The sequence below is a fragment of the Hylobates moloch genome, unplaced genomic scaffold (genome assembly GCF_009828535.3).
Source record: "Hylobates moloch isolate HMO894 unplaced genomic scaffold, HMol_V3 SCAFFOLD_2, whole genome shotgun sequence".
Taxonomy (NCBI): domain Eukaryota; kingdom Metazoa; phylum Chordata; class Mammalia; order Primates; family Hylobatidae; genus Hylobates; species Hylobates moloch.
In genome coordinates this window covers 44,773,802-44,845,890 of record NW_026652277.1, presented here as the reverse complement: position 1 = coordinate 44,845,890, position 72,089 = coordinate 44,773,802, and the positions used below count along the sequence as shown (strand labels likewise).

The following is a 72,089-nucleotide window of genomic DNA, read 5'->3' as shown; positions in this document are numbered from 1 at the left end:
GACTTTTGAGTCTCAGTCTCTACCTCTTTCGTTATATCATGTTACTATAAAAAAAGCTTGCTAAGTGACTAGAACATAGCAGGTGGTCTATTCAGCATTGCATAAGACATGGTTGCACCACTCACAAAATTATCCAAGCCAGAAATCCAGAAGTCATCCTAGGCTTCTCCACCTCTCTTACTTCTACTAAGTCCTACTGACTGTATCTATTTAACATCGCTCTCATTTGTTCCCTCCTCACCACTCTGACTGTCACTGCATTATTTCAGACTTTATTGTTGATTTTTTGAACCACTATGATTAGCCTTTGTAAGCTGCCCTTCTCCATAACAATCTTGCCTTCTTCAGTCACTGCTGCCTTGTTAACAAAAGATTTTTCCAACTGAAAATCTGAATATGTTATTTTTCTCAGTTTTCATGGTGGAGTTCATACTCCTTAGTGTGACAGACAGGTCCCTCCATCATCTGGCTTTGCCCATCTGACCAACCTCATGTGTCACTACTTTCACTCACAATATTCCAGTCTATTGAATTATTGAAGTTTTCTGGGTCTGCCAGCAAGAATATTTAGTGATTAAAGGTGTGGGCTCTAAAATTAGACGTACTTGACTTTGATCCTTGAATTTCCCCATTTACTAGTTGTGCAATACAAGGCATACTTACCAGCACTGTGTCTCATATACCTCACCTCTGTAATGGGAATAATCTCAAAGAATTGTTTTCTATGTGTATGAAGAATGAGTGAAATAGTGCAGGTGAAGACTTTGCATGTGAGCCCTTGCTCAGTAAATACAGGATGGTGTTGTTATGTGGTTTCATGTGTCTTTATAACCTTTGAACACATTCCTAATAATGTTTCTCTCCTCCTTCTTGACAACCACTCCTTCTTGACAAGCTAGCAAATTCCTACTCTTGTGTAAGGGCCCAGCTCCACTGCTCTTTTGCCAATTAGTAGTAAACCTCTCTCATTCCATAGCGCCTCGGAACCTTGTAGATATTTAAGTTACTGTATCCCATGGCTATATGTCTATCTGCCTTGCACAACTGTTACATTTTTAGATAGAACATATTTTTTTGTTTTTCTTCTCATTTTCTATATCATGGTATGGCTCAGTGAAAAGCTCTATAATTTAAGGTTACTATATCCCATGGCTATATGTCTATCTGCCTTGCACAACTGTTAAATTTTTAGATAGAAATCATATTTTTTGTTTTTCTTCTCATATCCTATATCATAGTATGGCTCAGTGAAAAGCTCTATAATTCAAGGTTTGGTAAATTAAACTAAATTGATGGGGTTGAATTAAATTGAAAGAATGTATCCAACTTCTCTTTTTATGAGTCTGTATTTTCCAAGTAACTTTTATGAAAGAAAAGATGACTTATCCAAAGAATCTAATTGGGTGATTGGCACATAACTTAAAAATAATATTCATTAATTTTTGATTTCTCAAGCAGACATTGCAACTGGAGGAATAATAAAATGACTGGACTAGGAGAATATGCAAACTATTAAGCTATATTTCCCTTTGTAAATTAAAAAATTGGTACTTTAGTTTATCAATCCATTCCTTGTGGGGTTGGTTTCATGAATCATGAATGGATCACTCCTGCCAGCTCTAGTCATTTTGTTATACTCATAGGAAAAAAATTAAATATGAAAATGCATATAAAAGAGGTATATAGAAGCCCAAGAAAAAAAATGAGCTGACCTCACATGCACGACAGGAAGGGCCACATAAATGGATAATATACAGAGGTTTAATTTACAAAACAAAATATAAAATCTGCCTCTCAGTGGTATGATTTTCAAAAGTTCTAACTTTTATACTCAGCATCATGTTTTAGCAACTATATCTTACAAAGTCTGACTGACTTAATCATATCAACTTCAATTTATGAGTCACTGAAGTATATTTCAGAAGGAAACATAAAATAATTGATATTAAAATATTGATTGTTCATCTGCTCCTTTCCCTTATTGTTTAGTTTTTCTTTCTTTTTTTAGCTAAACTAATGTAAAATTATATCTAATGACAGCAAGCTTTCCTTTCTTTCGACATAGTGAAAACTTGTATAATTATGAAAATTTTAAAAGGTTAAATCCTTTGCTATTTATTTTAATTCAAATCCAGTATATTATTATACATATTCGGAACCCAAACTATTCATCTTCATCTAAACCTTCAATTAAATTCCACAATGCAAACCTCTTGGCTCTAGAATCACGTTTCTTGTTTATTCAACTGAGCCTGTGTCTTGAAAAAGTGTTGAAGTTTGGGGGTTTTCTGGTGAGAATCCACGTTCTGACATCACCTTGGTCATGACAGTGATTGGCTGTTGGAAGGCAAAGAAGAGTTTATAGCGAGCAAAAGCAAGTGAATGAGTGAGTGAGAGGGCAGAGGAAATAATCTGTGCCACTCACTGCCTTGAGCCTGCTTCCTCACTCCAGGACTGCCAGAGGGTAAGATTTAATAGAACAACTTCATTATCATAAAATTAGACACTCCATAGTTTACATCTCTGAACTTGGATTTGAATTTTTTATTTAAATGATGTTATTGCATTGTGCATGGTTTAATAATTATTTATCATTAAACTGGCACTTCAGATTTTAAATTCTTTCCAAAAGGCTAAACTTGTTAACCTAAACACGTAAATAAGTTCTTAATATTATGCACAAAAATTAGATTATGCTTCTTACTTTCATTCTCTGCACATCACAGCTTAACTGTTTGTTTTCTCATTCTGATGCATTCAAGATAACCTGATTGAAATACTATTTTGCATTTGCAAATCTGCCTAGATAGATGCATATTTCTCTACAAATTATACCTAGTCTGTACTTCAAGTATATATGTTATCTTTCCAACATATTAAACATTAGGTTTTGATGTTTCCTATAGCTCTAAAGTCAGAACAGAAAATACATTGTACTAACTAGAGAAATAAATACTGTTGGTAGTTTATCATACCCTTCCCAATAAAACTTGAAATTAAATCCTCAAAACTCTCCTTTAAGAATGTTTGAATTGTTGTCTGGGTTAGTAGTGGTCACTATAGAGGTCTTTGCTTTTTGGTGACTCACAAAGTAAATAAAAGTAGATTTATATAGGCAGTCAATTCTGCCTACATGAACTACTTGGTTCTTTGTATTGTTATTATTATTATTTATGCCATCTTTTCATCTGGTTATTTTTATAGTTATGAGAAATTTATGTAATCAAAATTATTTCTATAATTCTATGTATTTAAGTTTTTAGCTCTTTAAAATATTATAAATATTCCGACCCTTTTCATAAAGTGGCGAAGCAATAATCTTTCTGTTTTGCTGATGGGCTTGGTCATGGCTGGCAAAGTTCAAAGCATTATTTAGACCACCCCAATAGCAATCAGTGCTGCCTAAAAAGATGGGCTCCTTCAGGAGCAAAGCCTGTTTATTCCCAAGTGACCATCAAGAACTTTTACTAAGATAGGACCGTGAGAAACTGTCTGGGCACCAAAACCCAAAGACTCACTCTGCCACACAAAAAGAGTGTGACTTAGGACCCAAGACAGTATCTCCAGGACTTAGTGTCAGATACTCAATAAGGATGCAATAAATCTTGGCTGATGATGACACAATACAAAATTTACCAGCAGGTTTCGATATATGACATTGGTTTGCACAATTTAAATATTACTTTTCAAAATGTATTCATGGGAAATTGCCATCACCACGACCTTTTGCTTCCAAAATATTGCCAAAGATGTGACTGTGTATGAGAAGATGCTAACAGTTAAATGTGTATGTAAATGTAAATGGCTGAGTGTTAGTAGGCTTTCAGCTAGGCGTGCCCAACCTCTATTATGATATAATTTTAAATACAATTTTATTAATTAGAATAAAATTAAGATAGGATAGCATTTCACGATCTCCTTTTACTCATGAGGAATTTATGTGGAACTGAGGCTCTTTGCATGGCTGCAAGCCCCAAGATTATTCAGGCCCTATTCCCACTTTGAGAGCTGCATCTTCAATTGTTCCATATAATTGAAATTTTCATCCATGTCTGTCATCCTAACCCTGGAGAGCCCCTAATCCATCCCAGTACAGTCTCACACACTAGCAGATGGAAAGCTTAAATGGAGCTGGAGAGCAAATTAATTTGAGGAAATCTGCCCCCGATATCCCAAGGCGAAACTCTGAAGAACTCTTCTCATGGAAGCATCCTTAGCAGAGTTGCTGGTGGGTGCTACATGCTATCAGTGTGGTATTTCACATATTATGGATCTTCTCTGTCTCTCTCTCTCTCTGTCTTTCATCCACCCACCCATACACACACACACACACAGACACGCACACACACACATACACACAACCACCAATTATTCCAAGGTATTCAGAGGAAAATTGCTCCTACTTTCCATTTTACAAATAAATTTTTAGCCCAAAACCTATACAGACGCTGGAAACCGCCTATAGGGTATTGGTGATTTTTGCTTTTTTGTTTTATTTTTGAGACAGGATCTCACTCTGTTGCCCAGGGTGGAGTACAGTGGTATGAACACGGCTCACTGCAACCTTGGCCTCCCAGGCTCAGCCTCTCGAGTAGCTAGGCCTACTGGTGTGCACCACCATGCCAAGATAATTTCTGCACTTTTTGTAGAGAACAAGTTTCACCATGTTGCCTAGGCTCGTCTCAAACTCTTGGACTTAAGCGATCTGCCCACCTTGGCCTCCCAAAGTACTGGTTTTAGAGGCATGAGCCACCACACCTGGTTGAGTTTTTAACTGTAAACAAACAAACAGGGCACACAACTACACTAACAATTCAATTCACTTAGCTGACACTCCCATGTCAATATTAAGAGGGCCGTTACACCATTGTGAAGTACCCTAAGTATTCAAAATCTCTTGCAGTAATGAAAAAGTCTTCAATTGACAAATCACAGAAAATAGGTTAAAACCAAGTATGGAACTCAAGATTATTTAAATGGATGGATTAAGTCAGTCTTATATTACTTAAATAGAAGGAATAATTTGAAAATAAAAGGAATAATTTAGTTTTAATTAGTCAGTGATAATTACACAGAAATGAAAACAAATTAAATACTTCATCTTTGAATATGAGTAAAAAAGTTATGCTCTTAGTTTTAATATTTTATTAACCTTACCACTTCATTAATTCCAGAAGCAATCACCAAAATGAAGACTGCTTTAATTTTGCTCAGCATTTTGGGAATGGCCTGTGCTTTCTCAGTAAGTTCTTTATCAAAACCCACAGTTATTTTCAGTTTTGTCTTTTTATGTAAAAGAAAAATTATGTAATAATTAAATGTTCTTTAAAACAGATGAAAAATTTGCATCGAAGAGTCAAAATAGAGGATTCTGAAGAAAATGGGGTAATTAATTTTAGCATACTTCCTTGGCCTGATTATACTTGCTGTATATTTATTGCATATTAAACATGAATATATCATTTATTTTGTTTTTGCAGGTCTTTAAGTACAGGCCACGATATTATCTTTACAAGCATGCCTACTTTTATCCTCATTTAAAACAATTTGCAGTTCAGGTAAATATAGAAATTCATTTTTCTTCAGTTTAATTTCTATTATAATTTAAAGGAGATCAAATTTTAACTATAAAACACCTAAATTCAACTCTCACCGAAATTCAGTCAAAAAGCCTGCTTACTATAAGAAGTTTGTTTTTAGGGAAATAAGGTTTATTTCTAAGTTCTCTTTTAAAGCAGACATATACACAGAGTAAAATCATTTGGATCATTTGGGTACAGTCTAGAATGATATAATAAAAACAAACACTGTAGCACATTGAGCTCTGGTGTTTTTGCTAACTCACAGACGAAAGTGGACAGTTTTATCAGTTGTTGACCAATTCCATCAGTGATAAGGTCACTGGCTGTCCTATTACAGCTGATTCAATACTGTCGATAGCTGTTTACATGTGGCACTGTAGAGTCCTTTAATTGGTAGGAGAAAATTGGACTTCATAAACATCAGAGGTCATTGTTTTTAAAAAAAACCTGGATAATCAATGGTAATTTCTGAAGATTTTCTGCACCTTAACCTGTATGGGTCACTAGAGCAATATGTCATACACTGGAGCATAATTATAATGGTAAAAATGCAGAGGAAAAAGAAATTCATGACGTGCACCAAAAAAGCTTGTGAGAAAAACAAACCATCCCTTAAATTTGTAAACAAAAAGGAAAATAACTAAAACTAAGAGTTTCCAATTTTGCTGGGTTACCTGTGAAGAGTTCCTTTGAAAACCAGAGGGTGTGGTGTTGATTTTAAATATACAACAAACCAGGATTGCACTATTTTTAGTACTATACAGTTTGGGTTCAGGACACCAATTATGCACCACTTGACCCAGGACTCTTGAGACACTAAAAGCAGTCAGGATGCTGAAAACGATGCCTCAGCACAGTGGCTTGGCATTGCATCTTACCATATGTTGGGCTAATCCGTCTCTAACCCCTACAATGATAGGAAATGATCATTTTAAAGTATTTCTAGCACCAGCATAATTATGGGGAATTTGTGTGGCCACAAAAATATAAGCATGAATGAAACAAGAGTTGTGGGTTTTCAGAATTGTATTCCCTTCTTTGGTTCACCTCAGACCCATAAATAAACAGTACTCGTTTGAAAGTTTGCTTTGTTCTCTTTTTTAAACTAAATGGAAATGATAATAAATTCAAGTCTCTGACTAGCTTCTAAACTTTTCTGAAATATTAGGTACATAGAGATATTCATTCCCATCTGGATATTTTTACAGATATGTATGTATGGGCCCATTAAAATGTCCATAGTGAAGCAATATTAGGAGACATTACATTTCTCAATATTGATAGACCTGAGTTTTGTAGATCAAGGAGATCTTTAATACACAAATTTTTTCACAAATTATATGCAGATAAGCCCATCTCAACTAATGTAGAATTTGTAATATAGTTGTTTTTAAATAAAATTATATACAATCTATCTCCCAATCCAACTGTCTTAGTATTCATGACCCATTCTTCTACTTTATAAAATTTGATTTTCTTTAAGTGTATTGTTAGGTATTTAGTACCCAAGTTGTCACCCCAAAATACATTAAGCTGTATTGGCTTTGAAATTCATGTTTTCATCAAACAAATCTGCATTTATATACAATCATTTCTAAATTACCAAGTTACAATGACATATGTTATTTGGATTGCAAAGTGATCAGCAAGCTATCTATTATGGCTTATATATCTGCTAGACTATAGAAATGAAAGTTTAAGTAAACTTAACATCCTAAGCTTCTTAATTGAGAAAATTGTCTTTTTGTGATTCAAATGATATTTTATTAGTGTGTGAATTCATAGAAGGTAAGAATTTAATCTTATATTTCTTTTATCGGACTCATCTCAGCTATGATACAAGAGTCGTGGGTTTTCAGAATTGTCTTCAATTTCAGAACTCTTTCATCTATCTGTGTAGACAAATGAAAGACTTCTTGGAGAATCAATTGGACTTAGTAACAAATTGGTAATAATGCATAAATGAAAGATAGGAAAATGCCAAAGCTTCAAGGCATTTCATACAGCTTGTAAAGTGTTCTCATTGCAGACACTAATCGAAGAGTGATGTGGTTGAGTTAGAGAGAAAGCCAGAGGTGAAGGAGCATGTAAAGTGATTGAAATATCCCCACTGAGAGAAACAATTCTGATGGCATAAATATACTGTCCTCTATAATTAAGTTAACTAACAAATATAAATCATTCAAATGTAATACTCTATTCACCCTCTGGGCTAGGGAAGGCACAACCGTTAAGGTCATGGCAGTGGAAGAATAGGTTTAATTATTTTCTTTTCCACCTGAGGTTATTCCTGGCTCGAGGTGACAAGCATTCCTTTTCCTCGGGTGGATGATGTGGCCATCTGAAGAATGAGCCAGCAGGGACAACCCCACAGGAGCTGGAAAATGAATGTTGTCTAACATCTGATTTCTAACCCAGAAGTTAGAGATCCTTCTGCAGCTGTATTTTCTAAATGCAAGACACTTAACTGGGTCATCAGAATCAAAGCTAAATATTGCTGGGAAGGAAATGACAGAATCTTAGGTTGGAATTTACATTTCCTTTCAAAAAGTAGCAAAACTCTTTAGCTTATTTTTTATATACAAAATCTTAATTTATTCTCATTCAACACTGAACTTGTTAGAGGGATATTACTCTACATAACCTCCCAAATAATTAAATGAATAAATTTTTCTGTCATAAGACTTTTACTTCACATGTATAAATTAACCTCACTTTAGGAACTGGCTTTAATTAAATTTAAAGATACTAAAAGTTATATGCAAATTAAATGCCATTAAATTAAGTGCTAATTTAAATTCAACAGGAGAGCTCACTATGTAAGAGAATCATCTATAACAACTTTTATAGTAAGCTGAATGATTTCTTTTATGTTTTCTAAATAAAATTTTAAAATGTGAACTATATCTTAGCCCAAGGTCTGCCCTGAACCTGCTGGAGAAGTCACAACTTTTTTAGGCTGCTGATTCATTCTCCATAAAATTTAAAAATTGGACCAGAGAATTCATTTGTTCTCTCAAAGTTAAACAATTCTGTGATTCACTGCCCTAGTTTTTACATACAAAATGTTTCAATATATTGTCAATGCTTTGGAAGTTGACAAATGGGACATCCAATTCATATCTTGATCATAGTAAAATGCCTATTTTTCTCTAACTTCGTTTTGCATGTCTAATCTCCTGTCTTTCTCACATCAGTATGCAATCTGTTCTTAGTAAACAAGTCAGTCAAGATGGTAATACTAATTAGATTGAGTAAATATTTGTGTGTATTTTATTGTGATTCAATTAGCAGGAAATTTAAATTGCTGTTGAATATATTTGTACACAGGTAAGAGTATACATACATGTATATATATTTTTAGGGCAGTAGTGACTCATCCGAAGAAAATGGAGATGATAGTTCAGAAGAGGAGGAGGAAGAAGAGGTAAGGAATTTTGCCATCTTTTCATAATAAAGCAGACAGCACAAAAAACAAATAGGAAACTAGTCTATTGCAGTCTGGACTCAGAAAATAGCCATTGTCACTTTACTAACTGCCCATAATATCCTATTTTGGATAAGTAGAATTTTATTTAAATTAGGATCCACTAACATGACCTGTTTAAAACCCTATTGCAGTTTGGGGTTGAAGATACTTACAAATGGTGCTCAAAACCAAAAATGTCTCCCTTTTAAGTAGAAGGAGTATAAAATCTGATAAAAAGCAACAGATAGCATTACTTCTATTTAGGTGGATAGAATATGATGTTAGGAGACAAGTGAATAATAATCCTAAACTCAGTGCAAGACTTGTTTTAAGGACTGAACTTTAAAATTTAATTTACCAAGAGGGTAATATGTAAAAACCAGTGTATCTCCTCTACAATATTATTGTGATTCATCAGCCTTTCATAACCCACAAAGTAGGGTTATTCTTTTTAAAAAAATTTCAGGCTTGGTGTGGTGGCTCATGCCTGTAATCCCAACACTCTGAGAGGCCAAGGCAGGCAGATCACTTGAGGTCAGGAGTTTGAGACCAGCCTGGCCAACATGGTGAAACCCTGTCTCTACTAAACATACAAAAATTAGCCAGGTGTGGTGGCATGCACCTGTAATTCCTGTCACTCGAGAAGCTGAGACATGAGAATCACTTGAACCCGGAGGTGGAGGTTGCAGTGAGCCAAGATCCTGTCACTGCACTCCAGTCTGCACAACAGAGCAAGACTCTGTCACAGAAAAAAAAAAACAAAAACAACAACAAAAAAACATACGTCTTTTTGGGTAGTAATAAAATTCATAGGTATATAAATATCTTCCCATACAGTTTTACAGATTAGTGTAGTCCGGGGCTAAGAATCATCTACATGTCTTGGAAATTGTGCTACCATGTTTATAACTGACACTCTTGCCTAAGGAAACATACCAATTAGGATGCATCTTTCCCGCATAGTCAATTATAGCCACGACTGGTTTAGGAACCTTTTAAATTCGGGTTTTCTCAGGTGCTATTTATGAATGGAAAATGATAATCAAAAATGGATCATGTATTAACAGCTATCTTGAAAACAAAATGGTGTGGGAACTTGAAAGGTGACGAATCATTAGTTTGGTATATTTTTAACTATAAAAGTAACATTTCCCGTATCATAGTTTATACTAACATCTTGAAGGAAGGCCTTACAAGAATGTTAAGCCAGTACCAGGAAAAATGCCACCCACTAAATCCCACAACATTTCTGCTGGAGTTCCACATAGCAATCTTACATAAGAACTAGGCTAGGGTTATCCATTTAGTTACAGCTATTGCCTTGTCAACTACATTTCCCAACTAGATTGCATATCTTTTGGGAGTGGCTCTTCATTTGTTGTGGTGGTGGTTGAGGACTGAGGAAGACTAGGACTTCTTTGGGGACTCTGATGAAATCAAGTACACACAAAATTTTGCCAAGGATCTGTGAACATTTAAGGTCTTCCCAGAATGTATCTGCAGACACCTCATGACCATAGGTTAAAATCCCTGCTTTGGGGAAGAGCCATGCTACTCAGTTTTATATCTCTTCATGCTGCCTAGCATGATTTCTTATACATATGTGGTGCCCAGTAAATATCTGGTGGTTTGGTTTTGAAACTTCAGAGGAATAAATGCAACAAACTTCATTCATTAAAAGTAGTAATGGAAAAGCGGATAAATAAAACCAGAAGTCTTTCATCCTGAAGAGATTCTGAAACATCTTTTTTCCTCATTCTCTAAAATGTTATTAGCAATTTAGGTTAAATATAGAGTCCCCAGGGATTGTATTTGTATGAGGAGAATATTTAGGCATATTTTCTATTTGGTGATCACACATTTCCTTTTTCCACTCCTAAACTATTTAGTCTCATAAAAGAAACTTTTTTTTTTTTTTTTGAGACAGAGTCTTGCTCTGTTGCCCAGGCTGGAGTTCAGTGGCTTGATCTCGGCTCACTGCAAGCTGCACCTCCCAGGTTCACGCCATTCTCCTGCCTCAGCCTCCCGAGTAGCTGGGACTACAGGCACCCACCACCACACCTGGCTAATTTTTTATATTTTTAGTAGAGATGGGGTTTCACCATGTTAGCCAGGATGGTCTCAATCTCCTGACCTTGTGATCCGCCCGCCTCAGCCTCCCAAAGTGCTGGGATTACAGGTGTGAGCCACCGCACTCAGCCATAAAAGAAACTTTTATTGAAATATACATAATAAAATTATCCTAATTATACATCTCATTGAAATTTCAGAAATTGAACACATAAGTGAAACTAGCACTCATATCAAAAAGCAGTGCGTGCCTTGTGTTCCATTCCACTCATTAACAAACCCCTACCAAAGGCAAGCACTATTTTGACTCTTAATAGATTGACTTTGGCCTGTTTTTGTATATTATAAATGTAGGATCATACATCATTTACTCTTTGTGTGTCACTTCTTCGCTCTCAGATTTAGAGATTCATCCATTGTTGTTCTGTAGTTGTAGATCAATTATTCTCATTGTCAGTATTTCATTATGTGAATATACCAAAATGTGTTATTCTTCTGTTGATGGGCACTTAAGTAATTTCCAAGTTTGGGTGATTACAAAGTGCTGCTATGAACTTTTTAGAACTTATTCTGGTGAACATATACATATTCATTTCTCGATGCCATTTCACCTAAAAGTGAAATTTCAGAGTCAAAATCTACTGAGGCATATATTCAACATTAGCAGATGGCAACCAGCTTTCCAAAACAGACATACTCAGGTAAACTCTCACCATCAGTGTATGAGGGTTCTGGTTGCTCCACATTCTCACCAATACTTGCTTCTTTCAGTCTTGTTAGCCAATCTAGCCAGTTGAAAATATCTTTGTAAGAACAAATTAGTGCTATTTTTCTATCCAATAAAATTTGTGAAGCCTCATACCCATCAACAGTGACCTATTTTCCTATTTAACTCATGTGCAGCAGAACATCCTTAAATAAAGTATCTGGGAAAAGAAAAGGTGTTGTAAGAGAAAATATAAAAGTTGGGATATTAGGTCTTTAGTTGTGGCCCTACCACCAATAAACTGCTATCTGTTTGACCTCATGTGAGTCATACAACCCAATCAGATTTTTCAACTGCAAATAGTATATTCTTCTACTCTGGGGAGCTTTCTAAGGATGCTAGCATATATTTCTCCTTCTACCTCTGAAACATCTGTTGGAATAAAGCATAAACATAAAACAATAAACAAACAGTATGGTGTTTTGGGGATATTTGACACAATTAGCTTGGAGACTGTTTGGGGTATACTCTGGTAGTACTGCAACCCTTCACTGAAATAGTGAAATTTACAAATTTGATGAGACAAACTTGGTGCTTTAGTCACTTTGTTTTAATAATAGGCTAAATATTTGTTTGTTTGTTTTAAACTTTAAAGTTATCACAATCTCTTAAAATGCATTGAAATGAATTCAATTTTCCAGTATTTGTTTAAAGTAAATAAATCGTATATATAGGAAATCTTGACTTTTAATATTAGCTACAAATTACACTGAGATCAACTAAATTAAAAAACAATTGCCTCACAACATGATATAAAGGCAAAAGATGAAACATTAAAGATTTTAATAGACATTCATTTGAAGAGTATTAATTTTTTAAAACACCTTCATGCAGACTGGGCTCAGTGGCTCAAGCCTGTAATCCCAGCACTTTGGGAGGTCGAGGGGGGCAGATCACGAGGTCAAGAGATCGAGATCATCCTGGCCAACACGGTGAAACCCCGTTTCTACTAAAAATACAAAAATTAGCTGGGTGTGGTGGCATGTGCCTGTAGTCTCAGCTGCTGGGGAGGCTGAGACAGGAGAATCGCTTGAACCCAGGAGGCAGAGGTTGCAGTGAGCCAAGATCGCACCACTGCACTCCAGCCTAGCAACAGAGCACAACTCTGTGTAAAAACAAAACAAAACAAACAAACAAAAAACCTTCATGCAATAATATGTCACTAAGAATTTCTTAGAGTGTTTAGTTTCCTCTTTGTACAGAAAAAAAATGATGTGTCAAATGCCTGAAACACAAGTATTTTTTAATTGATAAAATACAAAGCAGAAATATCTAAAACATATAGTGTGGAGTAAGGAGGATTAAATAACTTGGAGTTGAGCTCTTAGAAGTGAGAAATGCAAATGGCATAAGGGAAGGCAGGCTTTGAGTGATCAGCCAGCTGAGAGATGCTAAGTTTTTCCAAATAATAAACCTTAAACAAATGATTCACAGCTCCAGTAAATCTTGAACTATCTTCCAGGTAAAATAATTTTTCTTACTATGAATATTTTTAAAAGGAGACCTCAAATGAAGGAGAAAACAATGAAGAATCGAATGAAGATGAAGACTCTGAGGCTGAGAATACCACACTTTCTGCTACAACACTGGGCTATGGAGAGGACGCCACGCCTGGCACAGGGTATACAGGGTTGGCTGCAATCCAGCTTCCCAAGAAGGTAACAATGGAATTATTCCTCCAAAATGAAATTATTACCATTAGTAATAATGGTAATGTTCAATCTTTTTAAAACTTTTTTACAGGAGTCTAAGGGTATCCTAACACTACACACAGTATTTTATACTATCTTCATTAACTCGTTGAAAAAGTGAGAGCAGATACAATTTTCCTATTTACAAATAAGAAAATATCTTCTCCCAGGCAAGTTCTCCTACCATGTTATTATACTGACTTTTACATTATAACGGAAGACTAAGAACACACATCTAGGCATGGATAAAAGGTCCTGAGAGATACCATGACATTCCACGGAAGAGAATTCCAAGACAGAGAAAGTGAGCAGCAAAAAGATAGGAAGACTATCCCCCAGGAAAGGCATTATCTTTAAATAATGGCACGCTTCCCCATCAAAACCCATGACAAAGGGGTTTATCCTGAAGTTTTAAAGCCCCCAATCATTTTGTAAATTAAATTGGTCTTAATTCAAATAAGACGCCTAGAATAAGGCTGTCAGTATTGTGTTGCATGATGTGATGGCCTTAAATTTTACATTTTTCACAGCTAGATTTGGGTTCTTTCAAACGTTTCCTTACAGGCCGGTGATATAACAAACAAAGCCACAAAAGAGAAGGAAAGTGATGAAGAAGAAGAGGAGGAAGAGGAAGAAAATGAAAACGAAGAAAGCGAAGCAGAAGTGGATGAAAACGAACAAGGCATAAACGGCACCAGTACCAACAGCACAGAGGCAGAAAACGGCAACGGCAGCAGCGGAGGAGACAATGGAGAAGAAGGGGAAGAAGAAAGTGTCACTGGAGCCAATGCAGAAGGCACCACAGCGACCGGAGGGCAGGGCAAGGGCAGCTCTAAGACAACAACCTCTCCAAATGGTGGGTTTGAACCTACAACCCCACCACAAGTCTATAGAACCATTTCCCCACCTTTTGGGAAAACCACCACCGTTCAATATGAGGGGGAGTACGAATACACGGGCGCCAATGAATACGACAATGGATATGAAATCTATGAAAGTGAGAACGGGGAACCTCGCGGGGACAATTACCGAGCCTACGAGGATGAGTACAGCTACTTTAAAGGACAAGGCTATGACGGCTATGATGGTCAGAATTACTACCACCACCAGTGACGCCCCAGCCTGGGATGAATTCATCCATTCTGGCTTTGCATCCGGCTACCATTTTCGAAGCTAAACTCAGGAAGGTGCAATATAACAAATGTGCATATTATAATGAGGAATGGTACTACCGTTCCAAATTTTCTGTAATTGCTTCTGCAAAGTAATAGGCTTCTTGTCCCTTTTTTTTCTGGCATGTTATGGAACGATCATTGTGAATCAGGGCCATTTATCAAGCAGTACACCAACTCATAAGATCAAATTTCATTGAATGGTTTGAGATTGTAGCTCTATAAACAGTAGTTTTTAACATGCCTGTACTATTGCTAACTGCGAAAACATACTCTTTGTACAAGAAGTGCTTCTAAGAATTTCATTGACATTAATGACACTGTATACAATAAATGTGTAGTTTCTTAATCGCACTACCTATGCAACACTGTATATTAGGTTTATCATCCTCATGTATTTTTATGTGACCTGTATGTATATTCTAATCTATGAGTTTTATCACAAATAAAAATGCAATCCTTCAAATGTGTTATAATTAGGAAGAGAAGTGAGAGATTGCTAATGGAAAAAGGTGAAACAAATGGAAGACAATTTCACTAAAGGAGAAAAGCTTATTTCCACTATGGTTTAAAACTAAGAGGCACTGTAAACATTTTCTTTTGGCTAAATCAACATAACTAAGACTTTGCCATGCTTGTGGGCAGGGTTAGCCATACACATCAGGGGAATGAATGGCTCTTATTAGAGTTGCCAGATATGACAAATATATATGATGCCTATTAAATTTGAATTTCAGATAAACAATGAATAATTTTTAGTATAAGTATACCCCATGCAATATTTGGCCTTTGTGAAATATTTTGGACATACTTATACTAAATAAATGATTCACTACCTATCTAATACTCAACTTTATTATATATTTATTTTTTGAGACAGAGTCTCACTCTATCACCCAGGCTGGAGTGCAGTGGTGCCATCTCGGCTCACTACAACCTCTGCCTCCTGGGTTCAAGCCATTCTCCTACCTAAGCCTCCTGAGTACCTAGGATTACAGGCACACACCACCACACCTGGCTAAATTTTTGTATTTCGAGTAGAGACAGAGTTTCACCATGTTCGCCAGGCAGCTGGTCTTGAACTCCTGACCTCAAGTGATCCATCCACCTTGGCCTCCCAAAGTGCTGGGATTACAGGTGTGAGCCACCACGGCCAGCCCTGATACTCAACTTTAACTGAGTGCTTTGTTTATCTGGCAATCCTACTTCTACTTGGCTTAATTTTAGCTGGACAAGAGGTGGAATGAGGTAGAAAAAAACTCTTACACAACACATACACACAAAGGAGGGCTGATATACAAAGACTTAACAGCAAGTCACACCTTGATATAAACCTGAGAGCAATTTAAAATGGGAATAAAGAAGGAAAGTAGGTAGAAAGAGCAAAAACAACAAAAATGCATTCATCTTTTAATTTATTAATTGATAAGATGTACTGAACATCTACAGAGCCAGACAATGTTCACACATTGAGCATATGAAAATGAAGAATATTGTCTTTGGGGTAATTTTAGTCTGTTAGCTACCAGTTATGAGACTTTCCGTGCATCATAACATTCATTTTTTCTAACTTTTTTTCTTATTATATCTTTATTCCAAAATTTGTTTCTCAAATATTCAAACCACAAATTTAAAAAATTTGGTTTTAAATATATATTTTTTTCCCATAAGTTATTAGGGTACAGGTGGTATTCGGTTACATGAGTAAGTTCTTTAGTGGTGATTTGTGAGATTTTGGTGTACCCATCACCCGAGCAGTATACACTGCACCATGTTTGTAGTCTTTCCCTTGCCCCTTCTCACTCTTTCTCCCAAGTCCCCAAAGTCCATTGTATCATTCTTATGACTTTGCATCCTCATAGCTTAGCTTCCACATATCAGTGAGAACATACGATATTTGGTTTTCCAATCCTAAGATATTCCACTTAGAATAATAGTCTCCAATCTCATCCAGGTCACTGCGAATGCTGTTAATTCATTCCTTTTTATGGCTGTGTAGTATTCCATCACATATATGTATACCACAGTTTCTTTATCCACTCATCGATTGATGGACATTTGGGTTGGTTTCACGATTTTGCAGTTGTGAGTTGTGCTACTATAAATGTGTCAAATGTGTTCAAATATGCAATATATATACGTGTGTTCAAATAATGACTTCTTCTCCTCTGGGTAGATATCCAGGGGTGGGATTGCTGGATCAAATGGTAGCTCTATTTTTAGTTCTTCAAGGAATCTCTACGCTGTTTTCCATAGTGGCTGTAGTAGTTTACATTCCCACCAGCAGTGTAGAAGCATTCCATGTTCACCACATACATGCCAACATCTACTGTTTTTTTGATTTTTTGATTTGGGCATTCTTGCAGGAGTAAGGTAGTATGGCATTGTGGTTTTGATTTGCATTTCCCTGATCATTAATGATGCTAAGCATTTTTTCGTGTTTTTTAGACATTCGTACATCTTCTTTTGAGAATTATCTATTCATATCCTTAGCTCACTTTTTGATGGGATTGTTTTTTTCTTACTGATTTGTTTGAATTCATTGTAAATTCTGGATATTAGTCTCTTGTCAGATGTATAGATTGTGAAGATTTTCTCCCACTTCATGGCTTATCTGTTTACTCTGCTGACTGTTCTTTCTGTTGTGCAAAAGCTCTTTAGTTTAATTAGGTCCCAGCTATTTATCTTTGTTTTTATTGCATTTGCTTTTGGGTTCTTGATCATGAAATCCTTGCCTAAGCCAATGTCTAAAAGAGTTTTTCCAATGTTATCTTCTAGAATTTTTACAGTTTCAGGTCTTAGGTTTAAGCCCTTTATCCATCTTGAGTTGATTTTTGTATAAGGTGAGAGATGAGGATCTAGTGTCATTCTCCTACATGTGGCTTGCCAATTATCCCAGGACCATTTGTTGAAAAGGGTGTCCTTTTCCCACTTTATGTTTTTGTTTGCTTTGTCAAAGATCAATTGGCTGTAAGTATTTGGGTTATTTCTGGGTTCTCTATTCTGTTCGATTGGTCTATGTGCCTATTTTTATACGAGTACCATGCTGTTTTGGTGATTATGGCCTTATAGCATAGTTTGAAATCAGGTAGTGTGATGCTTCCACATTTGATCTTTTTGCTTAGTCTTGCTTTGGCTATGTGAGCTCTTTTTTGGTTCCATATGAATATTATAATTGTTTTTTCTAATTCTGTGAAGAATGATGGTGGTTTTTTTTATGGGGATTGCATTGAATTTGTAGATTGCTTTTGGCAATATGGCCATTTTCACAATATTGATTCTACCCATCCATGAGCATGGGATGTGTCCCATTTATTTGTGTCATCTATGATTTCTTTCAGCAGAGTTCTGTAGTTTTCCCTATAGAGGTCTTTCCACTCCTTTGTTAGGTATATTCCTAAGGTTTTTGTTTGTTTGTTTTTTGTTTGTTTGTTTTTTTTAGCTATTGGGAAAGGGGTTGAGTTCTTGATTTGCTTCTCTGCTTGATCACTGTTGGTATACAGAAGAGCTACTGATTTGTGTACATTAATCTTGTATGCAGAAACTTTGCTGAATTCTTTTATGAGTTCTAGGAGCTTTCTGGAGGGATCCTTAGGGTTTTCAGAGTAAACAAGCATACCTCAGCAAACAGTGACAGTTTGACTTTCGCTTTACCAATTTGGATGCCCTTTATTTCTTTCTCCTAGCTCTGGCTAGGACTTCCAGTACTATGTTGAAGGGGAGTGGTGAGAGAGCTCATCCTTGTCTGGTTCCAGTTCTCAGAGGGAATGCTTTCAACTTTTCCCCATTTAGTACTATGTTGGCTGTGGGTTTGCTGTAGATGGCTTTTATTACATTAAGGTATGTCCCTTGTATGCCAGTTTTGCTGAGAGTCTTAATCATAAAGGGATGCTGGATTTTGTTGAATGTTTTTTCTGCATCTATTGAAATAATCATGTGATTTTTGTGTTTAATTCTGTTTATGTGGTGTATCACATTTATTGACTTGTGTATGTTAAACCACCCCTGCATCCCTGGTATAAAACCCACTTGATCATGGTAGATTATCTTTTGGATATGTTGTTGGATTCAGTTAGCTAGTATTTTGTTAAGGATTTTAGCATCTATGTTCATTAAGGATATTAGTCTGTAGTTTTCTTTTTTGGTTGTGTCCTTTCCTGGTTTTGGTATTAGGGTGGTGCTGGCTTCATAGAATAAATTAAGAAGGGCTCCTTTTTCCTCTATCTTGTGGAATAGTGTCAAAAGATTGGTACCAATTCTTTGAATGTCTGGTAGAATTCTGGTGTGAATCCGTCTGGTCCTGGACTTTTTTTTTGTTGGTAATTTCTTAATTACAATGTCAATCTCGCTGCTTGTTATTGGTTTGTTCAGGGTATCTAATTCTTCCTGATTTAAGCTAGGAGGGTTGTATTTTTCCAAGAATTTATCCGTCTCTTCTAGGTTTTCTAGTTTATGTGTGTAAAGGTATTAATAGTAGTCGTGAATGATCTTTTGTATTTCAGTGGTGTCAGTTGTAATTTCTGTTTTGTTTCTTGGTGAGGTTATTTGGATTTTCTCTCTTCTTTTCTTGGTTAATCTTACTAATGGTCTATCAATTTTATTTATCTTTTCAAAGAACCAGCTTTTTGTTCCATTTATCTTTTGTATTTTTTGTTTGTTTCTTTCAGTTTCACTTAGTTCTGCTCTGATCTTGGTTATTTCCTTTCTTCTGCTGGGCTTGAGTTTGGTTTGTTCTTGTTTCTCTATTTCCTTGAGGTGTGACCTTGGATTGTCTGTTTGTGCTCTTTCAGACTTTTTGATGTAGACATATAGGGCTATGAACTTTCCTCTTAGCACTGCCTTTGCTGTGTCCCAAAGGTTTTGATAGGTTGTGTCATTATTGTCCTGTTGATAGGTTGTGTCATCCTTGTCTTGTTCCAGTTCTCAGAGGGAATGCTTTCAAGTATTTTTTTAATTTCCATCTTGATTTCATTTTTGACCCAATGCTCATTCAGGATCAAGTTATTTAATTTCCATGTATTTGCATGGTTTTGAAGGTTCCTTTTGGAGTTGCTTTCCAGTTTTATTCCACTGTGGTCTGAGAGAGTGCTTGACGTAATTTCAATTTTCTTAAATTTACTGAAGCTCATTTTATGGCCTATCATATGGTCTATCTTGGAGAAATTTCCATGCACTGTTGAATAGAATGTGTATTCTGTGGTTGTTGGATGAAATATTCTGTATGTATCTGTTAAGTCCATTTGTTCCACGGTATAGTTTAAATCCATTGTTTCTTTGTTGACTTTCTGTCTTCATGACCTGTCTAGTGCTGTCAGTGGAGTATTCAAGTCCCCCACTATTACTGTGTTGCTGTCTATCTCATTTCTTAGGTCTATTAGTAATTGTTTTATAAATTTGGGAACTCCAGTGTTAGGTGCATATATGTTTAGGATTGTGATATTTTTCTGTTAGATAAAGCCTTTTACCATTATATAATGTCCCTCTTTGTCTCTTTTAACCACTGTTACCTTAAAGTTTGTTTTGTCTAATATAAGAATAGCTACCCCTGCTCACTTTTGGTGTCCATTTGCATGAAATGTCTTTTTCCACCCCTTTAGTTTAAGTTTATGTGAGTCCTTATGTGTTAGGTGAGTCTCCTGAAGGTAGCAGATAGTTTGTTGGTGAGTTCTTATCCATTCTGCAGTTCTGCGTCTTTTAAGTGGAGCATTAGGCCATTTACATTCAACGTTAATATGGAAATGTGAGGTACCATTGCATTCATCATGCTCTTTGTTGCCTGTGTACTTTCGTTTTTGCTTTGTTTTGCTTTTTGCATTTGCTTTGTAACTTGTATTTTTGTTTTATAGATTCTGTGTGATTTATGCTTTAAAGAGGTTCTGTTTTGATGTGTTTCCAGGATTTGTTTCAAGATTTAGAGCTCCTTTTAGCAGTTCTTGTAGTGGTGGCTTGGTAATGGTGAATTCTCCCAGTATTTGTTTGTCTGAAAACAACTGTATCTTTCCTTCATATATGATGCTTAGTTTTGTTGTATACAAAATTCTTGGCTCATAATTGTTTTGTTTGATGAGGCTGAAGATAGGGCTCCAATCCCTTCTAGCTTGTAGGGTTTCTGCTGATCATTCTGCCGTTAATCTGATAGCTTTTCCTTTATAGTTTACCTGGTGCTTCTGACTCACAGCTCTTAACATTCTTTCCTTCATCTTAACTTTGGATAACCTGATGACAATGTGCTTAGGTGAAGATCTTTTTGCAATGAATTTGCCAGGTGTTCTTTGCGCATCTTGTATTTTCAGCCGAGATATCTAGCAAGAGTAGGGAAGTTTTCCTAGATTATTCTCCCAGTTATGTCTTCCAAGCTTTTAGAATTCTCCTCTTCCTCAGGAACACCGGTTATTCTTAGGTTTGGTCGTTTACATAAGCCCAGACTTCTTGGAGTCTTTTTTTATATTTTCTTATTCTTTTTTCTTTGTCTTTGTTGGATTGGGTTAATTCGAAGACCTTGTCTTTGAGCTCTGAATTTCTTTCTTCTATTTGTTCAATAATTCTATTGCTGAGACTTTCCAGTGCATTTCACATTTCTAAAAGTGTGTCCAAAGTTTCCTGAATTTTTTTATTGTTTTTTTCTTTAAACTATGTATTTCCTTAAATATTTCTCCCTTCACTTCTTGTATCATTTTTTGGATTTCCTTGCATTGGGCTTCACCATTCTCTGGTCCTCCCCTCCCCTCCAGCCCCGCCCCCCCCAACACACACACACACACACACACACAATTAGCTTAACTAACCTACTGAATTCGTTTTCAGGTAAATCAGGTATTTTTTCTTGGTTTGCATCCATTGCTGGTGAACTAGTATGATTTTTGGGGGGTTGTTGAAGAGCTTTGTTTTGTCATATTACCAGGGTTGGTTTTCTGGTTCCTTCTCATTTGGGTAGCCTCTGTCAGTGGGAAAGTCTAGGGCTGAAGACTGTTGTTCATATTCTTTTGTCTCATAAAGTTTTCCCTCTATGTAGTACTCTCTCCCTTTTCCTATGGATGTGGCTTCCTGTGAGCCGAACTGCAGTGATTGTTGTCTCTCTTCTGGGTCTAGCTGTCTACCCAGCTCCAAGCTGGTACTGTGGGGTGTCTGCACTGAGTCCTGTGATGTGAACCATCTATGGGTCTCTCAGCCATAGATACCAGTGCCTGTTCCAGTGGAGGTGGCAAAGAGTGCAATGGACTCTGTGGGGGTCCTTAGCTTTGGTGGTTTAATGCTCTATTTTTGTGCTGGTTGGCCTCTGGCCAGGAGGTGGAACTTTCCAGAAAGCGTCAACTGTAGTAGTGTGGAGAGGGACTGATGGTGGGCAGGGCCCTAGAACTCCCAAGATTATATGCCCTTTGTCTTCCACTACCAGGGTGGATAGGGAAGGACTATCAGGTGGGGGTGGGGCTAGGCATGTCTGAGCTCAGATTCTCCTTGAGCTAGTCATGCTGCGGCTGTTGTGGGGGATGGTGGATTATGGCTGCCTCTGCTGAGTCATGCAGGTTGCCAGGGAAGTGGGAGAAGGCTGGCAGTCACAGGCCTCACCCAGCTCCCATGCAAACCGAAGGGCCAGCCTCACTCCCACCGTGTCCCCACCAACATCTCCAAGTCTGTTTCCGGGCAGAGAGTTAGATGGGCTTGAAAACCTGCCCAAGGCTATCCGACTCCCAGATGTGAAAGAAAAGGGCTTTAGTTCTTCCCCAGCCTCTGAAGTTTGCACTCCAGATTCATGCCCTCCCCGGAGTTCTGGCCAGGAGGCTTCCTGCTCCATTCAAATTGTTATGAAGTTCAGCTAGAGAATTCCTTCTCCTTGTGGAGTTTTACCCCCTGCTCCTCTGGCCACTCTTCTGATGGATCTCTGTGGTGCCAGGCAACAATGGGCTGCTTGGGGCCTCAGTGAGCTCCTAGGGCCTTTTTGCTGCTTCCTCTACCCCTGTATTTCACTGGCTCTCTAACTTGACTCAGCTCCTGGTAAAGTTGGAAACCTCTCCCACAAACAGAACTTCAGCTTCTCCCGTGGAGGTGTGTTTTCAGGAGAGGAGGGTTTCCCTTTTCCACTTCCACATTTGGGGCATTCACAGTATTTGAGGTGTCTCCCAGGTCCTGCAGGAGCAGTCCACATCATTCAGAGGGTCTGTGGCTCCTGTTGGGATTGTTGGTTTGTTCGTGCAGTCAATCTAGAGCTAAAATTCACAATGCAAGCCTCCACATGCTTCTCTGTCCAGAGCTGCAATCTAGTCCTTCCTCCCAACCCATCCACCATGATCCTCTGTTTTTGTTTTGTTTTGTTTTCTTTTGAGATGGAGTCTCGCTCTGTCACCTAGGCTGGAGTGCAGTGGTGCAATCTTGGCTCACTGCAACCACCACCTCCCGGGTTCAGGCAATTCTCCTGCCTCGGCCTCCTGAGTAGCTGGAATTATAGGTGCCTACCACTACGCCTGATTAATTTTTGTATTTTTAGTAGAGACAAGTTTTGCCATGTTGGCCAGGCTGGTCTCAAACTCCTGACTTCAGGTGATCCACCAGCCTCAGCCTCCCAAAGTGCTAGGATTACAGGCATGAGCTACCATGCCTGGCCCAATTTTTCTTAACTTTTTATTTTGAAAAATGTCAGGCCTTCAGAAAGGTAAGACTAGAGCACCCTATTAGACCTTTCACCTAGATTCACTCGTTGTTAATATTTTGCCATATTTATGTTTTTTGGGGGTTTTTTTGAGATGGAATCTCACTCTGTTGCCCAGGCTGGAGTGCAGTGGTGCAGTCTTGGCTCACTGCAAGCTCTGCCTCCTGGGTTCAAGCAATTCTCCTGCCTCAGCCTCCCAAGTAGCTAGGATTACAGGCACGTGCCACCATGCCCGGCTAATTTTTGTATTTTTAGTCGAGATGGGGTTTCACCATGTTGGTCAGGCTGGTTTTGAACTCCTGACCTCGTGATCTGTCTGCCTCAGCCTCACAAAGTGCTGGGATTACAGGCATGAGCCACTGTGCCCAGTGCCATATTTATGTTCTTATTTCTGTGTGCCTCTTTATATATATACATATCTATTAGACTGAGCCCCCGTTGCCCACATGGCCATCTGCTCATTGTTAGCTTTCCTCCTCTCCTGCCTTCCTGCCCCACTCTCTAGCACAGGCTTGCTGAGGTCATTTACCAAGTTAACCAGAGGCACCCAGACCCATGTCTCAGTGTCTGCTTTTGAGAAAGCCTAACCTTAAGTGCTATTTCATAACTATCCAGTTTTAAAGCTGAAATCCAAGAATTTTTCCTTTTTTTTTTCCCCAAGAGAAGATGCCATTTTCATCACAACATGTTTACATACTCAAGGTAGGAACTTCAACACTTTGCTCCTTCTGACCATACTTACCCATTTGCACAAACATATGCAGTGCTCCCCTGGCCCGCCGGCAGCTCTCCACACCAGAAAGAGGAAAAGGTAGGCTGGTAAGACTCAGGCTTTCAAGTTATTTCAAAACCAATAGCAAAGTAAGACCTGAGGTGCATATGGTTTGAATTTATGTCTTTTGAATGCCTTTTAAGAGAGTTTTGAAATCAGATTAAGACATACAGGTGGACAAAACATTTATGTGTGCTGTTTTTGGTCATTGTTGCTGCTTTGTGGAAATGAAATGAAAATCCTGAATGATACTTGTTATTCATCCTAATGTGGCCACCCAGCCTCGTGATGACAGTACCATTGGCTCCTAGTGAAAGGGACCCGGAGGCCCCGTAAGCCTGCAAGGGTGCTCCATACAAATAGAAGCGGGGGCAACCAGATTTCATAGTCCTGTAAGGATGGCCCAAGAAGAGAAGTAAAAGACCCCTGGGCACCATAAAGCTGCAGGGGAGCCCTCATTCACACAGACAGCATAATCCTAGCGTGCACACCTCATATATGCAGCACAAGACCACTTATGAAAGCAACCACAAATGGCCAACACAGCCCTTACCCGAGGCCTAACCAACTAGCCCACACAGTGCCTGCCAAACCAACACCCAGCACTGTCTTTCTCCAATGTGGGACAAATACCGTGAGTCTTGGCTTTAAAAAAAAATGTCTCACCCGACTTTCCTGCCAAGTCTTACCTCCCGAAGTCTATCCTCTCTCGGTTGAAATGGATTTCCTTCTTGGCAGTAGAACTTCCACTCATCACTCAGTGCTTTGTCTCAGAGTCTTTTGGTTGGCGTATTATTTCACATTTTTAAGCTAGTGGGAAGCCCAATCACCTGACTCATCATGCTTTCCAGGATAACCCATCTAGTTTTGAGCAACTTGGATAATTGGGGTGGGTTTCGTAATCTCCACTTCCACCCAAGTGCAGACTCCCAGGACTTTCCCACTCACAACCTGTCAAGCAATTAAGTGGTCCCTGGGCAGCAGTGTGGTTGGTAACGGGGCTACGAAGCTCCTGAATGCAGCTGCTAGGTTCACACACCACACTTCCATAGATTCAGCCAGTAGGGGGACCATGAAGTCAAATACAGTTAGACATTTTATTATGTACGCAAAAATCATAAGCACCACCTGTATGGTGTCAGCTCCCTGCATCCCTAATTCCATAGAATGACAATTAACAGAGAGGCCAGATGACAGACGGCACAGGTGGTAGGTCGTTCTGCTACTGAGGAGTCAGCTCTAACCCTTAGCCAAATAGGTATACTCACAAAGAAGTCTGCGGTTGAACCCTAAGGGAGCAAGGTCAAAAGTCCTGTGCTCAACTGAAACTAAAGAGACGAATGAGAAATGGCCTTGTGGTCATCTTCCACAAGATAGGGAGGTGGGTGGGAACTGCCTATGGCATCTCTTCACCAGCTTGCTTATCCTTTCCTGCTCCAGGAGGAATTGCAGGGTACTTTGCCAAGACTCAGGTTGTACTGCAGTCAATTCTGGTCCCACATGTAATCCATAAAGACATTGTCGGTATGGAGTTGTGCAAGGTTGTCAAGAAGCTGCAGCAGAGCAGCTCCCCTGAATACCTCTTCCAGATATCAAAGTTTGGGAAGCATTGAGTGTCCTGGACGGTTCAGAAGGAGGCTGGCCACATAGGAGTGTGGACTGTCTAAAAAAGCTTTTAACGCATCAAAGAGGGTGGCTCTTACAAGATAATTCATGGTAGACATGCAGGCATTCGCCAGGCAATGGTGTGCTCAATGGCTGCTCACCCACTGTGTGGGTGGATGGTCTGTAGGTATCAGTGTGGCCACAGTGTAACTGCTTCTCAAAGATGACTCTGCCCTTTTCCCAGGATCACCCTATAGCTTATCCTCTCATTTCAAGTCCTTCTTACCTCCTTCAACACGATGACTCAATCGATATCCTCTGCAGCTGGTAGCAGACAGGATAGCAGAGGGGACCCATCTTTAATCTGTGAGGCTCACTAAATATCCCTCTCCTTTTCAGTTTATTATTGTGACATAAATTCTATGCCCTGCATCCTTCATAGTTGGCCAAGTTGATTTTCTACCACGCTTTCTTTAACCAAAAAGGTAAGACAAACAATACTTTTGCAAAACTAAAGCTTTAGCTTTCAAAATGATTGTTTCTGATGTGGGCTTCAAGAGTCTATTTCAGCAGTAAGAAAACAAATGTTGACTTTCTCGTCATTTGGATCCTTTCTGTCAAAAACTCCAATCCTTCTCCAGGCAAAGTGAATCTCTTTGAATAATGAGGAGAACAAACAGTGGAAGTGTGAGAAAGGCAGAAAAGCATACACACTTTTTTCCTTTTCTTTTGAAAAGGAAAATCTAAAGTAAAGAAACATGAGTCTCGGGTTAAAAAAAAGAATCAACATCAATCGAAAGTAAACCATGAAGCAATGATTTGGACATTTTTTTTATCCACATACAGTGTAGCAAATATTTTCTGCCCTAGCTCTTTAAAATACTTAGTGGGTTAGAAACTCATTAATTTGATTTGTTGGTTGAAGAATAAACGTTCCCATGCAAATTACATTCTGTTATATCCTGTTCTTTCTCAGGAGGCTTCTCCCTTGTATTTCATGGCTCCCAGGGTCCAGAAAGATAAGACCACCATTAATATGTACAGAATTCATCTTATCTCTTTTTAAAATACAAATTCCGCCCTCAATATTTTAGTAAGGGGTCAGCAAACTTTCACTAAAAAGCAAAAGTCAGCAAACTTCTTTTTTAAAAGACCAGATAGAAAGTATTCTTGGCTTTGCAGGCTATATGGTTTTTGTCACAATTACTCAACTCTGACACTGTAGTGAAAGCAGCCATAGACAATTCATAAACAAATGAACATGATTGTGTTCCAATAAAACTTTATCTGCCAAAACAGGTGATGAGTCAGATTTGGCCCACAGGCCATAGTTCACTGATCCCCTTTTAGATGATTGTATAAACTATGATCATTTTTAAAATGTTGTTGTCATTAATCACTTAAGAGATAAACTATATCTTTTTCTCTTTGTGAGGTTTTTTTTTTTTTTTTTTTTTTTTTCCAATTCGAAGCTTTGTCCTTTGCTTCAAACTCTGTTTAAAAACTCAGGAACCTTTCTGATGTTTGATAGAGCAACCTGTGGATTTTCTCCTTTCTGCAGCTACATATTTATGTATTATTTTTGTTTTTTGAGACAGGGTCTTGCTCTGTCACCCAGCCTGGAGTGCAGTGATGCAATCACAGCTCACTGCAGGTTTGACCTCCCAGGCTCAGGTGATCCTCCTGAGCGGCCCCAAGAGCTGGAACTACAGGTGTGCGCCACTACACCAGGGTAATTTTTGTATTTTTTAGTAGACGAGGTTTTGCTATGCTGCTGAGGCTAGTTTCCATCTCTGGCTCAAGCAATCCACCCTCTGCAGCTTTTTGATAAGATGTTTCTGAGAGTTCCAGGACCTAGGCACAGCAAGAAGTATTATCTTTGATAAATAATATTTAAAGGTAACTTTTTCACTATACTGTCTTTCAAAATTCTGTAACAAGAATGATCAGGTACGTCTCACCACTTAGCTGAGGGGAAACTTAATCTTGGTTCTAGCTGTAGGTTAGTTCTGTAAAATTGACGGCACAACCATTACTCCTGCTACATAAAATGGGCTGTGATCAAATCCAGTACACCAAACATTCTGAGAATAACTGTCAGTGAATGCCCAATACCTCAATTGCACCCAGGGCATGTCTTAGGCACACTGTATTCTCCAAAAATGACTGAAACATTATCTCCCATTCCTCAAGCTATTCTGCAATGTGAGGCTGCCACTTCTCCATCAAGGTATGAGGCCTATTTCTGCACCCTCTTCACTCTGACAGCTTTGACTAACAAGTGGAGAGTAACTGTGCAACAGTCCCAGGCTTAGCCCACAAAACTAGCCTGTCAATCTCTTCTTTCAATTTGCATGGAAACTTTTATTCTGAGACCAACAAATCCAGTTAATTAATTTTTAACCGACTATTTTTTTCTTCTTCAACTTTTAAGGTATGTATATGTGCAGGATGTGCGGGTTTGTTAACGTAGATAAATATATGTCATGGTGGTTTACTGCACAGATCATCCCATTGCCTAGGTATCAAGCCCAGCATGCATCAGCTGTTATTTCTGATACTCTCCCTCCCCCAGCCCCCACCTCCAACAGGCCCCAGTGTCTGTTTTTCCCCTCCCTGTGTCCATGTGTTCTCATTATTCAACTCCCACTTATAAGTGAGAACGTGCAGTATTTGGTTTTCTGTTCCTGCATTGGTTTACTGGGGATAATGGCTTCCTGCTCCATCCATGTCCCTGCGAAGGACATGATCTCATTCTTTTTTATGGCTGCATAGTATTCCACGGTGTATATGTACCACATTTTCTTTATCCAGTATATCATTGATGGGCATTTATATCATTTTCTTTATCCAGTATATCATTGATGGGCATTCATTTCATGTCTTTGCTGTTATGAATAGTGCTGCAATAAACATACATGTGCATGTTTCTTTATAATAGAATGCTTTATATTCTTTATATTCTTTTTTTTTTTTTTTTTTGAGACAGAGTCTTTCTCTGTCGTCAGGCTGGGGTGCAGTGCCACAATCTCCACTCACTACAACCTCCGCCTCCTGGGTTCAAGTGATTCTCCTGCCTCAGCCTCCCGAGTAGCTAGGACTACAGGTGTGCACCACCACACCCAGCTATTGTACTTATTTATTTATTTATTTATTTATTTATTTATTGCCAGAGACGGGGTTTCAACATGTTGGCCAGGATGGTCTCGATCTCTTGACCTCGTGATCTGCTATATTCCTTTGGGTATATACCCAGTAATGGGATTGCAGGGTCAAGTGGTATTTCTGCCTCTAGGTCTTTGAGGAATTGCCACACTGTGTTCCACAATGGTTAAACTAATTTATACTCCCACCAACACTGTAAAAGCATTCCTTTTTATCTGCAGCCTTGCCAACATCTGTTGTTTTTTGACTTTTTAATAATAGTCATTGTGACATGTGAGATGGTATCTCATTGTGGTTTTGATTTGCATTTCTGTAATGATCAGTGGAGGTGTTGAGCTTTTTTTCATATATTTGCTGGCCACATGTATGTCTTCTTTTCTGAAGTGTCTAATCATGTTCTTTCCTCACTTTTTAACGGGGCTGTTTGTTTTTGTTTTTTTCTTGTAAATATGTTTAAGTTTCTTGTAGACTCTGGATATTAGACCTTTGTCAGATGGATAGATTGCAAAAATTTTTTCCCATTCTGTGGGTCGTCTATTCACTCGGATGATAGATTCTTTTGCTGTGCAGAAGCTCTTTAGTTTAATTAGATCCCATTTCTGACTGAGTATTTTAAATTCTGAGCTACCATATAGAAAGTCCAGCCTATTCTGCAGGAGAGAGTGATCATGTGGAGAAGCACTGTGGCATATCGGATGTGCAGCTCAGTCAAGTTTTGGGATGACTCTTGAACCCCATCTCTGACTGTGCCATTTGAGAAATCCCAAGTGGGAATCATGCAGCTGAGCCAAGTCAACACACAGAACCTTGAGAGAAAACAGTGAATTTGTATTTCAAACTACTAAAAGTTTTAAGGTGGTATGTTTATAGCAACAGGTAACTGGAGCACAAACTGACAAGCATAGAGAAAATCTGGGTTGGTGAGAATTAAGGAATTCATGAAAAAAGAGATAAAATAAAATGATAACACAATGCAGATAAACATGAAGTTAAAAATAAGCTGAGAGGAAAATATACACCCTAATTTGGTAAGAAAATATTAATATATGTTCAATACAATGAATAGCTAGCTGGTAAAAGTCCTCATGTTCTGTATCCTGAGAAGAAGATTCTTGGTCTTGAAAAACAAAACAGCAACCTCTGAAAAAGACTATTACGAGGGTAAGAGATATTTTCCTCTTGAGGTCACACAACAAAGTTTTGCAGCCACTTCCAGCAATGTCACCATGTCCTGAAGGAAAGGGCTAGCATCATTATAATTATATTTTAACTACATCCTCTGAGTTACATTTTAAGGTGGAATAAGACATCTTTCTAATATAAAAATAAAAGCAAATTATATTGACATGTCTTCTCTTTGCTTGTAATAGAGGAATGGGTAAACAAAAAGCCTAGAGGAATGAACACAGCTAGCTCCATGCTCTGCTGTGACCCTCCATGATTCTGCATCTGGCTGAAATTTTTATGGCTTCTGTTGAAATTCCCAAATGCTGACAGAAAAAATAATAACTAAAAATAAAATTAATTTGAGGGTAAAGGAGAAAGTTAGTTGTAAGTGATGCTTTAGAAAAGGTGACCTTTTTGAGCTTAGGATGATTATTGATACTCATGAATGAACATGTTTAAAATGAAAACATTCCTTCTGCTAAAAACAGGGCAAGACTCCCAGCACACTCATTCTGGACTCTATTTTGGAGATCAGTGGGAAGTAAATACTTCTATGAAATGCCTAAAGCCTTGACCAATCTAAGCATCTGTATGGTAAAGAAGAGATTACTCAACATGGACCCCTCTGTTCTATTCACAACACTTCAAAGACTTCCCCACTGATCCAGGAGGGGAAATACTGTTTACTTGTAATGTATATAAATTAGAAGATAGACAGTTATTTTGGCAAGTTAGAACATATGGAAAAGTATATCGTATATATAAAACAGACTTATTTTAGTTAGAACATATGGAGAAGTATATTGTATAAGTCTGTCTGAAATGATGACAGAGAAATGTGTTACCTTAATAGAGTCAAGAATAAATTGGGGACCATGATAGCAGGGGAAAAAGGACTTCCTAGAATACTAAGTTTAAAAAAAATGTGTATCAAAGCAATTAATCCCAGAGCACAAGTACAGAGAAGATGGGTCCTAGAAATAGATGAGAAAATAAAACAAACGAAAAAGCCTTATTCCCGGGTGAGAGTCTAATAGGTGGAACTGATAGTATAGGTTCCTAGTTAGCTAACATTTTGTATGATTGTTCACACTCAAGTGATCGATAAGAAATGAAAAACCCACGACAGGATGAAGCATGTTCCATAGAATGCTTGCATCCAAATTCTCTTTGAGGTGCAACTCTGTGTGTCAGTCTGACCCAGCAAAGTCAGGCTAGGTGCATCATTGGTGGAGGTGTCCATTTTTGAACCAGGAACCAGGAATCAGAAAAAAGTTCAAGTGTCCATTTCTTTCCCTTCTCAGTTGTTTCCCATTTTTTTTTTGTTTGTTTTCCAGTTAAATAGAGATGGTGTGAAGATACTTTTTTTTTTTTTTACAGACTCCTGGTTTTAACTTTAGTTATTGGTTCCTTAGAAACGCCATGGCAAAACTCTTTATTACACAATAAACTTTAGGAAACTTATATTGAGTTTTCGAAGTTCAATTTCAACACAGAGGGCAAGTTTTAAGAGGGTAGAAGTAAAAATCTCTACTGCACAGAACTTAGGCAAAGGATCATTCTCCTAATCTTTTTTCCCCAGAATTTCTTCTCTGCAAACTTCTAGCCAGAATAGGCTCTCATTTTTTTTTTTTTTTGCTTTTGTCAATTGTAGGTTCTAAATTTAAAACTCAAGTTGAATTTTTTTATTTAGCTTTGAATTCATTTTAGCTTTGAGAGCAGTATATTTAGCTACTGCCAGTTCACCCCTTGGTAGGACTAGTAGCTAAGCCAGCTTTTTTCTCTTAAAACTCTATAAATTTTCTTATCCTAGAACACAGGTTTTTCTAGATCATAATTAATTTTCCATCACTCAAATGAAAGGGAAATCTTTTTCATGCACACTGAAATTCATTTGAAACTAAGAAAAACACATTTGAGGAATATCTGAAATTATTTATAAAATTATAGCAATAAAAAAATGAATATTTCCTAAGGCACATATCAAGTGCTTGCTCTTTAACTGGACCATTCAAAATACAAAGTTAATGTTATGAAACAGTGTAACAGCTTAAAACACTGCATTATATACACACTGTTATAGAAATTCCTGAATTATTTATTGCTTCAGTAGCATATCCAAAGTTGAAAATGAGCATTTTTGTGGATTTCACTTGTCTTCCATTTAGAAAGCTCTATATTTCCATTCAGTCTCATAGTTGGCTGAACACTCTTTGTTGCCTTTTTCCTTGACCTCCATTTCCTTGTTAGCTCCTTTCTTTATCACCCAAGTCCTTTTTTTTTTTTTTTTTTTTTTTTTTTTGGACTTTGCTGAAATTCTGGTCGTGGATACTGTGCTCCTTATTTTCAGTTGGAGAAACTGCGGCACAGAAAATTTCAAATTAGTTGTTTAATCAGCTTGCCACAGTAAACAGGCGGTAGAGTCAGGATTTGAACTCAAGTCTGTTTGCCTCCAAAGCTACTAGAGTTCTAGAGTTCAATATTTCCACTGTCAATGACAATATTCAAATATTCTAAAATCTATGCTTGAATGGTTGTAAGTCAACAGTGGCCCCACCCAATAGCTCAAAACTAGTCCTGGAAAATGTTCTTAAAAGCAGTTCTGTAAAAGTAGAACTACCGTTTGATCCAGTAATCCCATTACTGGGTATACACCCAGAGGAATATAACACATTCTACCATAAAGACACATGCATATGGATGTTCATTGCAGCACTGTTCACAATGGGAAAGACATGGAATCAACTTAAATGCCTATCAGTGACAGACTGGATAAAGAAAATGTGGTACATATACACCGTGGAATATTATGCAGCCATAAAAATGAAAGAGATCATGTCCTTTGTGGGAACATGGCTGGAGCTGGAGGCCATTATCTTCAGCAAACTAACACAGGAACAGAAAACCGAATACCACAAGTTCTCACTTGTAAGTGGGAGCTAAATGATAAGAACTTACGAACACAAAGAAGGAAACAACAGACACTGGGGTCTACTTGAGGGTGGAGGGTGGGAAGAAGGAGAGGAGCAGAAAAGATAACTATTGGGTACTGAGCTTAATGCCTGGGTGATGTAGTAGTATGTACAACAAACCCCAGTGACATGTGTTTATCTGTGTAACAAACCTTCACGTGTACCTCCAAACCTAAATAAAAATTTTTTAAAAAAGAAGACATGAGGTGAGGGAGAGGAGGAAAAGCAGTTCTGGACACTCAAAAGAGGAACTGCAGAATTTAGATATGATAAAAATGAGAGTTAGCCTGACCTAGAAAAGGCACCATTTTCTCAGGTAGAACTGATGAAAGACCGTTTTGTTTGTGTTTTATGTTTTGGTTTTTGTCTATTTGGAGGGTTGAGAGAAATTGACAGTTTACACTTAAATCTTATTATATATCATTTGTATATATAATATACACTGTTAAAAGTGTGTTTCACTGTAGGTAGTTCTTATCACAAAGTATAGGTTAAGTAACGGTTACATAATTTCTCATTGATGCTTTAATATATAGTTGTAATGTCAATGACCTTTACAGGTATTATAATATTTTTAGATTAAGTGGAACCTCTCAAACTATTATTTTGGTAACCAGTTTCGGCAAAACAAGAGAGCAGGCAATCACACTGGAAAGGCTTATTCTAATATAGGTGTATTACTTGTTTCATTAAGAAATTGAGTGTCCTAAATTGTCCATCTTACAAAATTCATGTCTAAATCCAAACTCACAATATTTTCCTCGAAATCAATTTCTTCTGCATTTTTTCCAATATCAAGAAAAAATCAACTTTACTCTTGCAGTTGCTCAGGTCAAAACCTTGGTGTCATCCTGATTCTTGATTGTTTTCTCACAGGCCACATCTGGTACCTCAGCAAATCCTATTGCCTTTTTCCCCAAACTTCTTCAGAATATGACCACGTCTCATCAGCCCTTCTGCCGCACTCAGGTTCAAGCCTCCATCTTCTCTGGCTGGGATTATTGCAGGAGCTTCCTAGCCATTCTCTCTGCCTTTTTCCCACTTCAGTCACTCCTCAATCATGCCTGTGCTTAAAACCTCCAAGGACTTTTCTTCTCACTCATAGCAATGTCAAAAGCATTGCAGTGACCTACAGGTCCTATACCATCTGCCATCTAATATCCTTCTGACCTCATTTGTTGCTATTCCCCTTGTTCAGTCCCTCTAACCAAAGTGGCCTCTTCTCTGTTCCTGGAACAAGCCACAAGGCTTTTATTTCTGGGGCACTATTTTTCTTATTTCTTCTTCCTGGAACGGTCTTCCCATAGACAGTCACATGGCTGCAGGTTTTTCTGAGTCTGTTCATGCTGCCACTAGAGAATACCACAGACTGGGTAATTTATAAAAAACAGAAATTTATTTCACACAGTTCTGGAGGCTGGGAATTCCACAATCAAGAGGCCAGCATGTTCATCGCCTGGCGAGGGCTGTCTGTCTCTTCTTCCAAGATGGCACCTTGCTACTGCATCTCCAGAGGGGACAAATGCTGTGTCTTCACATTGCAGACAAGCAGAAGGGCAAAAAGAGACTAGCTAGTTTTTTCTTCTTGCCCTTTTATAAGGTCACTAATCCCATTCATACCGGGGTCTGCCCTCATGACTTAATCACCTTCTAAAGAGCCCATCTCTCAATACCATCACCTTAGGGTTTAAGTTCTAACATAGAAATTTTGGAGGGACACGTACATTGAAACCATAACAAGGTCTTTACTCAAAAGTTGCCTTCTTATTGAGGCCTTCCCAGGACTTCCTATCTAAAATTTCAAGCCAGTGTCCCCATCCCCAATGCTTGTTACTCCCCCCACAATACTTTTTCTCCTTAGACTTAGTCTACGTCACCATCTAATCTATTTAACTCATTTGTCTTGTTTATTATCTGTCTCCCTTATTGGATTCTAAGCTCCAGGAAGACAGGGATTTTTTTCTGTCTTGTTTCGTTCACTGCAGTTTCGCCAATGCCTGTCACACAGTAGGCACCTAAAACATTTTTGTTAAATGTTGCTGAATTTCATTTAGATAAAATTGACATCATAAACTTTCTGCATAAAAGGATAGCAAAAATGTTTTCCATTTCTAAACTTGTTAGGTATTCAGTCAGTCCTAATTAGCAGTTCTGAAATCAATTTTGATTATCTGACAACATGATGTCCAAACTGAGGTATTTATATTTTCTGTTTATCCTACTTTCTGGAACATTTGATAGTAGCTTTCTACCACAAACACATTTTTAGATTAAAATTACTTCACCCCCTATGGTTATCTGTGGGCACTTGTAACAAATTGTTTGCTAGTGCTGAGTGAGCCAGTGCTGATTGGCCATTGGGAACTCTAACAAACTTTAAATTTCAGCAAAATGCCCAGAGACTGCTAATCCTGCAACAAGAAGCCAGGTATTCTGAAGGTGAAAGATACCAGGTAATTTGGCTTTCATGTTCTTGATAGCAAATGGCTTTATATCAGAGTTGTTTACGTTTTTAAGATGTTTGCCACACAAGTATGGTTTTATTACTTTTGAAAATCTTCTCTACTGAGCAAAACTGTGTAATACTTGGTGCTTTGTTTTACAAAATAGGAAATGTGTTACCATGCTCTAGAAATCATCAACTAAAATTGATGATTTGATAGCAACTTTCTCTTTTTTTTGTTATTAGCATCATCAAGATCCACAGTAACTCAGACTTTAATTTTCCTCTATCCCTTCACTTAACAAATTACAATCAGGAAAATCTGATCTTATTCATACTTTGAAACCTCATCTGCATTGATATTTCTACTGATGAGCATTAAATAATTTCATAAATTACTTACGTTGTCCTGATCTATAAAATGCTTGGAAGGGTAAACTATAGTTAGAATTTAGATCCTTCTAATTGCATTAATTTAGAAAAACATAGCCTAGGATTTTAGAATATATTTAATAGTTATATTTATTTCTTCAAATACCAGCTTTTCCTTGAGGTGTTTAAAGATTGCAAGAATATTTAGATTATTTTTTCCCACAAAAACATGTTTTCTTCATGAAATCTCAGAGTGGTATAAATTTATTGTTTTCATAATATAATAATAAGATCAATAGTCCAAAGACATGTTGGCTTTTTTCCAATCTAATGGCTACTTAAGTGAGCTCACTAGTTCCTGTTGGTATATTTGCCAGAATATAAACAAATACCTTTATTTGTAACTAAATGTTAGTATTTTGAACATCATTTTGTTGACCCCAATATAAAATATGATTTGCCTTTAAGTCAACTGCACATGGATTTTTCTGTAATAAGATAAAAGAATAGAAAGTTATTTAAGGTGGCAGAGAGTCTTGATTAAGAAAACTGGGTCTAGAGCCACATTGCCTGGATACTAATCCCAGTTCTGCCCCTTAATATTTGTGAATTCTAAGGCAAGTTATTTGACCTTTTCGTGTCTATTTCCTAATCTATACAACAGGCATAGTAACGCCACCTAACTTGTAGGGTTGTTGTGAGGCTCAAATAATTGAATGCATGCAAAATTCTTAGACCCAGTGCTTGGCCCATTTTAATATTCAATAAACGTTAGCTATTAATGTCAGCGTTGCAAAAATTAGTTCACTCTCCAGCCCACGGATGGCCACTAATCCAGACACATTGCTAATGAGCATGAGACATAGATTAGGGCACCAGCCCAGAAGCAGATAAGCTTTCCCCACAGTGCAATCTGCTACCTGACAGACTTAGAGTGTGTTATGAACTGCTACATCAACTTAATGTCATTTTGAATTACACAAATAATTAAACAATCTCTTTCTAAAGACAAGAGGAAGAAGAGCTGATGATAGAGCAAATAAATCTGTCTATAAAATATATTTCTATCAACTGACTTTACTGTTTTAATGATATTGAATAATTTTCATTTTCACATTGGAATAACTAGACATATGAAAGCTCTTAGATTAAAATGTCCACACTCGGGTATAAGTAAATTATACATAGTCTACACACATACATACACAAAAGGATATGAACTGCCCAGGGGAAGGGTGTTTATATATTCCTATGTGTTTTATCTCTTCTTATGGCTGCAGTTTATAACTGGCAATGCTTTGCGGTAAGATATTGTTGTCTTGTCACAGAGATTCTCAAAGATGCGAGTTTTCTGTGTGGGACTACTCCTTTTCAGTGTGACCTGGGCGGCACCAGTAAGTATTTACAAATTCAACTATATTTCAGATAATCTCTTGCTCTCTTCATTTGTTTTTCTTTCAAGCAACGTCTATTTAAATTAGTAGCATCTACCTAATTCAGTTATTTTAAAAAGAACCAAGCAAACAGAAAGCATCCAGTACTTAACACTTAACACTCTTAACCAAGGAAGTTCTCAATAAACATGTGCTGAATTATGAGATCTCACAACGCTGCCTTTTAAGGAACACCAAAAACAGATTTTTCGAGAAAACCAAGAGGCAGCCACAGCATTTCAAATCAGCTGATACTAATGAGTGATACTCAAAGACTCAAATTATAACATGGCAAAATAATCTTTTACTATTTTCCTGAAAACTTAAAGAATTTGACATGGATGTTTTAAAGCTAACCAGCTAGATTTAGTAAATAGATAAAAATGCAAAGAGACAAGAACTCTTCTGTATTTCTTGCAACACCCCAACACTGTGGGATCCTACTTGTGATTTTCTCTTCATCAGCGAGGCTAGAGGTGGGACGTAGTACCCCCAAGCTTAACCCAAATCAAGCTCCTACTTCCTTGTGTGTCTTTTCTTCCCTCTGACTCACCCAGTTGAATATTCAGGATGTGACCAAATTATCTTGTGAAAATGCTGAGTGTTAGTTATTTTCTGCAATGCAGACACAGTGCTAATTAGATAACGTCTGAGCAGCATCCTAACTTATCAGAATAACCTTTTTGGTTGGAGAACCATGGAAACAAATAGTCATCCCATTGCCAATCATACTTATATATAGGTCCTGAGTGAGTGGGTGACTGGTAGGGTAACCAGGCTGACGAGGATGACTAGGGAAGCAGAGGGCCTCATGGAGGGCAGTGGAAGTTGGGGAAATGTGTTCCCTTCTCCGCACACACTCTGTGCAACAAGGGTGTGCAGTACAGTCCTGTGGGGGCTGTACTGCTCACAACACACATTTGCAAGACCCCATGCACAGACCTCACTCAATCAAGGCCTAGAGGCTCAGGTGCCTCTCCCACCTCTCATGGTGGAAGAATGAGTCTTGCTGACCCAGCTCAAGTCAGCCAGCTGAAGATTTTATTTTGAGCAACATATTCCAAGAAACAGCTGGAGTGGGGCTTTCTCATCATTTTCCAGTAAATGTGCTATGTCAACATCGATTCAGTGACCACCGATCAAAAGAGGATGCCAGCTTTCCTCCCCAGAGGCAGACAATGCCATCTCCATTACAGGGCCACAGTCAAGCCTAAGACATCTGCCTGGGGGTTTAGGGGGGAGAAGGGAGGGATGCATATTTCAAATGAAAGCAGCTCAGCAAGGATGCAGAGGCAACATTTGTAACTGAATCATTAAATATGATGTTTTCTTCCAGGTATATAGATGCCATTTTAGTAATTACCTAAATTTTTAAATGATAGATTGGTGGCTTAAGAAATTAGTATATACTCAGCCACTTGCATACATCTTATAATTATAAGCCAAATTCTAAATGATTTTCAAAAGGGAGAAAATGAATGTTTATTAGGCTATGCAATTCAGTGAATATTCATCAAGATGCAGTTAGACTAGAAAGACTTTGTTATAAGTCACAATAAATCAAAACTGTACCGAGGTACTCTATATTGTCAAGTATGTTTCTAATCCATATGTGTGTGTGTGTTCTGTAAGAAGATCCCTGACACCCCATACTATCATTTCTTTCTTTTGCTTAATATCTGCCCATCTCATTTTTATGCTTTCTTCTTCCTATTGTCCAATTTCCAGAACTGTTTGCCCTGTTTTTATATTTTTGAAGAGTGATATAATGGTCCAAATTTATATTCACACGATCATATAAGAATCAACATAAGAAATGCAATAAAGGATAAAACTATAAAATATGCCTTGAAGATAATTAATATAAAGTTTAGGAACACTTCCTCTTATTACTAAATGCTTTTTCATATTTAATCATTTAAAAATTTATTATTTTAACACTGGGACTTTGAGGCAGAAGATTTAAATTAAAATACCTTCTCTACTTCTACTGCAACTACCAACTATGAGCGTAGGCACTTCTGTTTCTTCTACTGCTCGTCTTATAAGGGTTACTTTGGGACTCATATGAGATTATAAGTACAAAAGCAGTTTACAAACTATAAAGTGTCCTATAAATAGAAAGTGTTATTGATAAACTATTGTTATTTTCTAGAATGGAATGGAATATTAGGCAGCTATGCCTTGGGGTCCAGCCATGGAAGTGTTTTCTAAACTTCTGAGTTTTGTATTTTGAAGATGATTTTGTCTGCCAGAGTCCAGTCCAGAAAACAAAATCCAAAACAGGGAGCTCAGTAGAGGGACTTTCTAAGGGAAACTAGCTATAAAGTATAAGGAAGAACAGAAAAGCCAACGAGGGGTGGTGAGACCACCCAAGGATCGAAGCTACTACCACCCTTAGGGCTGGAAGGAAAAAAAAAAAGGTGCTGCTCCTAGGCCCCTGGGTGGGGGAAGTAGGACCACAAAGGAGAGGTACCCAACTCTAGAGATGCAGCCCCAAACAGAGAGAGCAGAGAAGGACATACCCTGGCTTCTCTCTCTTTCCACCCTCCAGTGTCATGCCAGGCCTCCTTCACCCACACCCAGTCTGAACACAGAGGGCAAATGAGCTTGGGCAATGAAGGAATCAGTTCAGATTGAGCTGGAGATAAAAAGGAGCTGAGAGCAAGCAGGGACATTCCCAATATCTTAGTGCAAGCAACAACCTGTCTGTATTAAACAAAATATAGAAGCTTAAGGCTTCTTCAGGGAGAACACTTTCCAGGTAAATAGGACAGCTGGCCTAGGTGGCCCTCTTTCTGTTTATCTCTTTATTCAATCTTTCCCTTAAGGGGTTCTCTCTTTTATATGATTGATCCACCATGATGCCTGCTTCCACTGTAGCACACCCATTCAAACACGGCCCAGTCCGCCCATTGGTTCCCAGTGCCACATCTGAGATAGGCTAGGAGTTTCTGAAAGAAAGAGGTAAATGAAAAATACTGAGAATTAAAGAACTGTTACATCTACTCCTTTCATTAAAAAGTTGCTCTCAGATTTTAGGGTCCCTGTTCTGCATGCTTTCCTGAAGTTTGCAAACTTCAGCCCAAAGGCCTGGGACAAACTGCCGGGGTCTGTTCTTTCTTCATTTCTGCCCTTTCTGCGCCTCAATAGCTACCCCTCACCCTACGCTACCCTCAAGAAATTTTGACACTTTATGTCAAACCAAGAAAAAGAATTTATCCTAATCTGCTGGCCACCTCCATTTTTCCTTCTCAGAATGTAACACCTGGCAGCAATAAGGTTTTATCTTTAATTGTGATCCTACCATTCACATGAACGGCTATGGTTTGACTCTCCCTGGGCCATCAGCAGCGCCATATCTTAATTCAATATTACAATTACTTGACTTATATAATTAATGCACATATCATTTAAATCGTCAAACTCTGATTTTAGTTCACCTATGTTTAACAACTCCCAGTTTGCCAGTGAAAACTTCTTTTTCAGTGGATTCTGGTGGCAGCCAAGCTCCTTCATCTGGGGTGCCATCGCTCCCTACTCCGCCACCACACCCACTTAGCGGTTGTCTGAGCTTGAACCCAGTTTTGTAGTGGAAACGGCACTGTCTCCCTCTGGGGGCAGAAAGCTGGCACTGTCTTTCATAATACTGAAACAAATATTAACGCGATGAGTGTGTCAATCTTCTTTTGGTTAGAATGATTTTCCACATTGAATAATACAACCCACTGAGAGAAAAATAAATGAAACGTTTGTTTGAAGAAGTTAATGAAATAGAATGTTCTAGTGGGTGAAGTTTTGTTTCTTGTTTCCTTTCAGACATTTCAACCACAGACTGAGAAAACTAAGCAAAGCTGTGTGGAAGAGCAGAGGGTAAACAGAATTCGTCTTTTCAAATAACTCTATTTCAGCTCTGTAAAGAAAAAGTCAGTAAGAGAAAAGTGTAACTGTCAAAATAGTCTTGGGCACTTTGAATGGAAGTGAAAAATTATACAACATAACGCTGGCACTTTCTAGTCAGTCAGGTATTGTAACTCACACACCATGTGTGACAGAAAAGAGCAAAACATTGTGAATCGAGATTTATTTCTCTCCAATGTGATTTGTTCCTTCACATGAAACAATGCTTTGCCAGGCAACCTTCATGGGGCTAAGTGAGTAAGAATTTGGGAACATTGCGACTAGCAAACAATATTTTCCCACACAGGTACCTGACAAACACTTTGCTCTCAGAATGATAAATAAGGGAGTAAAGGGGAAGGTGGCTGTCAGATCTGAATGGGGAATTCTATGTCCATGGAGTCAGCTTTCCATATGCATCCAGTTAAATGAATCCTCCCCGCTTTGCATGCCACCAAATTGCAGCTTGCTTCTGCCTATCACAGAAAATTATGTTCTAAGAACTAACAATCTTCTGTACTTCATCTCAGCTGAAAATTACAAAGGCCAACACTGCCAGCTTAACAGCCTGAATGTTCATGCTGTGAGTTTTGCCAATTAGACATCAGACATGAATATTGTAAATCCTGCCTTTCTCCTGGTCCTCTCACCCCCTCCCACCTGGAAATATTTCCACATGCTCCATTTCCATAGACATTTGGTAATAAAATGGATCCACCCTAGGACAGAAAGCAGTTGACAGGCCCTTAGGGAAAACAGATTTAGAGTTATGTAGAAAAGAGGGAAGAACAAGTTGCTGTCTTTGGGAGCTGGCTGACACACACCCTCCTGTGGTTATAAGAAGTACTACCATTTGTCAGAGGTAGAATTCAACTTCACCTAAGTTTTAAAGTTTCTGGTATGATTACAAAGAGCCCGAAAACGTCTTTGTAAGAGATAAAACGTGCCTCAATATAATGTTGTGTTTTTGTAGATAACATACAAGGGTCACCATGAGAAACATGGGCATTACGTTTTTAAGTGTGTTTACATGTCACCTGGGAAGAAAAATCAAACTGATGTAAAGGTAAGCTGAATCTCTGAATGACCATTCTTAGCATGACTAAACTCTGGACTAGCCCTAGAGGAAAATGTAGGGGAGGCGAAGTTTACTTTTGCTTGCTCTGGGGTTTCTGTCTTATGGCTGGCACTTTTGTCCCTTCCCTCACTCCCCAGGCTCCTCAAGCCTCTCTACTACAAAACTCTGGGTCCCAGAATCTTCCTGATCCCCATCCCATGCCTCGGCCCACATCTCGCTCTGCTTCAGGACTTGTGGCTGCAGGTGTGATACTCATGGACCCCAGGTGCCCATGGACTGCTGTGTTACTGCTTCTGAGTAACATTCGGTGTTTTATAAGGAGGTTTTCTTGACATATTCTACCATATGCTCTGATGGTGGGGATCTCAGCAGGGGATGGCTAAGAGGAGAAACCATTTTGGCCTAATGAGTGACACATTTTACTGTCTCTTAAATTCATTCCATGGATAACTCCATCTGTGCTGGGTTGCTCAGAAGTAAAAGAATGAGGCCCTTGTCACTACAATGACAATAATCCTTTTCACTCAGTCCCTTCTTGTAGATTCATCGGCCAAAGGGCTGGAAATAGCTTGAAATGCCATCAACAAAAGGGCTATTTACTTTTTCCAAATCTGGTTTTATTTCCCACGGAAGTAATAGTTTCCCTTCAGAATGTTATTTTCTTCTGCCATCGATATCCTTTAGATGACATCTCTAAGACTACATCTAACTGTAAATAAGTTAAAACATATCCATTTGACAAATATATGTGGAGTCCTTAACTGGTGTGTAAGATACTATGTGAGATAAAATGATGGAGAAAACAAATTCTTCCTCTCCAGGATCTTAGAGTTAGAAAAGAAACAAAAGGCACTTACAAAAATTATTGTAAAACAAGACAGAATGTGGGAGGTGCTATGTGAGTAGTACCCAGAAGAAAAAAAAGATCATACTTTAAGGGCTTGGAGTAGAAAGAAATTAGTTCCTGGCCTCTGGTGTTCATAATGGAAATAATTGTGCTGGGCCATGGAGGATGAGTAGGATTTGAGCAAACAGAAGTGAGTGGGTGAGGCTGTTCTCCATGAAAAAACTCATAGGAACCAAAGCATGGAGACAGAAAAGCAGAGCATAGAAAAACAGCCAGCCAACTGGTACACAGACCATCGAACAGTCAGAAACCATTTAACACAAGCAAATGTAAGAAAAGTTTTTTTCTATTTTTTGATATTTTCTTCAATGCAAAAATAGCCATCATAAACCACAGGTTAAAAGTTGTTTCATGTTTTCATTTATAAAATTATTCTACTCAGTCTTCTGATAAAATGCACACAATTCATTAGTGTACATGTTACTTTTTTAAAAGCAGAGAAGCACTAAAAATAAAACATAACTTCCCACTTCAGACAAGGGAGAGAAAAAATTAGGAAGAGATTATAATAATCTACTGAGTTTAGATTTAGTGTTTAACTCAAAAGATTATCTTAGTAATGAGTAAACAAACAACAATGAACTTGATTGCAAAGGAAAACATAAATGTCCAAGTAAAACTTTCCAAGACTCAATTACTCAAGTCAAATATTTAAAATACTTTTTATTTAGTGATATACTACAAAGTTTATTTCTATTTTTTTCTTACGGCAAAATCTTATTTCAGAATATACCCACCAATATTAAAAAATTAATGAACAACAATGCCATAACTTTTACAAGTAAGTAATTTCAAATTATATCTTACCAATATTACACATTAGCACTTTTGCAGACCATATATTAGCCAGCTTCTTAAAAGTAGAGGGCACTTCTAAAAGCCATTTTTATTTTGAGATTCAAATGTGAGCTGATTCAACAATTTCCCCACTACTTCCAACAGTTAATAAGATACATGTATAAAAGCAGACAGTCCTCCAAGCAGAACAGTACTTCTGTTTGGGAGTGAAAAAAGAGAGAGAATCCAATCAAAATCTATTTCAGATAACATCCCATCGACGGCTACAAGCTTACAGAACACACAGCCCGAGGGTGACACTTGGGCAATACAAGAGCAGGGGGTTCCAGAGTTTGTCCATCTTCATCTGCCTCTACAACCAATATTAGAGAAGTCCAGAGACTGGGAAAACAGTTGTGCATCCAGTAATTACATGACTATCATTAATATTATCTAGGAAAGAAACTACCATTCATTAAAGGGCTATGCCCAGTTCTGTATGCTTTACATGCATTATTTAATAAAAATCATTTAATTCTCCCCAAAATACTGAAAGGTAGATATCATTTTTATTTTACAGCTAAAAAAGCTAAGGCTCAGAGAAGTAAAATAATGCTCCCAAGATCACACAGCCCATAAATGGCAGTGAGGCAACTGATTCTAATGCATGTGCTCTTTCTATAGCACAGCTACTCTCATGAGCACTGGACTGAGGGATTAAGAAAGACTATTTGGCAATTCCTGCCTACTGTTTCACTCGACATATTCCCTATGATCCTGGCTTCCCTGCGTTTGGTTTTTCTATTTTCTTTGCTACCTTCCCTACACACTTGACCAAATACTATGAGCTTCTGGCTGCGTGCTCTTTTTCTCTCCATCAGGGCGCTCTCATGTATTCTGACCTCTTTAATGAACACATCTAAGATGTCCACATGCTTGACAAGAGCCGACAAATTGAAGTGGTGGTCAAAAAGCACAAAATTAAGCTGTATTAGTAAAAATAGGGCTATGGTCAAGGCAAGGAAGTGGATGGATGCCCCGTGCTTGGGGCTGATCAGGCAACATCAGAGTCAAGGTCTGATTTGGGACCCCACAAACAAAAGGGAATTCATAATCGGGTGATGGGTCTGAACGTAGTCACCTAACACAAGAGAACTGTAGTGTCAACCTGGAGAAGAGAAAGCAGCCAGCGAGTTTGAAGGAAAACTAAACTTTTTCAAATGTTGGGAGGGTTTCATAAGAAAGAGGAAATAACCTTATTAGGTGTTGCATCAGGAAAAATGGATACTAGTTTCAGGTTAAAAATTATTGAAAAAATTACAACTATGTATAAGTGAAACAATAGGATCTGAAAAGTAATAAACAACTAGCACGTAAGATGTTCAAGGAAAGAAGAGTTGACCATGGGCTATGAAAACTGGGAAGGACTTGTACTAGGACACACCAAGAGCCTGTGGTACCCAATTCTCTATCTCTAACTGTATATGGCTTTTTGAGCTCAGGTTCTATATTCCCTTAACATCAGTACATCTAACATTAAAATCCTTGTCTTTTTCACCCTGTCTTCATTTTTACGTGTTAACATTCCAGTCCATTTTAGTTATTAAGGCTTTTTCTGCTTGGGCACCAGAAGAAGGGGTTTTTTTCTTTGTAATGTTTTTCTTTGGCGTAATCCTAATCCAAGTGACTACATCTCATTACTGGATACCGCAAAAGCCTCCTACATGTTCTTTCTTACCACTGTTCCTCCTAAATCCTTAATTTTTATTTTCTTAATCTCCTGTGAACTTTCACTAGTTCTTCACACTCTACAAAATAAAACCAAATTCTTCACCCCGGCATTCCATCTTCTACAAGTCGCCGGCACTCTGTTTGTCTGTGCAGACCTAATTGGACATGATGTCTCTGCCTCACAGACCTATCCCCACCCTCCATACCCCTCAGGATCACTGCCTTTGCCAATAAATATCACCAGATATTGCTTAGAACATGTAGCACCCACCCTAATTTCTTCCATGTTCCAATCTCTCAATAAATATCTCTGATGTTGCTGATTTCATATTACTCATCAATTCAAAGGCCTATGTAGGGATGTTGTGTATTCCAGCTCATCCTACAATTTGGGGGTGAAAAGAAAAAATGACATTTAGTCTGTCTATAATTGTTCTGTTGCTCAAGAGCTCCTCATGGAGGGTCAAGGGAATGTGCAGAAATTAAATTCAATCTGTTTAAACTTAAGGTTATCTAATAGTTAAAACAGTTATTTAAATAAATCAGTCTCTTTTAGTTAAAAGTGCTCAGATCCTCACTCCTCCTCCTTCTCCCTCTAAGATGGCATCCAGGTGTGGCTTACACCATCCACTACATACCATGCACCAAATGGACAAACATGGCTTACACCATAGTAAAGAGGAAGACCTGGAATCTTCAGACATGCATGAGATAATGTTGCCTAACCACTTGAATGCTTCTTGCCCTGCTTCATTCTAAAATGAAGTTGTTGGCTACCATAGCTTAGGATTCAATTAGTACAGTCTTGACTGGGGCCCAGTGGTGACTCAGCCTCTCTTAGCTCCCATGAGCAATTTAGACTTCTCTCTGTTTGAGTATGACTCACATTTGTCCCTAGTATGTACTCCATCTACACTGCTCCTTTTAGAGCCACTTCACTTCCTCTATGGCAACACTCTCTGGAAACCTCCAGACCAGATGCTCAGACACTTCTATATTTAGCCTATGCTACAGAGAAATAGCGAGTGGCATAGGGTATAGTCAATCTCAGCTCTTTCTTCCTGACCACATTGTTCTGCCAAGCTTATTGAAAGTTGGCTGCACCCAAGAGTGAGAAAACCCAGGATATGAAGCAGCATCTTTACAGATCCTGCCCCTTCCCCACCAAAAAAAAAAGAATGAATTGAAATATAGATACAAATACTTTACTCTCCTCCTCTGCTTTCTCTTTTTCATCCCATTATTCTCCCAGGGACTTTTCTTTTAAATGTTAGAAGATTTTTCTATTTGCAGATTTTCTGTTTAAAAAGAAGCAAGAAAGAAAGGAAAGAAAAAGAAAATACTCCTTTAGGCAGATGAATACCTCTGATGATCAGAATGAAGGAGAGAAAAGGGAAAGAGAGAGAGAGAGAGAGAGAGAGAGAGAACTAATTGTAATATATGAAATCCATTTTACTTGCAATGACTCACTATTCCCACTATGTAGGTTTATTCATATTATGTCTCAATTGTGTCCTGTTTCCAAACAATTGAATATGCCGCTTATTCTTAAAATATTCTCACAATTTCCCTTCTGCATATTTGAATATTACCCATTTTTCAAGCCTAGTTCATTCGTCTTTCTCCATGAAACCTGATTTGACCATTCTAGAATGACCTCTACCAGTAAACCTCTATTGAGTTAATAGATTTTTTTTATTAAATATCTGGTGGGTGGTTTTTATATTGCCTAAGAATTATTATATTTTAAAAATTATACATAAAATAATCATTTCATATTGAAAATTGTATTTTAGCAGGAAGAAAAAAACAAAGACAATATTGGTTTTCACCATTTGGGCAAGAGAATAAATCAAGAGCTATCATCTAAAGAAAATATTGTCCAGGAAAGAAAGAAAGATTTGTCCCTTTCTGAAGCCAGTGAGAATAAGGGAAGTAGTAAATCTCAAAATTATTTCACAGATAGACAGAGACTGAATGAAGAATATAGTATCAGTAACAAAGAGAATACTCACAATGGCCTGCGGATGTCAATTTATCCTAAGTCAACTGGGAATAAAGGGTTTGAGGATGGAGATGATGCTATCAGCAAACTACATGACCAAGAAGAATATGGTGCAGCTCTCATCAGAAATAACATGCAACATATAATGGGGCCAGTGACTGCGATTAAACTCCTGGGGGAAGAAAACAAAGAGAACACACCTAGGAATGTTCTAAACAAAATTCCAGCAAGTATGAGTTATGCTAAAGCACACTCGAAGGATAAAAAGAAGCCTCAAAGAGATTCCCAAGCCCAGAAAAGTCCAGTAAAAAGCGAAAGCACCCATCGTATTCAACACAACATTGACTACCTAAAACATCTCTCAAAAGTCAAAAAAATCCCCAGTGATTTTGAAGGCAGCGGTTATACAGATCTTCAAGAGAGAGGGGACAATGATATGTCTCCTTTCAGTGGGGACGGCCAACCTTTTAAGGACATTCCTGGTAAAGGAGAAGCTACTGGTCCTGACCTAGAAGGCAAAGATATTCAAACAGGGTTTGCAGGCCCAAGTGAAGCTGAGAGTACTCATCTGGACACAAAAAAGCCAGGTTATAATGAGATCCCAGAGAGAGAAGAAAATGGTGGAAATACCATTGGAACTAGGGATGAAACTGCGAAAGAGGCAGATGCTGTTGATGTCAGCCTTGTAGAGGGCAGCAACGATATCGTGGGTAGTACCAATTTTAAGGAGCTCCCTGGAAGAGAAGGAAACAGAGTGGATGCTGGCAGCCAAAATGCTCACCAAGGGAAGGTTGAGTTTCATTACCCTCCTGCACCCTCAAAAGAGAAAAGAAAAGAAGGCAGTAGTGATGCAACTGAAAGTACCAACTATAATGAAATTCCTAGAAATGGCAAAGGCAGTACCAGAAAGGTTGTAGATCATTCTAATAGGAACCAAGCAACCTTAAATGAAAAACAAAGGTTTCCTAGTAAGGGCAAAAGTCAGGGCCTGCCCATTCCTTCTCGTGGTCTTGATAATGAAATCAAAACCGAAATGGATTCCTTTAATGGCCCCAGTCATGAGAATATAATAACACACAGCAGAAAATATCATTATGTACCCCATAGACAAAATGATTCTACACGGAATAAGAGTATGCCACATGGGAAAGGCTCCTGGGGTAGACAACCCCATTCCAACAGGAGGTTTAGTTCCCGTAGAAGGGACGACAGTAGTGAGTCATCTGACAGTGGCAGTTCAAGTGAGAGCGATGGTGACTAGTCTGCCAGGAGTTCGCAGCGGGGTGACGGTCTGAAGACCTCGTCACCTGTGAGTTGATGTAGAGGAGAGCCACCTGACAGCTGACCAGGTGAAGAGAGGATAGAGTGAAGAACTGAGTGAGCCAAGAACCCTGGTCTCCTTGGGGGGAATTTTTGCTATCTTAATAGTCACAGTATAAAATTCTATTAAAGCTATAATGTTTTTAAGCAAAAAAAAAATCATTACAGATTTATGAAATAGGTAACATTTGAGTAGGTGTCATTTAAAAATAGTTGGTGAATGTCACAAATGCCTTCTATGTTGTTTGCTCTGTAGACATGAAAATAAACAATATCTCTTGATGATAATTTGTATTAAGTAATCTATAAGAAACTCTGTTGTCTGTGGTGCTTCATTTCAGAGGCAACAAGCTTAGTTCTGCCTCCAGCACAGGGAGTGCCTATGAAATTAATCCACTGGGGAAATCTCAGGTGTGCTCCTCCACCCTCTCTGCTTGAGCCAGCCTTTCCTTTTCCCTCTGACCTCCCTCTGTGCTGATAGAGATCCTACTTCCTACCTTCTTCCACTCTTTCCTCTGTTGCACATGTTGCACACATTCTATGGCAAATATTAGCTCCTGAAACAAATCTCCATGTTACCATTTTTCTTGGTTCTACCTCCTTCCAGACAAAGAAGACTGTAGGGTAGAGGGAGGGCAAGAGGGAGAATTTGAGGAGAAACATAAATGCAAAGCCAAGACAAAAACTTAGTTTGAGAAATATCGTTCACTGGCTGATCCCAAATCATTTCCAGACTATTTCTCTCTCTTGTCTTTCAGTGTAGAGGTTTTTCCAGCTAATAACAGCTTTATGACACTGTTCTGGAAACTAGCCCTAAGTCTCGGTTAGGGAAGGGGGAAGAGCTCTGGAAAGCTTTTGCCCCTCCTGATGAGAAGAATTTACATAGCTGGTATACCACCCTTTCTCCTTTCTTGCCCTTTTCTTGGCTTGACATGGACCTGATGCCTGGAGGAGCAGTCATGTTGTGGCCGTGAAGGAAAGGACAAAATAATCCTAGAGGAGCTACTGAACCAGCTCCATCATCAGCTTCCTGCCTCCAAAATCTTTGTCCTGTGAGAAAAAGAATGCTCTTTTTAAGCCACTGTTTGGAATTTTTGTTGCTGCTGTTATTGGTAGCTGAATTGAATTTGTAATTGATATACCTCTCCATTCTTGACATTCCTTCAAATGAGGAAGGTCAAGAGAAGAAAAGAAAGACGTAGAGAATAGAGAAAGAAAAGTACACACATTTTCTCTTTAACATGTAAGTTACCAAATAACAGAAATCATGACTGAGACATTCTGTACAGCACCTAGATTATTAAGTTGAATAATGTATGTAGGAAAAGTCAAGTCAATGTCAATATATTATGGCACCTTCAAAAAATCTAAACTCCCACATTGGGTAGATAGAGGGTGCTTCATTTACTAAATGAAAGTGGCAATATAAGGTATTGAATAAATCAGACTCTCAACATACACAAATAGTAATGGCTAACACGATTTGCATAGTTACCATGAGCCATGCTCTGTGAAGTCCTTTTATCTATACAGCTACTCTATAATATGGGTACCATTATTACCCCCATTTTACAGATGAAGGAACAGACACAGATCTGTAAGTATTTACTAGTTAGCTAAGATTTATACCCAAGGAGTCTGGTTCCAAAGTCTTTACTCTTAAACAATCACTAAACTGCCATATATTGCAAAGACAAATGTACATAATATACACATACATACATGACTGTGTGTATATATAGACATATATGTATACACACGTACATAGAGTGTGTGTATATTCATCCACGTAATATGAATATGTGTGAGTATAAGTGTGTTCATGAGTGCACACACACACACAGAGATAGAGAAACTTGAAAGAATGCAAAGTAGAATCTAAAACCAAGGAATCTTTTTTTCCCTCATTTGTTCCCTATCTTCTGGAAATAACAGATCAGAATCAAGGGAAAGACTTAACATATCACCCAATGTTACCATCAGAATTCCGGAATAAACTATTCCTAGTAATTTGCTTTTTAAAAAAATAAAAGACAATTTGGGGGAAAAAAAGCTGGATGCAATTAATGAAGTAAAAAAAACTTTAAATTGCAGATTAATAAATTGAAATCAAACTGCTACTTATATTTCCAGGTTTATATCAGAGTTTTACATGCGAATGGTCTGATCACATAAAAACACTTGGCGTGGTAAAAGAAAAATATGAACTGATGGAGAAAAACGGATGCTTTCTTTGGGTAAATACAGATGGACCCTTCCAAAAGTCACCTGTCATAGTCTGCTATCTAGTGGAGAAACTGCATATTTCAATTCTCTGGTCCAATTTTGTTTCCTCTCTCCGAGCTTCAGTGTTCATGGATATTTCTTCAAAACACTGGCAATGTTCATATTTTTTTATCCAGCTAACAGAAACTAGAAGTGTGTCGGCATCCACAGTGCATTGCTATTTGATGCAGACATGGAGGAATTAGTCCAAACACAGAGGACCAGAGATCCACAAGGACGGTCAGTAGTGAGGAGTGAGGCCCATGCCTTATCCAAAGCCATGTTTTAGCCATCAAGCTGCAGTAACCTCAGTTAAAAAAAAAACAGATGTCTGTTTCTGAAATTGGGCAAAAAATTTCAGCCCTACGTAGCTGCCTTACAAGGGACGATGGAAATTGATCTAGCCTGCCACCTTGTGCTCAAAAAGAAAAGATCGCTGTACCAGTCCTGCGAGCAGGCTCCAGTTCCGTCATTTACATGTGGCCCTGGTACTCCCTCCAACCTCACCTTCCTGGACTTCCCTGCTTGTAAATATTTACCTCGATTTAACAATACGAATTAATCTGTTTTTGGCAAGTCTACCAGTCAGGGCAACATATCTGACCTTGTCTGAAATAACATTTAGCTCAGTTGAAAAATATTTATTGAACGATCATCTTTTACAAAATTCTTTGGAGATCAAAAGAAGAGATGCTCTTGGTCTTTATCAAAACTATAAGTAAGTAGGGAGAAAGTCATACGAAAGATACAAGGCAGAATGTGTTAAATAATAGACATATAAGTAAAGTGAGACAGGAGTTCTGAGAAGAAGACGAACTCTAGCTGAAGGGAAGAGCCAGGAGATAGTAAAATCTATTTTACTTAACGTATTACACATGCAGAGAGGCTGCAGACAATAAGCCTCACTGGTACATAAGAGCTTCACAGTGGCGACCTTAAGTGATCCCATGCGTAATTTAGAGCTTAAGATAGCTCTCCCCAACCAGTGGATGGGGAAGGAGTGGTGAGCAAGGTAGGGTTCAGGGGAGTTGGAAGGAAGAAGACCAGCCAGGAGGAAGTTGCTCAACAGGCTTTCTCTGTGGTCTAGAATAAACATCGTGTTATCTCCTCACTCTGTCTTTAGGGCCTGACTTTAACTAAGTAGGCGCTCAAGAGAGCGCAAGTTTCAAAGCCATTATGATGCTTTTACAGAAGCCCACCTTTCAAAAACAACTTCTATATGAGAAGGGAAACTCTGCTAGTCAAGAGAATGATACTTACAGTCGTAGGCGTTAAAATATGGTATTAGACGGCCTAAAGGAAAAGGAGAAGAAATAGATGAGTCTGGATGAATGTCAGGAAAAGAGGAATTGGGGGCTGAAAGAGAAAGGGGCAGATAAATGGTTAGAAAAAACTTAATGAGGAAGTCTGGAAAGAAAAGAGAACAAAATTCCGACACAATCCGAATCCAGAAATCCAAATGAGAATAATGTCAAAAACAATGAGTGGACTCACACAAAAGCTGCAGGAAAATCTACCTGAAGCTACGGTTTAGACTTTCGAGAATAAGAACAAGAGGATCTGTTTCATTAAATGAATAATACTTTATCAATTTGTGGGCATATGGTTTAGTGTAACATAGACACTCCTTGTTTAGAAGTGACTCTTGCTGGATTTGAATTTTAAGTAGATTTTTACAATTGTTAGGTTAACAGATTAATAATAGAAGTCAAACAATCTTAAATAATTTTTACTTAAAACAGCATCAGGAAGATAGAAGTATTAGGTTGTTGCAAAAGTAGTTGCCATTACTTTTAATGGCAAAAACAGTAATTACTTTTGCACCAACATAATATTATATGAAGAAAGAAAGTTGTCTAGCAAAGAGGTAATTCTGAGCAGGCCGGCTGGGGCAGATCTTAGACACACTGCGTTAATAAGTGAATGGAGTAATATTTGTGATATAAGGCCATGAATGGGGTCCAGGGATTTCCATTTTTAACAGGGCCCTCAAATGATTTTAATGCAAGCCAAAGTTTGAAATCACTCATATGGCTGTCTTTCCCAGTGACCTTCAAATCAGTCACCTGGGTCTCCCACAAATCTATGGCTAGTCCAGACCTTCCCCTGTATTAACCTACCATTGCAGGAATGTTTCAGTTTATGATGAAAAATAGCTTGTCCTTGTGGATTATCTTATATCAACAAATAATAAAAATAGCATTTAAAGTGAATGTACAAGGCTGGGAGTGGTGGCACAAGCCTGTAATCCCAGCACTTTAGGAGGCTGAGGTGGGGCAGATCGCCTGAGGTCAGAAGTTCGAGACAAGCCTGAGCAACATGGTGAAACCCCATCCCTGTGAAAAATACAAAAATTAGTTGGGCCTAGTGGCGCAGGCCTGTAATGCCAGCTACTTAGGAGGCTGAGGCACAAGAATTGCTTGAACCTGGGAGGTGGAGGCTGCAGTGAGCCGAGATCGCGCCACTGCACTCCAGCCTGGGCAACAGAGCAAGACTTTGTCTCAAATAAATAAATAAATATTAATTAATTAATTAGGTGAATGTACAGGCTAGCATTTAAAAATGGACCCTTACACAGGCTCTTGCAAAACAGAAACTATTCACACTGCGTATACGTGACTTCCCCAACTCACTACGCTGTGGAAAATAATCTGGTGATTGTAAAGCCGCAGTGTGCCATCAGTCATGCACGAACCGGTCATCCTAACAGGATGTGATCACCACCGTTCAAAGTTTACGTGTCTCTGTAAAAGACAGAACAGAAAGTGTGACAAGGAAACAAAGTAGAAATAGAAGGAGCAAAAGTTGAAAGTACAAGGGCGCAAAAGTTACAATATGCTGATTGGAGACTGAGCTTGCTGCCTCATGTTGTGCAAAAGTGTGAGTTCTAGAAGAGCATTCCCTATTAATAGAATCTTTAGTCAGTAGAATTTTAAAGCAATGATCCATAAATTTGTAGTGTTCTTCTATAAAATCTGCCTCGTCTTGGTTCAGTGTTGGTGCTCTGTCTTCCACAGAGATCCGGGTTGATGAAAAGCCCTTCCAGGGAAGAGCCCCTCAGTTGCACCATCACGTTATTCATCAGGGCCAGATGAATAAAGAAGGGACGTACAAGTGTGAAAGCCCCCCAACATCTGAGCCTACTGGTAGCCAAGAGAAACGAGTCTCAACCTGGTCTCCCGGCTTCCTCATTTCAGCTTACTCTGGCATGTTCATCTAACCTTACTAAAAGCATGTGACAGTAAGCTTTGAATCAATTCACGTATCTTTCTCTCTCAAAATAATGTTTATAGTTTTCTGATTATGAGAGAAATGAAAAACCCATTATATAAAATTACAAAAAAAGAAAATATCAAGAAAAAATTACACTTTCATCACATTTTTCCTCCCCGTTCTTTTTCTAACTATATACTGACATATATTCTAAGAAAACGTTATATTCTTTTAGTGTCCTTTTCCGCTATCTTAATTTGTTCTTTTATCACATTACCAAATATTTTTAAATCATTTTTAAATTTTATTATATACATTTACCACAGTTTGTTCAGTCTACTATTGAAGGATATTTAGCATTTTCCCAGTTTTTCTCTATTATAAACTCTTGTGTTTTTTCAACTTTACTGAGGTATGATTGACAAATAAAAATTGTATATGATGCTTAACCATTCTTTTTAAATGGCTGCATAAAATTTACTGCTTGGATTTACTGTCTTTTTTTTAGCCACATCCCTATTGATAGGCATTTAAATGATTTTTAGCTAATCACCATTCAAATAGTGTTACAATAAACATCACTGGTCATATATCTTTGTGTACAATGGTAGGGTAAATTTTTAGCATTACCAAGTCTATTTTAAATATGAGATACAAAGATGCAACACCAAGTTTCATATACCTGAAGCCAGGTTCTTAGAGCAAGTAGGTGAATATTGCACTTTACGTAAATTTGCCTCTGTGACACTTCCACTTGCACACAATATGCCCCAGGGCAGTTAATTCCAAACACTGGTGACAGGCTAGGTCCAGTGGAGTCATCTGAAGATCTTTATCAGAAAGCACAACCCCTGGAGCTCTTTCTCCAAAGATTCTGATTCTTTGGTGGGTCCTAGTATTCTGCATTTTAGGAAACTTCCAGGTGACACTAATACACAGCCAGGTTTCAGCAATGCTGCCATAAGAAGAACCCGTGATAAGGAGCTTTTAAAATGGAAAACCAGAAAACAGTCACTAGATGGCAACCTAGCTCACTTTTTGAAAAGCATTTTGAAACAAAGCAGAGTTTTTAACTTTCATTCACAATTAAATTTGGAAATGTCTCCCTAAAAGAAGTTTTTTTAAAAAAAAAAAAACCATACAATCAGGTGCCTCTCTTTTATAATGCCCGTATCCTATTACTTTTAAACTCCATGAATAAAAACCAGGGCTCTTTGTTTGAATAATAACAGCCCCCTCTGGAAACTTAATCTAGTTTCTGTTTGCACACATCTCTCCTATAAAACTCTGAATTTCCTATTTCCTTAGATAATAAAGTGGAATTTGCCTTAAAAAGTCTCTTTTCTTTCTTACTAATGTCTGAATCTCATTAAAGCCAAGATCAGCTGTGCTTAGTTTTGTGAGGCTAAACCCCCTGACATTAACACATTGCCATTCTTTTTCTAACTGGCTCTACACGGGTGCAGAGATTCTTGGAAGAAACCTTAGAGATCATCTGGTCCAGTGCTCACCTAAGGCAGGTTCACTGTGTTTCATCCCTAATAGCTCGTCATTTTGCCACTGTTTACATACGTACACTAACAGGGAGTTCATTACCTTACCTTACACTTTTGGTGCTAGGCAGAAAGATGCATTCATTTTCCACATGACATGTTTCCTGTTTTCTATGCTTCTCCTCATCAAACTAAACATTTTTCAATGACCTTTCAGGTGCTCTTTCACCACGCTTACCTCCAGTTGGTTGGGCACAATATTCCACATATTGTTTGAGCATCTCAGCAGCCCATGTAATAGTCTACCCTTTATTCTGGCCACTCAATCCTGTTAACATAGTCTAGGATTGTGTTAGAGTCCTTAACATCTACAAAATGCCTATGCCAGCACTTGGTCCAAAATACAGGCTGAATTCATATCAGCTTCCCTTTCTCCTTATTTAATTTCTAATTATATAAGTACTAACTTCCTTCTGGTTTTTCTTTGCTCATGTGCTTACTCCATAAAAAACAATATTAGACCAGCTCTGCTTTTTGTACCGTATTGTATCATTTATTTTCTGATCCAGCATGCATAATGCTCTATTTCATAATGCTATTTTATCGAAGTTTCTTCAATCTTGATTTTGTGATCCTAAATATTAACTATAACTCCCAGTTCTTGAGATGCAAATACTTCCTGGGTGTTCATTCAGCAGTTTGAAGAAATTTTGAACAGGGCAGAGGGCAGGCTAGGACAGTGCCTGCAGCATATTGATGTTGGCCCCCTTGTAGCCTGATGCTGATCTATTAATCAATACTTTTTGGGTGCAGCTGTTCAGTTAATAATGACTATGGCTCTATTATTAACTAGCCTAGATATGCTCACAAAAGAATTTTGTCAAATGCTTTGCTAATATCAATATGCTGAGCTCTACAGCATTTCCTAAACCTACAAGACCAGCAATAAGATAAAAAATGCAATCAGGCCGGGCATGGTGACTCACACTGTAATCCCAGCACTTTGGGAGGCCAAGATGGGCAGATCATTTGAGTCCAGAAGTTTGAGACCATCCTGGGCAACATGGTGAAACCCACTGTCTACAAAAAACACAAAAATTAGCCGGGTGTGGTGGCATGCTCCTGCGGTCCCAGCTACTTAGGAGGCTGAGGCAGGAGAATCACTTGAAACTAGGAGGCAGAGGTTGCAGCGAGCTGAGATCGTGCCACTGCGCTCCAGCCTGGATGACAGAGCAAGGCTCTGTCTCAAAAAAAAAAAAGAAAAAGAAAAAATGAAATCAGAATAGTGACAGTACAAAAAACTGTGATAATGTAGACTTAAAAAAAAAAAAAAAAGCTAAAGGTGACTTTCACTCTTGGAAAGGTGAAATAGATTACAACCAAATTACAACACAACCCCTGGACACATGTAAAACAAACCCAAGAAAACTCTGAAAGGTGGAGAGAATTAAAAAGATGGGCCAGGGACCTTAAGACTCAAGGAATGACAAGGCATTACGTTTCCCGGGCTTTTTTTGGTCTCATGTATCCCAGACTTGGAGCTCCAGATGCTGGCAACCCAGAAACACCAAGTACAGACAAAAAAAGCCTGCACACTCTAGCCAAAGGAACAGGAAAGGGGCAGTCCAGCAACGCTGAACACTTTTAGACAATAACCACTCTACGCCAGCCAAACACCACAGAGAAAACTGTGGCCCCAACCCCACCCACACAAGCCAAGGCTGAGTGGGGAGCCCAGACTTCCAACCTGGAGACACCGCCACGAGGTGCCTCAGCCCCGTCACCACCACCACCACCACCTCCGGGGTGGTATCACAGAAGGCTGAGAAGAGAGCTGGTACTCTCATTCCAGCCAGCCCGTAACAAGCAGTTCCTGTGGTATCAATGGAGACCATGAGGACAGCCTGGACTCCACTCCCACTTGGCATCTTCCTGCTAAGGGCAGGGCACAGGAGGTCTAGTAGAGAGTCAAGATTTTTACCACTGCTCAGCAGTAACAATGCCACCTACGTACGGTGCCACTGGAGACCATGTGGGAAGCCAGAACTTCCACCCTTTCCTGTAGTAATGAGGAGCCCCCAACACACATGCACACAACACACACACACAGGGATGTCAAGGGAGGCCAAGTGTGAAACCTGGGCTTCTATCTCCAGCCTTCTAAAGTGGTGTCATAGGAAGCAAAAATAGAAGTTAAATAATACCCAGAGTCTTACAATATGAAAGTACCCAGGATTCAATTGAAAATCACTCATCATTCAAAGAAACAGGAAGATCTCAAACTGAATGAACAAAGGCAATCAATAGATGCCAACACTGAGTCAGCAGAGATGTTAGAATTTCCTAACAAATTATTGTAAAGCGGCCATCATAGAAATGCTTCCATGCGAAATTTATAAATGCACTTCAAACAAATGAAAAAGTAGAAAGTTTCAGCAAAGAAAGAGAGGATCTAAAGAAGAACCAGATGGAAATGTTAGACATGAAAAAGACAATAATGGAAATTTTGAAAAACTCCGTGGATGGGCTCATTAAAAGAATGAAGGGAACAGAGGAAAAAAACAGTTCACTAGAAGACAGAACAATTTTTCAACCTGAACACAGAGGAAAAAATAGCCTGTAAAAACGAACAAAAAAACAAAAACACAAGAGCAGAGCTTCAGGGACCTATGGATCTAACACTTGCGTCACTGGAATTCTAGAAGGAGAGGAAAAAAAGGGCAGGGCTGAAAAAGCACTTGAAGAAATAATGGCTGAAAGCTTTCCAAATTGGCAAAAGACAAAAACCTACAGATTTATATAGGTGGGTGAACTGCAGACAGGATAAACCAATAAACTTACAGAAACTACAGCAAACTAGAAAGATCATGCAGGTTTCTCCTTTCTGAATGAACAAAGTGAGAGAATCTGATGCATCCATTAGCCGAATTCCTCTAGAGTAAGGTCATCTGATCTCTCAAATAATGAAGGATTCTATTTCCTGACCCAATCAGAAGGTTAGCTGAACCTGTCATCAGAATGTTATTACATTTGCCTAAGAGTGAACCTCTCATGCAGGGTGCTTGTTGGAGAGCCTAAGAGGTCAGAGTGGAGACTTTGTTGTGCCTGAGGGAACAGGCTCTTGGCTGTTTTTGTCTGTTTGCTAATAAATGCTTGAATCTGTGGTAGCATTTGATCTGAGACTTGTTTTCACTATTAGATACCACCATGGGAGCAAAGCCATGGGAAAAGAATCCCATAGTTTCCGGCCACTCCTAACTATTGGACGTGCCAATGCTTATCAGAACAACCTGATAATTGTGAATAGCTTAATTGACTTAGGTCATTCACAACAATGTAGTACCAAGCATCTCTATTAAAGCAAGCAGGCTAAAGAATTAAAACACATTTTATAGGTTACATATTTGGAATACACTAAGCTAGACTTCTTTATTTATGATAATTTATTACTTTTAGGAAAGGCCAAATCATGTGATTTAGATGGGGAGAAATAATACATCAAATCTTACTGTTGTAGGACTTCATACTTAAATATTTGGGTTGAAATTAGGGTAGTGGACACTTGTGTAGAGGCTCCTCCAAGGACTTATAATAAATACAACAAATGAGAGAAACTGAAAGGAAAATTGGAAAACATGAAAACCAAGTGTGAACTATCTGGGAAATATATTCATAAATATCATTAAACCACACTAAAACTTAGCAGCTTGAAACAAAAAGCACTTTATTTAGCTTGTAGGCCTTTGGCTCGGCTAAGAGTTTCTTCCAGACTGGACTGTTCAGCTGATCTCACCTGGGCTCTCTCATGTATCTGTGCTCAGCTGGCTGGTCACGTATAGCCTCACTCCCTCACTCACATGCCTGGTGTTCGGCAGGCTGTTGCCTCAGTTCTCTTGCTCATGACCTTCAACTTCCAGCAGGCTAGCTCAGGCTGTCTCGTGACAGTCTCATATGTAAGCACTTTCCAATGCCCTGCTTGCCGCGTGGTTGCTGATGACCCACTGGCAAAAACAAATCACAAAGATAAGCCCTGAGACATACAGCTACTTAAGCAACAATGACCTAACCAACTAAGGGTGTGGTGAGAGGATGGGAAACATTGCAGCCATTTTTTCCTCCCCCTTAAAAGAGTGTGCAGCCATGCAAACTATACCAATGTATGTTGATCTTTTTCTACACTCCTACTGAATAAATTTCTTTCAATGGATAAATGAGCCTTCTGTTAAACTTTAGTCTGATCCTGCATATAAATTAATTTGCTTTATGATTCAGATTTGAATGAGTTCAAAAAAAGTATAACAGTATGAATTTAATTCATTTATTCAACAAATATCTATTGAGAGCCAACAAGGTACTAAGCATTGAGGACACCGCAATGAACAAAATAAACTAAAACTCCTGCCTTTAAGAGTTTACATTTATGGTGAATACTGGCAATAAACAAGTTATATTAAATAAAATATATACTGTACAATATAGCCACAGAAGCTAAGGAAAATACTAAGTTGGAGAAAAAGTCTAAGAACTTGTGGAGAGGGCTAATATTTTGTGTAGAGTGGCAAAAAAAGCTCAAAATGAACACGTGACTTACGAATACAACCTCAAAGAAAGTAGGGAAGCCAGCCAAGATGTCAGATGAAAAAAATGTTCCAAGCAGGGGGAACAGCACATGCAAAGGCCCTGAGGGAGGCATGTGCCTAGCATGTTGAGGAACACCAAGTATGACATGTGTGGCTGGTACAAAGAGGGTAGTCAGTGTAGAAAGAGATGGGGTTAGAGATATAATGGAGTTGGGGTCAGGGAGAGTGTCAAAATATAAGATGTAATAGGCCATAGAAAATAGTTTGGCTTTTATGATTAGTGGAATTTGAAGCCATCAGATTGTTTCGAACAAGGCAGTGCCATCATCTGACCTCTATTTTAACAGGATCCCCCAGCTGCTGGGTGAAGACTGGGGCAGAGGCGGAAGCCGCAAGGCTGGTTAGGAGGCTATGGTGACAACCTAGGCAAGAGGAGAAGGTGGCTGGGAGTAACAGTAGGTTTGGAGGGAAGTATTTGGATTCAGGATGTGTTTTGAAGGTAAAGTGAACCGAATTCGCTGGTGGATTGGCTCTGGGGTGTGAGAGCTAGGAAAGACTAAACAATGACTCCCAAGTTTTCCGCCTGAACACCTTTTGAGGTTGGGAGTCCTGTGAGAGGAGCAGGATTGCAATTAATGAATATTAGAAGACTAAATTAAACTTAAAGCTCTTGATGCAAGAGTGGTTTATGCCCCCGTCTGTCCTCTCGTCCACTGCAGTGCACACCCAACCAACTCCCAATGCCAGAACTTCACATCCTTGCCGGAGGACTCTTTTGCCAATGGAGTCTACTTTACCACCAACATCCCTGGAAGTGCTGGGGAATTAATGCCCTCCAGGAGCAGCCATCAGCCAGTAACTGGCAGGATTTGGTGTATAAATACCCCCAAGTTCCCTCACCTTTTGGCTAGGAGAACTAGGAGGTTGTGTTTTATACTAGTCCTCAGAATTCTGGAAAGTAGGAATATACTCAGGTTCCCACAGTGGTAGCTGGCTTGATAATAAGATCTTTGTTGGATTTCTTTATTTATTTGTCTCACTTCCCCATTTCCTTACCTTCGTATCCCTCTCCATCAAAATAAAACAAACAACAACAATAACAAGAGCTAGTAATTGAATCCTTTCTTAGAGTCTGTTTTTGAACACCTGAAACTACGATAATGCCTATTAGACATCTAAAAGGCAATGCTGTGGAAGAAGATGGACACTTAATCTTTGTGATTTAGGGAACAATCAGGCTAGAGATCTAAATTTCAGAGTCAGCATCATATGGGTAGGTTAGGAGTCATAGGAATAGCTGAAATTATCAAGGGAGTGAGTGAAGACCGAAAAGTTCAAACCCTTGATCACACTAAAGCTTAGAGGTCAGAGAACTGAGAAGAAACCAGCAGAAAAAAAAAAAAAATCAAAGAGAAGCAGCCAGAGAGGTCAGAGGAAACTCAAGGGAATGAAAACACTATTTCCAGTAATTACATGTATTAATACCTGAGTCTTACTGCAGATTGAAAGAACCAGGTTCTCTGCTCTTCCAGGTTCACACTAGAAGTCTACCTATTTTAAAAGGCTTTTCAAATATTGCTTAAGCACAATAAGGTTTAATAAACATTGACTCTTAGAAACTCCTGTCTTCCCATTTTTGGGGGGAGACTGGTGGTGTGGGTAGCATAGCACAAATCAGCTTTTATTCTGTCCTAGTAAGTTCATGACAGAAAAAATTGCTCAACCACAATTGATTTCCAGTAGCTCAACCTGCCAGCTAAGCAAATTGTGCCCTCATAATTAGAGGTGATTTTATACATACATATATACAATGTGTGGTGTGTGTGTGTGTTTTTAATTAGCTGGATACAGATCTTTTTTCTGGAGCTAGGGTTAACCTGAATTGATAATGTTAATTGCTAGAGGTTTCGCACTCTTGAACTACATCATTAACCCAAAGCAGGTCTGTAGGAACTTCCATTCTTTTTAAGATGGAAGATCATATCAGATAGCAAGACTTCAGCTTTACTTCAATTCTACATATATTTTTTTTAGTAATGACTACATACTACTGAGACTAATTTTTTTTGTTGTTTTTTTTTTGAGATGGAGGCTCGCTGTGTTGCCTAGGCTGGAGATCAGCAGCGCAATCTTAGCTCACTGCCACCTCCGCCTCCCTGATTCAAGCAATTCTCCTGTGTCAGCCTCCCAAGTAGCTGGGATTACAAGTGTCCACCACCACTCTTGGCTAATTTTTGTATTTTTAGTAGAGATAGGGTTTCACCATGTTGGCCAAGCTGGTTTCGAAATCCTGACCTCAAGTGGTCTGCTCACCTCTGCCTCCCAAAGTGCTGGGATTACAGGCGTGAGCCACTGCACCTGACCTGGTTTTTTAATTACCAATACTTAGGTATCCAAATGAAATCTCCTTGAAATTGTCATCTTGGGAAGTTATATGCTACATTTCTGAACATCTTTTAGAAATGCCTTCAGAATCCACAGCAAGTATATTTGACTGTCACATCTTTGTTCTCTTAGGTGGTCTTGATTTTAGAATTTCCAGTGCCATTAGTATAATAGTTAACACTATTTCATGAGTCTCATAAACTGATGCCTACAGAGTAGTCCCAAGAATATTTACAGAAAAACATAATACAAACTTAACAAATTAACATGACCACTTCATAGGCAAAAATAATAAAAAGATGTTGTGATAGTTAATTATATGTGTCGACTTAACAGGGCTAAGGGATGCCCAGATAGCCTATAAGCATTATTTTGAGTATGTCTTTGAGGGTGTTTCTGAAAGAGATCAGCGTTGAATCCATCAGTAGACTTAGTACAGAATATCACCCTCATCAATGCAGGTGGGCACCATCCAATCCATTGAGGGCCTCAATAGAACAAAAAGGTGGCAGAAGCATGAATTTTCTCTATCTGCTTGATCTGGGCCATCCATCTTCCCCTGCCTTGGGACATGGGTGGTCCTGGTTTTTGGACCTTCGGACTCCAGAACTTACAGCAGTACCCCCCCAGGTTCTCAAGCCTTGAGTCTTGGACTGAATTACACCACCAGTTTTCCTGGTTCTCCAGCTGGCTTCAGTATATAGTGGGGCTTCTTGACCTCCATCATCACATGAGCCAATGCCCATAACAGGTCTCTTCTTGTATATCTGTATATATTCTATTGGTTCTGTGTCTCTGGAGAACCCTGACTAATACAAGTATGCTGTTATTAGTAGAATAAAAAACAGTAGAGATCCCCAGAGGGACCGGACTAGTTGCATAATTCGTGAAGCCCAGTACCAGTGAAAATGCAGCATCTCTTGTTCAAAAAGCAGGGGGAAGTGCTATTAAGTACTAAACTACAGAGCTCCTTCCTTGATTCCACATACTTCATCTGCTCAAGCCCATGCTCCAGCACCCCATCAGACTTCAGTTATAAACCATAAATTTAAAGATAATCGGTAAGAATCCCAAGATGGTAAGAGGGGAGAAAGAAATCCAGTGTGGGTCCCTTCTGTTGGGAGGGGGGGGGGTTCTGTGTGACAGCCAGCCATAAAGAGATGACTTCTATTCAGAAAACACCAGCTTCCACTGATGTATGGGAAAGTTACGGACTCTGTCTTTACTCCTCCTTTTTGCAATAACACGTCTTATATTTTCAGTATTTGTTTCTGTTTAGGTAAAAGAGCAAATTCAGGAGACCAGGAAGAGTGTATTCATTAGGGCAGCACAAGCAGTACCTCTGCAGTGGGGTCAGAGGGAGAGAAGTGCCTGGGGATAACCCCTTCCTGGCTGGCTCACTGAGGCAGGCCAGGAAGTCCAGGAGCTGGTAGCTTATTTTACCTCAAGTTAAAACAAACCTTTCCCCTGCAGATGGGTTTCAGCAAACACCATAAAGTCCACTTTATACAAAACTTCATGGAAACACAGTGGGGCAAAACTAGCCTCGTCCCCACCCACTCTCTGCCCCACCTCACTTCCTTTGCTTCCTGTGGCTACCATGTCTAATTCAAGGGACAGTCACAAAAATACTGGCTATTAAACATCTTGAGGTTCATTGATATTCTCAGTGTGTTGTAGGTTTCTGCTAAAATACATTGGTGATTTAAAGGAGTCTACCAGGTCTGAAACCAAGTTTCTTAAATCCCCTGAAGCAGTTCCACAGGAGTGCTGCTTTTCCGTGGTAATTTTCTTTTCCGTGGTAATTTTTTCCCTGGCTTTGTATCTTAGTAAGTCTGGGACTATTATAATCATGTTGCGGGACTTTTCCTTAATTCAGCTAAAGATAGGATCCTTGTCACATGGCCACAGAAGTAGGCTCGCAGACAATTTTAAGGGTGAGAATAATGGGATTTATTGGTCAAAAAGGAGAAAATAACAGAGTGAAAGTCCTCCTAGTATAGGCTTCCCACCTCACAGATTGAATCCCAAATTCCACCCAGAAAAAGGAGGGGCCAGGCTCCTCCCCACTGCAAATGGCACAGACTTCTGTGGTTCCAACCCAGTGCACACTTCTCCCAGCAGGCAGGCTGGTTGGAGATTCTCTGGGGACCCCTTCCCACCTGGCTGTCTCAATTATATGCTGAATAAAGCTTAACTATGTATCACAATATGAGAAAACAATGTGTAGAGACTATCCGTAAATTTTACCTCTTCCTCCCACACCCCCAAAAAATTGCAGTCAATTTTAAATGTAACTTTTAACATTGACACACTTTCCTAACTACCTCCGGTGTATATGCCAATAATGAGAAGTTTTGAGTGAAGTTACCGTATTTCTAATCATTAATTTCTAGTTACAGAACATCACAGATTTTCTTAAATCACTTTAAGGTACTTCTGGAAGTTCTCGAAAGAGCTTCAAAATAAACTTAATTTTAATTGATATTAACTACTTAACAGTATTAGGAGAAAGTGGGGATACTATGAAATCAAGTTTTAAGATATGAAGTATTCTTTTTACTTCCATAAAATTCTTCAGTCACTACTCCAGTCATGTGGATACCATCTGAATTCAGGTTGTACCAACTATATTTTGCTTTAGTCATTGCTGTTTCTCTTCCAATAAATATCATTCTCTATTGATTAAACCTAAGTATATCAAATGAAATTGATATAATACAATGAAGTTTCAGAATGACCCTGAGGAAGAAACCCTTAGACAAATGAGTTGAACTTTCCAAGAAGTTCCTCAGACAGGGGAGAAAAAAGCAAACTGGTAAAGGAAGAAATTAGAACCGTAAGGATTAAATTTTCCCCAAAGTGAGCTTGAGGTAAAAGGTTTTCCAGTCACAATGAAAACAGAATTTGCCAACAAGGTCATGATCACATCAGACAACTTACAATGGGGAAAAAGAAACTTACAGAAAGCCTTGTTTATTTTTAACCACAAAATTTGGACTATTTCCAAACTACCTCTGGGAAGTGCCTGTCTGCCCTTGACCATGATATTGTTCCTTTTTCTCTCTTCTCTCCCTCAAACCTTCCCAGCACTCAGATGCCAACTTAAGGGTAGCAGGGAAGCACTCAATTGCATTTGAAAGTTCTAACCATGTTTTCTTCCTTTAACTTACATAATTGATTCAGGTGATTTGGGCATTTATCATTGGTAAGGGATTACTTATTAAATGAATGGGAATACTTGTGCTCCTAATTTAATGCAAAAGCTCTATGCCTTTCTGACCTATGTGGTCTGCATTATTTTTGAAAAGAATAACTTAGTTATTTGTATTGTAATCCATTTAACAAACAACCTCATTGTAGTTGGTACAGTGTAATAAACTTTCTATGGCAGCCAAAAGACTTTATGCACAATACAATGAGTGATTTTTGAAGATATCCTTGACAGTGGGAAATGGACTATATTGTTGTTCATTTCAGGGATAATCCTATGGAAGAAAAATAAAAATCTGAGGACCCCAAACTCATGATACCAAAAGGAAAAGTCAACCTTGGGAACTGAACCACACAGAACTGCCTCCCATTTTATTCCTAAATAGCAACAAAGATAGAAGGCCACCTACCTCCCCAGGGGGCCTCCCCCACAATTTCCTCATGAGGGAATTTCCTGTGGGCCTCAAGATCTTTACCCTAAAACAGTTCTGTTGAATTTCACCCTGACAATGTGTAAACTAACAGGTTATCTTCACAGGTACGGGTCAAAGTACAGGACTGCAAGTCATCCCTCCCCTCGCCTGAGACAAATAATATTCGACTTCTTCCTCTGTGTTTACTTTACCTCATGTAAAAATGCAGAGTCACTGAGCAATGCATAATGGACTATTTCTCTAACCCCTCCTTTCACATTTAAAATGTGGATTCAGTGAATGATGATCAAAGCCTCAAAAGAATGCAACAGCTTGCCCCTTTTATCTATTCCGCCTGACACCCTACCCCCGGCTGCCTTTTTCTTTTCTCTTTTGCCTACTGCCCATTCTTTCCCCTTTAAATATTGAAGTCCCAAACCTCCTTGGAGAAAGCATGGATCACAGATGATCCTGTGATTTTGTGTTCCTTTTTCTTGTCCTCGACCTTGTCAAAATAAACCTCTAAAATGATTGAGACGCACCTCAGCCATTTTCTCTCATTTATATTCCTGCTATTTCAAGCTGGTGAATGGAACAAGGTAGACCTCACCTATTTCCCAAGAATGACATTAATTTGCAGCATGATATCTGAAAAATCATTTCTCTACTCTCCATCATTAGAAGATATAGCTCCTTTGGAAGGCCAAGGAAATATGTAGGATGCCTGGTTCCTTTGTAGATATTCTGACACAAGTCTTTGGACTTCTCTAGACTGGTGGCATTCATGTAGGTGGGTGTTCAAAGATGCACAAAGGACAATGTTAATATCTTTTAAGGCAGCTCTTAAGAACTGAAACACTCCCTATAGACCAGTCAGCTTAGATGTCTTCTAGGGTAATTAAATAAACTCCATAACCCAAAGAAAGCCCAGCATTCATGAAGCCCAGTGTCTAGGTGCTGCTTTCAAAGGAACACAATCATCTGTAGTGGCTTCTAAATAATATGGGTTTAGGGAGTTATATTATTGGAGGGCTACTAAAGAGCCTATAATAGCTGCATTTTTTTGTTGTTGCATTTTACGTAAGACTGAGAAAACACTGATTATTCTTCTCAAAGAATTGGCTTTTTTGATGCCACCACTGAAGTTTAGAAGTCAAAACTAGTCATGTGTAGTTTTAATTCTTACTTGCTTCCTTTGACCAGTGTTAATGGGAATTCTATAAACAATCCACAGTAATATATGTTTTGAAATTTCCTTTCCCCTTCGTCTTACACTCAATTTCTCTCCCCATGACTCCCTGAGATCTTTCTTGTCACCAACCTTAAATGTTTTCCCCGAAGCCTACTGATTTACTATCCCCTTTCTGTCTCTCCTAATTTTTTTTTCCATACATAGTAAATCTGGCCTTTTATTTATGACTTCTCCCCAACTGTATCTTCTTCTCAGGTTTTTGCCTTCCCAATTAACCTGGTCTACATCAGTGTTTCTCAACCTTCTTTTCATTATTGCCTTTCCTAAGAAGACTTTGTAACTCCCTCCCACGGATATACCATATATTTGCTTATGTGCTGTATGTATATCTGTGTTTTACACATAAAATCAGTATAATTTTTTCACCCCTCAAGAACCAGTCCTCCTTCTTGGGAGCAGTATCATCCCAGCTGAGAATGCATGGTCTCCAACACAGGCAGGATAAGAAGAGAGGGGCAGGAACTGACAGGCGAGCAACGCCAGCAAACTGCAAATATTTTTCATCAGAATTCTAGTTCTATTCCATTTCTATAAATGTATTTGGGCATTTGGGTGTCCCACTGTAGCCAGTGTTAGTCTTAAGCAAAATGGCATAATATAGCTCTCCTTCTTACCTTCTGTCTTCTCCTCTTCTTACCCCTGGATAATTAGTACCCCTCAACACTTTATTTAAAACTCATTCTTACTCCTGCACCCAGTAAACTCCTAAGCATTCAGTATCTCACCCCCATCTGTGAAATAAAAACAGCTAATCTGGCATAATTCTTATATGTGAGGGACTAATCCTGCAGAACTGATGTATTACTCCTCTGGGAATCATTTGCATTTTAAAAGAACATCTTAAAAAAAAAAGAAAAAAGAAAAATATCTCCCCCATGGGAATTAAGTCTTACTAGTAGTTCAGGTATCATATAAAGCAGGCAGGGAGATGACACAGAATAAAGGCATTCTCTAAATACCCCAAAAATCATAAGAAGAGGTCATTCAAGCACCCCTACTCTGTCTCTTCATAATGCCTAGCCTACCACTCGTACCCAATATCTCTCCCCACTAATATTAACTATTCTTGGAGACTGGAAGCTCAGAGGACAAAGAGCATCTTTAATATCTTTGTATTCACTATATAGCATCTAGTAAATACCTTGTGTATTGTTCTTAACTATGTTCTTTAATTTAATGTTCTTATTTCATTTTTGGGGGCTCAGAAAACAATATCCCAAAATACACTGTTTTGGACTTCAAACTAACAGCAGCTGGGAGTAGCAAATGCTGGGAAGGCTTTCTCTAATCTTCCCTTATCTGACTATGAGAAGTTCCTTCACAAGGAACACAGTCATCAGCCAGGGGAGGTTAGCTCACAGGAAAAGAGACTAAAGGTCTAACACGTTGCTCAGAGAGACTTTTGCCACAGGCTGCAGTCTATTCTTCAGAGGGCTGCTACCTGAGAGACCTCATCTACATAATAAGACAAACCTTTGGTTTTAGCGCATTTCTTGCCCTCACTCTCTCATAGCTTGTCACCCTCACCCTCCAGGAGCCCCAGCCCCTATTCCTCTCTGTATGGTATAAAAACTTCAGTCATCTTATTCTTCTTTGAGTCATATTTTATGAGGCTCTCATGCATATGCACATAATAAACCTGTATGCCTTTTCCCCTAATAATGTCTACTGTCAGTTTACTCCAGAGACTCAAATTATTGAACCTTCATAGAGAAGCAGGAAAATCTTAACTAATAATTTCTTTTGCAATTTTTTTTTTTTTTTTTTGAGATGGAGTCTCGCTCTTGTTGCCCAGGCTGGAGTGCAGTGACACGATCTCAGCTCACTGCAACCTCCACCTCCCAGATTCAAGCTATTCTCCTGCTTCAGCCTCCTGAGTAGGTGAGATTACAGGTGTGCACCCCCATGCCTGGCTAATTTTTATATTTTTAGTAGAGACAGGGTTTCACCATGTTGGCCAGGCTGGTCTCGAACTCCTGACCTCAAGTGATCTGCCCACCTCAGTCTCCCAAAGTGCTGGGATTACAAGCATAAGCCACTGCGCCCAGTCTGCCAATTTTTTTTTTTTTTTTTTTTGAGACGGAGTCTCGCTCTGTCGCCCAGGCTGGAGTGCAGTGGCGCAATCTCGGCTCACTGCAAGCTCCGCCTCCCAGGTTCACGCCATTCTCCTGCCTCAGCCTCTCCGAGTAGCTGGGACTACAGGCACCCGCCACCACGCCCGGCTAATTTTTTGTATTTTTAGTAGAGACGGGGTTTCACCGTGGTCTCGATCTCCTGACCTCGTGATCCGCCCGCCTCGGCCTCCCAAAGTGCTGGGATTACAAGCGTGAGCCACCGTGCCTGGCCCAATTATTTTTTTATAACATGTAAAGGGAAAGCATAATGTAAAATAGGTTGAGGAGTAGAAAAAAGGGAAATTATTTGTGACTGAATTAATATCTCCAACACTAGTCAAAATTTATCTTAGAAGAGGACTTGATTTTATGACTACAATATGGATTTTCCCCAAAGAGTAACTTAAAATAAATATGAGAACCCAAAATCATAGGATCATGGTGTTTTTGAAAGTGCCACTTAGCGTGAAAATGTCTTATGAAAACAAGCACTCTTGACTTGCTATGCCCTTATAAATCGGGAATCAGTATTCCAAACTGATGTAGGAAAACAGTGAAAAAGTTTCTTTAGATCACAAAACTTATATTGTTCTACTTAGAGGTATAACAAGATTACTCCCGAAAGGAAGAATATAATCAGGTATTATAAGAAAAATGCATTTTATGAAAGCACTTTAAACAAATAATAATAATAGAGCTGATGGCAAAATAAACCGGGTCTAAATAATACCAGAAAGAGTGAAATCAATGATTATCCATTGAATACCTAAAAACTGTGGAAGACTAACAGAGTGAAGTTGCTCAAGAAGTTAACATCTCGGGGAACCAAACAAATGCATGTACACTTCTTCATCACAGTGAGTCAAGTGATATATTGAGACAACATGAGCGGTAACACAGAGTAGTGTACAGCTAACTGGCCAATGCCAGGCTAACTGTTCAAGGAAAGTAGATATTGCTGAGAGTGAAGATGACCAGGGAGAGCTTTCTAGGATGAGATCTGAGACTTGATACCACTTGCTCTTAACAGTCACCTGTGTGAAAAAGCACTAGCACAAGCCAGTCTAAGCCAGGATAAGGCCCTGCTGGGAAGAGTGAGTTAGGGGTTACTGAGTATGTTGAGTTTATCATGAATGCAACTCTTGACTGGACCTGGGACATTAAAGGGCAATGAAGCACTTGAAAATTCTGATGACTTCTGTTGTTTATACATTGGAGAAGAATTATATACTGCATAGTCTGTGGATGCCACTCTGGCATTCCTTTAGGATCCACAAAATTCCCTCCCTTTTTAAATATAGTAGTTGTGAATTTAGGATTTGGGCTTAGACACATGTGAAAACATGACACAAATCCTTCCTGATGGATAGTTCAAAACACCCAGTTATAATTATGTAAACACTGAAAAAACGTCACAAAGGAAGTAAGAGGTTTACATATTAAAATGAACACTAGCATTACCAATGGTACGCAAATATAATTTAAGTCTATTATAAGAAGGTTCAAGATTTATTCCAATTTTTCCTGCCAAATTTTGCTGTCACGTTGTGCTAAGGTATTTAAAGAAAAGAAATGTCTTAAAGAAAGATTTATGTTTTATATTATCCAGGAAGATAATTTTCTATTAATAATTGTCCCCTGGTGACATCCGGAGGCTTGACAAGAGTAATAGGGAGAATGGGGCTAGTGATTAAGAATTATTTGATTTTTTTATTTATCCTCCTTTGATGAAGTTTTCGGGGAACTTCTGAAGTTGACAACTACAGCAGCCAACCAAAGTGGAAATGATTTAGAAAAATAAGAGCTCCAGTGCTAGGGAGGATGTCTTGCAGTTAAATATAGTATACATGTGTTTCTGAAATTATTCTGAAAGATTCTTAAAAGTATTAATACCTAGACAAACTAGGTATGGGCTGGAAAGCCAATAGTGTTGGCTAGTCAACTAGTCAACTAAGAAATTAACTGGCCTTGGGGTAAATGTAGAGCCTTTCCTTTTTTGTTTTTTGAGATGGAATCTTTCTCTGTCACCCAGGCTGGAGTGCAGTGGCACAATCTCAGCTCACTGCAACCTCCGCCTCCAGGGTTCAAGTGATTCTTCTGCCTCAGCCTCCCAAGTAGCT

General features: G+C 38.7%; 2 protein-coding genes across 2 annotated transcripts; both read left to right on the top strand.

The window, feature by feature from the left end:
* Window positions 1-2,388: 2,388 nt before the first annotated feature.
* Window positions 2,389-15,216, top strand: IBSP (integrin binding sialoprotein). The gene is made up of 7 exons (XM_032163786.1): window positions 2,389-2,464; window positions 5,175-5,242; window positions 5,335-5,385; window positions 5,481-5,558; window positions 8,947-9,009; window positions 13,387-13,545; window positions 14,143-15,216. Exons 2-7 carry the CDS (start codon window positions 5,189-5,191, stop codon window positions 14,689-14,691), a joined length of 954 nt encoding a protein of 317 aa, XP_032019677.1. The 5' UTR covers window positions 2,389-2,464; window positions 5,175-5,188; the 3' UTR covers window positions 14,692-15,216.
* A 20,240-nt stretch (window positions 15,217-35,456) lies between these two features.
* On the top strand, window positions 35,457-49,329 carry MEPE (matrix extracellular phosphoglycoprotein). Its single transcript, XM_032143477.2, has 5 exons — window positions 35,457-35,528; window positions 37,219-37,284; window positions 41,143-41,196; window positions 42,197-42,289; window positions 47,513-49,329. Exons 2-5 carry the CDS (start codon window positions 37,231-37,233, stop codon window positions 48,980-48,982), a joined length of 1,671 nt encoding a protein of 556 aa, XP_031999368.1. The 5' UTR covers window positions 35,457-35,528; window positions 37,219-37,230; the 3' UTR covers window positions 48,983-49,329.
* The last annotated feature ends 22,760 nt before the right edge of the window (window positions 49,330-72,089 follow it).

Coding starts and splice junctions, on each gene's coding strand:
- IBSP (XM_032163786.1), top strand. CDS start 5,189: ATGAAGACTGCTTTAATTTTGCTCAGCATTTTGGGAATGGCCTGTGCT. Junction 5,386..5,480: donor AGGATTCTGAAGAAAATGGG/GTAATTAATTTT, acceptor TTGTTTTTGCAG/GTCTTTAAGTACAGGCCACG. Junction 5,559..8,946: donor TAAAACAATTTGCAGTTCAG/GTAAATATAGAA, acceptor ATATATTTTTAG/GGCAGTAGTGACTCATCCGA.
- MEPE (XM_032143477.2), top strand. CDS start 37,231: ATGCGAGTTTTCTGTGTGGGACTACTCCTTTTCAGTGTGACCTGGGCG. Junction 41,197..42,196: donor GCTGTGTGGAAGAGCAGAGG/GTAAACAGAATT, acceptor GTGTTTTTGTAG/ATAACATACAAGGGTCACCA. Junction 42,290..47,512: donor AAAATCAAACTGATGTAAAG/GTAAGCTGAATC, acceptor ATTGTATTTTAG/CAGGAAGAAAAAAACAAAGA.